The following is a 72,089-nucleotide window of genomic DNA, read 5'->3' as shown; positions in this document are numbered from 1 at the left end:
ATGGGAACGGCGCCAGCTGGCGCCGGTCCAGGAGTTGGGGACCAGTCTGGTGGACTGGGATCGGGGATCCAGGTCCAACATTGCCAGGGCACCAGGGCCTGGGATCATCCAGGAAATGGGCCCATCATTGGGAACAGGAGCTGGCACCGTTCTGGGGAGGGAATAGGAATGGGGAACTGGGGCTACCAGCAGCACCAGCTGGGAGCTGGATCTGGGACCAGCACCTGCATACCTGGACACTGGCACTAGCCACTGGGACCTTCCAGGCACTGGCACTTGCCCCAGCATTGCCCTGGCACTGGATAGCAGGACAAGGTCCCACTGGCACTGCCTGGGACCTTGCCCTGGCACTGGGAACTGGACAAGCTAGAGCACCATGCACCACCACCAGCTGGGCACTGGGACACCAGGGAGCTGGGAAGCATTGGGACATAACCCATGGAGGGTGCAGGGGAGAGTCATCAGAGGGTGCAGGATTTGGGTGCAAAGGGCACATCCCCTGTAAGGAATAGCATGGGGCATGGTTACAGAGATGTGTTTTCAGCCCAAGATCAAAGTTAATCTCCTTTTCTCTTTTGTAAGAGGGAAGATGAGGCACTGGGAGGGGAGGGATCAAAGGCTGGGCATGCACTTGGCCCGCCTGCACATCCATGGAGGTCGGTGTGCAACAGGCATCCTGGGGCTGGTGATGGGCCAAGGTGTCCAGACTGGTGGAAAGCTTTCTCAGCTCACAAAAAGACATTCAAGAGGGGAAAACCAAACAAGAGCCACGCAAAAGCGCATCCCCCTGGGTGGGAAGGAGCCAGTGAGGTTTTACAGACCCTCTGTCAGGGGCAGCTCTGATCTGCTGCGCTGACTTGACACACAAGCCTTATTGGTAGTGGTCATGGTTGATCATAATTTAAGCCAAAAATAGATGGCAAGGAAAGAACAATTAAAGAAAACATTTGGAAGTGACAAGAATAAACTGCTCACATTTAAAGTCATGGGTGGCCCGACTCTTCTAGACAACAAAAAAAACAGGGCTAAAAAACCAGGGTTAGCTGCTGCCTGCTAGTGGCAGTGTGAATGCTTAAGGACATCTGCTTGCCACATTAGCGGTAATGCAGTGAAATTTTGGTGATAAAATCAGAAAGGAGGCCGTGCCCAGAGCTTCTGTTCCCATTGAGGTGTCACCAGCTGCTGTATGTGGTCACCACAAATCACATGAGTGATTCACCTCTAGGACCAGCCATTTCCTCCAATTTCGCATTATCTGAAACCCTCCTGAACTTTTTATATTAAAGTATTTTCCTGTTAGTTTTGTAATTTCATTACTTATTCAATTCATGCAATATTTGTGCTACAATTATTTCAATTCATTTATTGGTTAAATGAATAGGAAAGCCAAAACTCTGTAGTTCCACAAAGGCTTTGTTTGGCAGCAAAAGCTGTTTTCTAACATTTTCCTTCTCTTTGCTTGTTTTCCCCTCTCCCCCACAGATCTCAGGGCTGCTCAAAACCAGGTGTTTCATACACCTCTGCTCTGCCCCTCATTAAAATCAACCAAGAAAATAACCTTAACCCCTGCTGTATTTAGGTCTCAAGTCTGTCCATGTGCAGTGCTGAACCATCATCCCTCCGTGGTGGGAACCTCCTGCAGCAAAAGGCAAAGACCAAAATAAAAGACAAACCCTCAGTTCACAAAGATTTTTAAGGGGTTAGAGTAGACCTAAACAGGTCTCCAACCCCAGAATCCCCTTAATAGCCTTAAAACCAGCTGCGAGGCAGACTAGGGCAGGGATGGAAAGTGCTGCTGCTGCCCCCTGGGAGGGCAAGGACAGCATAGAGCCTCTTTTGATTTGTGTTTTAATCGAGAGACGCTCCATCAGGTGTAAATTAATTAATATGGTCATCCACCCTTCCTCTCACCAGTAGAGGTACTTCTTGCCCAGTTAGCCAGTGTGGGCTTGCTTTAATAGAAAGTAATTTCCTACTGAGCTTTCACCAATTTGACCCCAAAGCTGCTAAAGGGGAGGATCTCACTGCGGGGGACCCAGGGATAGAAGGGCACAGGGTGGAGTTTGTCACCCATAGGGGTGATGAGTGATGCTGTGCAGAACTGGATGAAAGGATTAAAAAGAGGAAAAAGGAAAAGAGAAAAAGGACTCACCCTTGAGACAAATCAACAGCAGGAGCCTGGCTTTTATTTTGTTAGCAGGCTGGAAAGCACTAGGGAAAAGCTGGAAAACATTAGGGAGAAGCTCTTCCACTGCATTTAAGCAGCAAGTGGGTCCCCAGACATTCCTCTTGCCCCACAGGGAAGTGGAGCCCCAGCCTGCACTCGTGGCAAGCCCAGATCTTTCTGATTAACTTAGTTGCGTTTTCGATTTCAGCCTCAGCGGGGGAAGGAGAATTATGTAAATACAATTTATAACGACACTTCACGTGTCCTCAGGGTCACGCAAATGAAGCCACAGTGACAGGGCTGACATGGAGGCTGTGCAGGGGAAAGGAAGAAATAACGATGGTTTAAAACCAGACTCCAAAAATAAGTAGGAATAAGGTAAAAGGCAAAGTGGATGAGGAAAGCTGCAGTCAGTGATTCCTCCAACAAATAGAATATCATAATTCACTCTGGGATTTCAAAGCAGATGACTTAGTGAGGTTTTCCTTCCTCCCAGGAATATTTGTTGTTCCTTCTCATTCAGGGAACCCCCAAGGTGAGATTTAATCCTGGGATGGTTCAAAGTGAGTGTCTGCCTGCCCAAAGTAGTGGGACTTGAAGAGCTGCTCAGTCCTGCCCTCCCTGCTCCTGCAAGGCCAGCTTTCCCCTCCCAGGGGCATGTTTGGGTGAGAAAAGTGAGAGAATTGCAGGTGCCTGTATCCTCACTTTTATGCCATGGAGATACAGGGAACAACCTCCAACAGCCCCATCCCCAAGGCAGGAGTTGCCTGATGAGAGTTCTAAGCACTGGTGATCCCATCAGGTTGCAATCTGCTGCTCCTTTTTGAAGACATCACAAAATGAGCCTCTGGTTGTCCGTCTGCACTTGAATTAAACCTCATTGTTCCGAATTCTGCAAAGTTTTTCACCCCTGAGTTGCAGCCTCTGGAATACCAGTAATGTATTCTCTCCTTTCCCTCTCCACATGATTGCAGCATAATCTCCTACTCACTTGATTTATTTAAGCAGGCCTTCAGATGCTCCAGTAATGGGAGTCATTTAGGTCCCTCTGCAGATATGTATTTATTTATTGCTGTTCATTTAAACTGCAGAGCCAGTTGGCAGGAGAGACACAAGACTGGGGTCACAAGGATGTTAAATTATTCGCTGTCAAAAATAGCTGGTTGAGAAAGTTAAATTAAGCAAGGTCACTCAAGGTTATAGTCAATCACCAGTAGGAGGAGATGGGCATTAATTAGCTCTTTTATTTATGGGGGTCATCGTGACCAAAGGACCAGCAGTTGTAACAAAAAGGCAAACTGTAGCAACTCCTCATATTTTTGGCAGAAGCAGCTTTTGGATGAGAAGCAGAATTGCTGCCCTTGACCACATTGGAGAAGTTGAGGCTATTGAAAGGCAATGTTCAGCAAGACCCTGTGGAGCCCCACAAAGCATGGGTGGGCGGGGGGGGACTTTCCCCTTTCAAAGCCTGTCTCAGGGCTGACCTCAGCAATGCTCCTTCCACAAAAAACCTTTGCCAGAGGCTGGGGAAGTACTTACCCGGGGGGAGGTCTCAGAAGGCACCTGAGATACGTGGGGGTATCTTTGGTCACTCATGCAGACAGGCCCTTGCCTGAGATTTTGCCACCTCTCTTGGCAGACAGTTGTGCAGATATGCAGAAGCTGCATATCCATTCTGCTAATACTTGTATTTCATTTCCCATGTGAACTTCATCAGCACCTTCTTGCTATTGTGGGACCTTGTAATACCCTTTTCCTCCTAGTTTAAAACTACCTAGGGTCAGGCCTTTCCTCCCTTTCCATTCTCCTCTACCATGCACGCCAGGGACATGATTTAGTGGTGGAATGGCTGGGCTCAATCGCCTTAGAGCACTTGCCCAACTCAAGTAAGTCTATGACCAGTTAAAGCAGGAAATTCAGCTCATAAACTAGGTAGGATTAACCTGGAGTCACTGGCAGCCAGAAAATCCTCACTATGTAGGATAGTGAGGACGACCATGCCCAGGAGAGCAGCACGAACACGACAGCCAAGTATTTAATGGCAGCAATGACATCTTTACCCAAAGATCCGTATTGTAACCATTCAATATGAAAAGACCCCCTTTTTCCCAGTTTCTGCACACAATGCAAGGTGGAAACCATAAGGCCTGATGAAAGCCACCCTCTGCCCCACTGCAGTCATCAGCCACGGTTCGGGGTGCGCACACACTGTGATCTGCACCGCGGCCGGCTGGCAAACAGCTCACACTAATTGAGAACTCTGCTGGGAAATCCATACCATTAATTAATTGTCTTTATCAGCACTCACTTCTGCACAGTCACAAATCAAGCAGCTCTCTAATGGGCTGCCTGCTAGTAAAGCAACGTGGAAGGCAAACAGAAAGGAGTTCCTTGATTAGAGGAATGAAATCATGGCATCGGGGTTTGTACTGCAGGAGAGGCTTGATGCTGCACCTGAGATCAGGGTGGGAGCTGTGGCCCTGAGAGACGCTGAGAGTGGCCTTTCTCTGAAAATCTAGTGAGGTTAATCAGCAGAGAAAATGTTATCTGGGATTGTATCTAAAGTAGATAACTCAGGCATCACAAACCAAGTTCTAGCAGCACCCAGCTGCTTAAGCATTTAGTCTTCTCCTCTACCCTGAATCCTCCTTGAATTCTTCTTGTTAGAGGTGACATCAGGTGACACAAGCATGGGAAATGGGGCTGAGGTCCCCAGTCTCATGGCCATGTGAACAGCCTTTTGCTCAGCCGTGCATCATCAGAAGAAAGCTGGACTTACTCTAACACCTTTCCTACTCTGATTAGTGCTTCACAGAACCACAGACTGGTTTGGGTTGGAAGGGACCTTAAAGATCACCTAACAACCGCCCCCCTGCTGTGGACAGGAGCATCTTTTGCTAGGCCAGATTGCTCCAAGCCCCATCCAACCTGCCCTTGAGCACACCCAGGGATGGGTAAGAGCTCTGTTACAGAGACAGGCTGAGAGTTAGTGTTGTTCAGCCTGGAGAAGAGAAGGCTCCAGGGAGACCTTAGAGCATATTCCAGTGCCTAAAGGGAGCTACAAGAGACCTGCAGAGGCACTTTTAACAAGGGCATGGAGTGATAGGACAAGGGGGAATGGCTTCAAAGTGACAGGGAAGGTTTAGATTAGATATTAGCAAGAAATTCATTCATGTGAGGATGTTGAGGCACTGGCATAGATAGTCCAGAGAAGCTGTGGCTGCTCCATCCCTGGAAGTGTTCAAGGCCAGGCTGGATGAGGGCCTCGAGCAACCTGGTCTAGTGAAAAGTGTTCTGTCCATGGCAGGGGGTTTGGAACTAAATGGCCATTTAGTTCCCTGCCAATACAAACCACTCTACAATTCCTGGCCACAAATCCTCCAGGACTTTGGTCATCATTCAGGCATGACCACTCTCCTGGAGGGGGCCAGGGCTCAGCTGCTTTGGCAGGAGTGCACCTCTGCCTGAGACCAGGCAGTGTTATAGAAGTTCAGTCAATTACCTTGATTTTTACACAGGATTTTCCAGAGTGAGAAGCAAGACTGTTTGGAAAACAAGCAGGTTGCCAGCAATCCTACATTCCCTAGAGTGGAGAGGAATGAAAGGAGCAAATGGCACTGTTGTCCTCTCAACTGCTCTTTGTTTATGACAGGTCAGAAGCCACCCTAACAAATGCTGACTCCAAACAGTCCTGACAAGCATTTTTCAGGCAATTTGCCTGCCCTTCCTATTCTTCACCATAAAAAGGGAAGTTTTTTTCCCCTTCTGCCACATTCTCTGCCTTCACCTCCCAGAAGAGAGACATGCAAACTCCTGATTGCAGCAGCTCCTGAGTGGGGCAAGGCAGAGCTGCATGTCAAGGCTCTTCCACAAAACTCATCTTGCAGATAAGTAGCTTGTTTTGATAGAAGATCAAATCAGATATTGGATTGACAAGCCTAAATCGTCCCTGGGATCACTTGAATTACTTTGGATTTACACTGGTACAACAGAGACCTAGTTTTGCTTGATAAAAGCTTCCCTCTCCTACCAGACATGCTCTCTGTGCAAAAGCAGTGGCTTGTTCCTGAAGGATTCACAGAAAGGCAGAATTTGCTTTTCCTAACGAAATTTTGGAAAAACCTGCTGGTCTTTTGAGTTTCTCCTTGTTTCCCAGTTGCCCAGCAATATTGCCCATTTATAAGGTGTAGATACATAAAAGCACTGCCTGGTTCCTGTGGCAGAAGACTTTGTCCTTCCAGGCAGTGATCCTCAGATGGTACTTTTGAACTGCCCTCCTTGGCTTTTTGAGTGGCCATTCCTGGGGAGAAGGAGCAGGCAAATGTTGGACCTCATGGGAACACCTTGACCACGTCCTTGCTACCAGTAATGTAGAGCTGTAGAGGATTTTGTAGATAGTTAGCTAGCTAACAAAGATCATGCTGGAAGCAAGAAGGAGATCCTTGCTACCAGTAATGTAGAGCAAAGCTCCCAGAAGAAGACAAATGTGACTCAGATGATTCCCTGCAAGACAAGATAGTAAGATGAGTCCAGCAGATCTGAAAGGACAAATTTCCCCAGGAATTTATTAATTTTGTGCAATAAATTTCTTACTGAGCTACCTCCAACATACTCCAGGACCCGTGGAGGATTGGCCACTCACATCCACTGCGCTTCAAGGAAATGGATGTTTTGGAGTGGCTGAGGATACTTTGTCATGGTGGCCATGTGTTCCAACAGTCCCTTTTCCTCCTGCACCAGGAACCATGCTCTCTTTTCATCACTGTCTCCCCATGGGTTCTTGACCCCTGTGAATTTCCCCACCACTTTCAAGGCAGATATTTTCATTCTACAACCTTCTCCAGCAAGGAACATCTGTAGGACATGTCCTGGAGGCTTGTAGGGTATTTCCTTCTATGTATTGTTTATCAGCCCAACCTTGACCTAACATCAGCTTGCAGCCAACTCTAGCACTTGTGCTGACTCCTGCAGTTGGTGAGGAAACCAACTCCAAAATCTGCTCCCAGGTGTCTCTGATTACAGAGCTCAGGGGAAATTGCTTGAGTATTAATTGGAGAGGTCACCTCCACACCTCAGTTTCATCTAGGCTGAGCTTCAAACACAAGGCAAGCATAAAACCATCAGTGCAGTCAAGATTTATTTGCTGCAGTACAGACAGGCTGGAAAGATAGGCGTTGGGGGAAAAACAATAGTGATGTAATTCTTTGTGAAAGCCCCAGGAGCAAGACACTTCTTAACATCCTCATCTAAGCTCTAAACTGTAACTGAGATGCTGTGCTTGGGAGTTCACAAGAGCCTTGACTTGGGTACTCAACGTTTGCTCAGAAATCATCCTTGCTTCTTGCAGTGTCTGGTGATTGACTTCTGCCATGTCCTTCCCTCCAAGCGCTATGTTTTAGGGAAAAAATACTGTACTGTAGCCAAAAAGACTATGTAGGAGAAGGAGATGTTCCCAAATGTACTTTTTTCAGAGATCTTTGACACCAATAGTCTTTCATTGTTGCCAGTCTGAGAAATGAACTCAAGCATAATTTTAAAAGCTCCGGATATGCTTTTTCAAAATGCACTGGGGAAAGCAGCAATTATCCAGCACAGCTGATGAGACTGGTGCTTACCAGCAGACAGTCCCCTCACACACCCATAATCTGGATGCTAATTAAACCACTGACATCTTGTATATCTCCATTTCCTTCTTTTACAAAATTTTAGAGAATGGGAATGTTTCAGCCTTGAGGAGAATATGACAATAATATTTGCCCAGAGAAGCTGTGGCTGCCCCATTCCTGGAAGTGTTCAAGGCCAGGTTGGATGTGGCTCTGAGCAACCTGCTCTAGTGGGAGGTGCCCCTGCCCACGGCAGCAGGGTTGGAACTAGATGATCCTGAACGTGCCTTACACCCAAACCATTCTGTGATTCTAATTTTAGATGCTTTGTATCACCAGCGCAGCCTCAGGCATTGCAGACATGGTGACAAGGCCCCCTAAGTTTTCAGAGGGTTCCCAGAAATGTTTCTCCACAACCCCCAAAACTATGATGTGTCCAAGGCCGGCCTAAACTTCAGCAAACCCTGCTGATTTAGCTATGGGGTTATTTTTCAAACTTTATTTACTTGGACCTCCAAATAGGTTTCTCCCACTTTTTTGCACAATGCAACTTCATTAGTCAAATAAATTAATAACAATGCCATTTCTGAGGAGAGCTGTGGTGCTGTCAAGAAGCAGTTGCCTCATTAAATCTGTGTTATATCTATTTTCACTCACACAAGGAGGCATATCTTGGCTGCTGGACAGTGATCAGGAGCTGGGAATTTGGGCTTTTTGTTTTGGACTCTCAGTGATTTTTTAAAGGAGTCAGTGTTGCACAGTCTGTCGGATGCAATGGCAAAGAAATCAGGAACCCTCTGATCCTGCAAAAAAGTAAATATCAATCCATCTTTGGAGAAAATTGTATGCAGCTCACAGTTAGCATTTTCCTTGCAATGTGGAAGAAGTGGAGTTACTCCATTTCTCTCCTGACTCTGCAACTGTACGGCTCGTGCTGCAATTACAGATCTCATTAACAAAGCTCCACCAGACCTGGCTGGGATTTGGAGAGGAGATCTAGGGAAATGATAGATATTGCAAGAAGAGGTAGGGCTGATTCACAGCTTGGCTATCTTCCTTCTGAATCAGCAGGAAAATAATTAATATACAGGCTAGCAACTGGAGACAGCAGCGAGCAGTCCTCCTTATTTTTCAGTAACTCAGGCAATTTTACTTACTTTCAAGTTGTGTTAATTAGCAAACAATTGTGTGAACCATTTGGTGAGGAAAAGCAAAGACAAAATTTTTAGCTTTACTTTTAGTTCTCAGTGGAGCCTCTTGTTTCACCTGTGCAAGTGTTTACAACCTAAATGCCCAGTGCTTATAGTGGACCTCCAGTAGTCTGGGCTGTGGAAGGAGATAATTTCTGCTGCATGGGGTCTGTGGAAGGGATTTGGGATGCCTGACCCAGGTATTGCGTCCTTTGAGAGCCCCGATCTCGCTTAAAGATTTCCCTGGGGGACGGCACTGTCTCACATGTACATCTCTGTATTTTGAAAGGGAAAAAGAGAGGAAAAGCAGACCCAGCAGTAGCCATATAGCACAGAAAGACCAATCACCATGTATGAGGCTGGGAAATCTTACTGCCCAAGGATATAAATCCATCTCAAAGCATCCAGATTACTTCATCTTTGCGTATGGTGTTTTAATGCTGATGATACACACAGCCAGTGGAATGTCTTTTCATTGTTAGATGTCTTTGCCAAAAAGAAAGCATTAAAGCCAAAAAGAGACAGGAAAGAGTGTTTCAAAAGTTTCTATTTCAACTCTGAAGACTGGAAAAAAATTCTAAAAAAACCAACAAAACAACAAGTTTAGTGACATCAATAACTTAGAGAAAAGAGGAAGACGAAATTCCCCTTCACATTCAGCTTCTTACAAGGTAAAAAGCCCAAAGGAGGGACAAGGCTAGTATCTAACTGAGCTATTGGGGAATACTTTCCAAGTCTATCTTCGGAGTGGCCAGGCAGGGGATGCTGTATGATCCCTGTCACCAGAGGGTTCAAAGAGGCTGAGCTGTGCTAGGGCATGGCAGCTGTAGGGATGGAGCATCCTGCCAGCCCTCACTGGCTCATCTCATTCCCCCAGGGTGAAACAGGGCAAGTCCCAGGCACAAACACCTTGGTGCTTTTGGTACAGCTCCCACTGCCATAGCATGGCTGTATGCCAGTTTTGATCTGGGAGTGAATTAACCAGTGAGGAGCTTCAGCCAGGGACACAGGGCTTGTCCCTTCCTCTGGGCACCTTAATTGAAGAGGCATTGCTCCAGTCATACCCACAGATTAATGCTGTCAGCCTGAGGTCTCTGTCATCAGAGGTCCCACAGCCTCATATCTGGGTGAGTGCAAGTGATTGCAGGAATCACATCAGACACTTCTCATTAACCAAACCAAGGAAAAAAAAAATTAATGCAAGAGCAGTAGAGTTTTAGTCTTCATATTGACATGAACCATACCTTCACAGCTCATAGAGATATATGTTCTTTTCCAGGACCCATGTATGAGACTTAAAACTACTGTCACACCTTAATTAATAAAATGAGGCTCCTTCTGCCCTCTCTAATTTGCTGACTTCCAATTTCAAGCTTCAGGAGCTTGAAGCTTCAAGCTGCCATCTCTGATATTATCAGGCAGTATATATATACAATTAAACTATGACTCTCTAAGAAGAGACAGCCAAGCTGGGCATGGATTCAGGCAGAATAACACCAGGGTTTCATTTTAAACCAGGGGTTGTAAAGAGATGTTCTTTACCTCCAGCCTTCCTATGTGACAATGTTTCCACTCCAGATACAAATCATCACCCTTGCTGGCGGTAATTGCCTCCAGTACTATGTTTAGCACTGTTGAATCTAACTAAGGGAAGAATGGCCAGGTTTTTATTTTGATTTAGGGTTCTGCCCTTAATATGTTTAAACAAGGCTTTCCCCTAAAGCCTGATCATCATGAGTTTGACCTGGGGTTGCTCTTGTGGTTGTACAAACCTGACAAGGGGTTGCTGGTGTGCCGTGATGCTTATTGGAGAGGAAGGCATCTGCTGGGATGTAACACAGCTCATGGCATGAGAAAAAGGCTTTTTGCTCCACCCTGAACATGAACACTACATGATGTGAGCATATAGACAAAGCCACTTAGTATCAGATGTCCTGGGTGTTACTGAAGAGCCACAGCCACTCTGGAGGGATGTGCATGAGTGCCTCAGTTGCAAAGTAAATTGATAGTGAACTGTCAAATCCAGGGGGATGTGGCAGAAAGATTTTCAGCAGAAACAAGTCCACAGCGTTAATCAGCCCTCCTGCTTTAATTAATGTCAGCAGTAAGAAAACAGCTGGAGTTTGTTTGCTTTTCAAATAACCTGTATAAAAATATCTCTTCAGTAGCAGCTCTGTTTTCATGCTGTGGCTTGCAGGCTCATTGTTGTTTTTCATTTTGTAACTAACACTTAATCTTGCTTTCATTTCAGCTGAGGTGGGATGTTAAAAATGAGATGATTAAAGAAAAAATCCCAAACAAATAGAAGAAAAAAACCCCAAAACAAATGAACCCTCAGAGGACTCTAAATGAACAAAACCCTATTAAGCAATAAAACCCTGTGAAGCAATGACTCACAAGTGCCTGGACAGGTTTGCCTGGCTGCAGAGGGGATCTGGTTGTTCTGTTCATCACTTCTCCTACCTGAGAAGTTGGATTTGTCCCCAGGCTTCTACAATACTGCAATATTTTAACAAATGTACTCCGTTCCACTGTTTGGCACTGAGTCAACACAGCAGCTATGAGGAAAAAGCAGTGCTAAGGTTAGACATCCACATAAATCACTGCAGCTCTGATACTTGGCCAGCCTATAAATATTAGGGGTTTGACATCAGTTTACATCAGCAGAGTAACTTGCTTAATTCCATTGCTGTGGGATCATGTGAGCTGCTGTTGATTAGCATTCACCTACCTGATCTCCAGGATGAGAGACCACAATCAGCACCCTTGATGTTCCAAGGTCTTGCTGGGTGCTGTGCCGTGGGCACGAGGTCCACAGGACCTGCACACACTCCAGCTGGTCCCTGTGTTCGCTCTACGTGTGTCAGGGCTACTAATTACTGCTAATTTCATTAAGTTGGTGTGTGCCTCTTGCATGCATTACAAAGTCAGTCTGAGCAAAGGTGATTAATGAGGTTGGATGATTTTAGTAGCTATTTGTATTGCTGTAGCAGCTGGAAAGTGTCATGCACTGAGAGCCTTGGGTGTTGCATGTGAGCAAGGTGAGATATCCAGCTTGGGGGTGACTCACCCTGGAAAAGAGTTTAGGAGCCAGGATGCTAAATTAACTATAGTGATTGCAAAATAGGTCTAAAGTAAATCCACAAAGTTTCTGCTTGTAGGTTGGATGTTTTATCCATCGCACACAGCGCTTCACACAACATTAGTTCTGTCTTGGCAATGGCAAATACAGAGTTGTACGTGTCCCTCACATACAAAAGGTGAATGAGGACATCATCCCAGCTCTGTTCCTGCTGAGGGTGCAAGGGACCTCTTCTTGAGCTCATCACATTACCTCCTCTTGCAGGAGCGAGTTTGAATCCAGGCATTTGTCCTTGTCCTGCTTCTGCTGATCTTCTCCCATACCAGCACAACCATGCTCCATGTCTCCATGGGGACCCATCAGAGAACTCTTCAAAAATAACCCACAGAAGAGACAGACCCACCACACCTTCATCAGTGACTCCATTGTCTTGTCCATCTCCATGAACTCAGGAACAAATATCCAGGCCGGATAGTCAGCTCCTCTGCTAACTGGCAGCAACTCTCTCCATACAGCACCATGAACAGCCAAATCTATTACTAGAGCCACTGGGATTTAAGTGGTGCAAGTACAGACCTTCACTTTTAGCCTTTGAACAGGCTGAATTAAAAAAAAACCAAAAACAAAAAAACAAAAAAAACCCACCAAACCCAAAAACCAAAATAACAACAATGAAAAAAAACCCCACCAAAAAACAAAAACCAAGGGGGGGAAGAGAGAAATTAATAAAGCTGCAAGTAAATTTGCGGCCTTGAAAGGGAATTGTCAAGCTCAAAATTCAATTTTCTGTTTGGGAGGAGGGCTTTGACAGAACCACAAGGTTTTTATCCCCAGGGAAATTTCAAAGTATTACTCAGCTCTAGACCAGCCACAAGCTCAATATGCAAAGCTGGATTTCACCCAGCCCGAGTTCTGGCAATGCTTGTCTGCAGAGTCTGGATGTGCCTCTGTATGCAGCACCACTGAGGGGAGATGGCACAGCTTGCCCCAGCCATTTACACCACTGGCTCTGAGGTTTGCTGCCCCGTGTCTTGGCCTCTGAATAGTTAACTCCACCTTGTCCCTGGAGACACACAGCTTCAACAGAGATAAGCGGGAGAAAATGGGGTCTCTGAGCACCTGGGAGAACAGCCAGAAGTGGGGAATTACTGGACTCTGGCTCTGGACTCTGACTGTTATGGTCATTACTGGACTCTGGCTGCTGGGATGTGATGAGACTTGCTGGATTAGTGCTAGTTGTCCACAATTCCTGCCTGGAAAGGTTGTGCCCTGCAGTGATTATTCTGCTCTCTCACTGAAAGGAACAGGAAAAGGCTGAAGCAAAGGCTGTGCAAATTGCACACTCTGGGCTGCTCGGATGTTCACCTGACTCCTGCTTTCTCCTCTCCCACCCACGTCACCTACCTGCAGTCCCTTCCAACTGCTGCGTGCTGGGGAAGGCCTTTGAAGGGAAGATGGTCCTGCAGTGTTTACAGCCAACTCTACACTCCGAGCAAGGCCCAGTTCTCAGAGGGCCCCAGCACAAGGCAGAAAGACTGGGGAACTCTACTGCCATGGAGGCTCTTGGCTGCAGGCAGGCAGCTTCCCCATCCATGCAGGACACACGAATCCTGCTGTCCTACTTGCACACCACCAGCCAAGATGTACAACCACCCATCTACTGAACAGCATCCAGGTGAACCAACCAGCCCTGTGCAACACAGACGCCAAGAACCACCTGGGAAATGTTGTATTTAAAAGAAAATTCTTTAATAGTTTGTACTATAAAGACACAATTTAGTGCTTGACTGCAGCATGAATAACAAATGAAACATATTAAATATTTCAAAGCTACTGTGCTTTGGAAAACAAGATATGATGATACATATAAGCCTAATGTTGGTTACCAGCTGGTTTGGTAGGAAGAGTCAGTTCGATGTATCAAAATTGTCAATAAGCATTTCTCAGTGTAGCTGTGTTCTACAAGTCAACTGCTACTCATCTGTCACAGTATTATTACCTATCTGCAACAATGTACTGAATTTCAGGAAAAGAAACCCACCTGTTAGAACCCATAGTGTCAATGTTAGAAGTTTGGTCAGGTAATGAACAGGAGATTTCATGTCCACTCCAGGTGGACAGATGGTGTTTGATCAGACTGCAACGTCATCCATGCATTACGCTGAGATCAACAATCAACATGACACAGTCAACATCAATTTGGAAAATCAAGAGAAAAATTAGTTTTTGTTCAGTCTAAGGAGTAAATACTGCTTATGCTGCTTGAAACCCTCTCTTCCAAAATCCAGGGAACAATAGGATACACAAACAAAGTTCTCCCACACCTTTAATGTGGAAAACATTTTGGTACGCAACTTGCTATTTTATTCAGCACTGTCTTTGGAGAAACATATATATGTTCCAGAACTTTGGGAACAGAAGAAGGAATCTAAGATTGTGCTTATAGATATTCCTGTGGACAAATAAGCAAAAGACCCTTTATCTTTGCATTTTTAAAAATCTTAATCTGCTCTTGTCAATTTGCGTGATATACGTGCAAAAAACCCAAAATTGCAGGCACTGTTTTAGGGTCTCACATGAACTCTGAACTTAGTTCTTCTTAAATCTACAATTAAATACTTAGTCAAACCTAAAAAATTTCAAGAAGTAAAGTGGGAGAGTGCTGCAGTAAAGTAAGGGGTTCAGGCATTAAACCTGCCTCTCAAACTGCACATACAAATCCCCCTGTCCCCAGTTCTGTTTAGAGCATCTGGCTGGGAGCTCCAATAAGAGGGCTCCACATAAAGTGCTTGCTTGACTGCCGTGCCCTCACACTGCCTGTCACTGAATTATACCACCTGAAATAAACACCTCCTGTACAGCTAAATCCCTCCCCCAGCTTTCAAAGCCTGGAAAGATGGAACAGCATCAGGAAGGTGGGTAGCCAGGCTCAAGTTTGAGTCAGAGGCAGACATGTATTGGATAACTAACAGGAAAGCCACTAAAAATAGTGCTGGGATTTCTGCAGAAGGAGGATTTAAAAAAAATATTGACCCCCACCTACCACAGACTTTGTCTTAGAAACTTCAGAAGGAAATACCGCCCCAGCTCTCATAAAAGCCTTGTAACAATGAGATCAGGCACTTGGCAGCTGTAGGCAGTTGTGCGTGAGAAATGAACAAAGAAACCCAAAACCAATTTTAACAGTTCCATAGAATGTTCTCTGTCTTTAGGTTACAGACTCTCAAACAAAGCTGGCAAAAGACATTCCAGATAGGTCAGAAATGCATTCATTCATGTACAAAACATTTCAAAACATGTGTCATGTTCCATCCTCATCGAACAGCCTCTAAGTCATCTACAATGAACTGAATGTAACAGAAACTACATCACTTCTGTGGTGAAGAGAGAAGTAGTCAACACAGAAAGTTAAATGTATAAATAGCAAAACATTCAACTATCTAAAGTGCAGACACCAGGAGGGTGGTTGATGTAATACTATGGGATTCTGTGCTTAATCTTTTGTTATTCTCTTTTCATGTAAGATTTCTTAATCTCCTTCTGGCTTTGCTCTGCTGATAGGTAATAAAGACTCCATCATTTATCCCTCTTCATGATAAAGTCTCACAGTTAAACAGCATTTCGCAGTTAAAGTCTCCCACTGCCTACTTACAAAGTGCAGATGGGGTTTAAAGTAAACTGAAAGTTTTACCTGAATATGTTAATTTAAATTACCAGGCACACATTCCCCCAAAATGGATGTGTGTTCCTGAATTCTGATGTCTACTAAAGAAAACAGTATTGCTGCTCTGTTACAGCTCCTCTGTACTGAATTGTTTCACTACTTGCTATGAAAATGCTGTAATATATCCACAGAGAGAAACAGGTTTTAAAAAATGGTGTTACTGAAATTCTTGAATGCAGATTAAACAAGGTGATAGCCACTGCAAGAAACGCTGGTAGTGTTGGGAGGATTTTCTGTTGCTGAGATTCACGTGGAAGTGTTTGATGAAAAAGACATTCAGCTGCTTGAAATGAGGTGTTAGAAGCAAATCCACGATTGGCCAAAAGAATCAACTGCATTTCAAATCACACAATTCAGCTTCAGCCAAGCAAGACAGCACAGAACAGGATTAAAAGAGAATTAAAACTAATTATAGAGCAATATTTTCCACTATATCCCTCCCAAAAGATTTCACTACACCTGAATTGAAGTCCTCCTACTTGAATCTCCCTCTAAAGCAGCCAGACTTACACAAAGATGAGTGGCAGACTGAGCACAGGCTGTAAGTGACAGACACCAAACAAGTGAGGATATTTACAGGCAGTGAAGAGAGTCAGCCAGCAATCAGTACAACACTGCTGCCACTCCCAGGGGCTGCAGGGTCTAAGGCTGCTCTGGTGTGCACACATTCAGGCAAATGGAATTAAGGGCACAGGTATGGTACAATGCGTGACAGAGGTAGGCTGGCAAGTGGTAACACTGCATATTCCAACTCTGACTGGGGGGAGTTTTTAAACACTCATGGGCAGCACAGCAGCCCTGTGCTAACAGAAAAACCATTAAGATGAAGTCTGGAGATGACTAATACTGCTAGCCAACAGCACTGCCTTCGAAACATGGATGAGATTCCTCCTCTCTAGAGAATGCATATTTTGAGCTGTATCTAAAAAATCTAAATTCCCAGAATAAGGTATCGGTTTGCTCTGTACTGTGAGAGTAATTTTGAAGTTTTTCCTCTTACTTCCAAGAAAGAAATTTTCAGCTCACAGACTGCAGAGCTACTTACTGCTCATCTGTGTCAAATTGATGGTCGTATGGTGGCAGATTTCCTGGTTCTTCATAGGTGTTAAGGAATAGAAGAATTCATTGTTATCAAGTCTGTCCAACACCACTTGTAGAATTCATATCAAATGACACCTGCTACTTCCATAATTCTCTTTAAAGCAGCTGCTGTCTGAATTCTACTCAAAAAATAGGACCACACATGACTTGCTAAGATGTAGTGCAGGAAAAGTTTGTGATATACTGCTCTAAGGTCTGTAGAAAAAAAAATCAACATTGTCATACAAGTGATATAAATAAAAAGCAATTGACAGACATTTAACAATTACCAGAGTAAGAATGTATAGCTTTCCAGGCACTAAAAAAAGACAGTATGAATTTCAGTGACATGTAGTTAAAACTGGCTTGTCATTTTCAATATCACTCACAAGATCAGTAAGGCAGTCAAACTAAAGCACCCATGATTTTAGGTTATTTATGCTAAGAAGGATACACAGGTAAATTACATTCCTCAGGGTCTAATATAACCTGTTGAAAGAAAGGCTGCTGGCAGGGTGGTAGAGGTGTGCATGTTTTTGCTCATTTAGAATGCAGGAAGAAGCCAATTTACCTTTTTTTTTTACAGAAAAAACATCAACAACAAACAATACATAAATGAAAAACTAACGGCACTATAATATTAAAATATGAGATTTTCAATTTTTTTTTTTAATCTTGACAATTCAATTCAAGATCTGAAACCCCCATCACAGATTTCCTAGTTGCAAATGTGTAAAAGAATCAACAAATATCTTTAAAATATACCATTGTAGAGATGCCTGATCAACAAGAAAGTGGCTTTTCAAGACACTCTGGTTCTTGCAATTAATTTACTAAACAGAGCCCCCATATCCTTCAGTAACAAAATTAAGGCCACTAAAATAAAGATTTTTTCAATTTCCATAAAAATAGTATCACATCTACCAGATTTCACAAGTGACTGTTGATATGTCTTGCTGCTGTACTGCTTCTCTTATGAGTCTCCTTCCCTAAACTTATGAACACATGTAAACATACTAAATAAGAAAATGGGATACAGTGTGCGGAAAAATGCTCGAGAAAGCCTGGAGGTCAACAGGCAGGCACTTATTTTCAAGCTACATTTTTGAAACAATTCTCAAATCTCTTTTAAAAAAATATGCCTTCTGGATAATTAAAGACACCTGATGCATAACAGCTTTTTCCTACCTCCGTGCTAGTCCTGCTAACTTCTTTCAGTCTGAAGAGCACTCAAATGTCCCAGCACAAATGCTGACCTTGTCTATGGAACTGGAGCCTACTGATATCAAAGCTGTTCTAAAATTACCCTTCAGGTGTCTTTATAGGGTGTACAGGCTGAAATACACTGCTATCAGCATGTGCTTAAACCTCACTGAACTCACTCAAGGTTAGGGATCTTTTTCCAATGCAGTTTGGGATTATTTGATCTCAAGGATCCAGGGCTGTCACATAACAGAAGCTACATTTTAATTTGGTTCGTTCACATCAGTAGAAGAGTTACTGACGGATGTGAAAGATGCAGAGAAAAGGGAGGAGACCATTTTAGCCAGCACTGATTGTTCAATAGTCAGGACTCTGAGACTTGGGAGACAGCTTTACAGCTGTATAACCATGCTTTGCTGCTGCGAGCACATTGTAAATCAATACAAAATGGGATTTTGGATCAGTCTGAGTGTTTCCCTTTTTTTCTTCATGGCAAGAAGGATAAATCCCTCAGAGCATCAAAAGGAGACAAAAGTTGCATAGAATGGCAGCAAGTAGGCACAGAGATAGACTCTGTTTGTTGCCCCAAAATTAAGAGCATCAAAATCACAGCCTTCATATGAGGTATATTTTGAAAAACTGTGTTAGTTTAATGTTTTCTTTAAATTTACTTACTAACTTGCATCAGCTGGGGAAATAAAAATTGCAGAAAACAGGGTTTGTATCCCTCATTAATCCCCTAAGTCTGGTTTCAAAAGGTCGTCAGCTTTCTCACAGACTAAGCATGTGATAGATTAAAAGCAAGCAAAGCAATGCCCCTTATATTTGGGGATATCCTCAGCCTTGTTCTTTACTCCTCCTTCAAAGTTTCAGAGTAAAAAGATACTTCTGAAAGTCACAGCATTATTTAAGACTTGTAAAGTAAGAGGAAGATGAATTCAAAGCTGAACTAGAGCACATCTAAGGTGTTTGTCAATCAGTTGTATGAATGGGAAATGGGAAGTTAAAGAAAAGGATAGAAAAGTTAGGTATGTAAATAAAACTACAAACGTATAAAAAGGAGTGTTTCTTATGTTTCTACAGTTACTCTACAGTTTTGCAATGAATCACTGGTCAAAAAAATTAGGAATTGAGCTCCCAGACACAAACAGGAACACCTATAAAGCTTCACTATTTCAGTGTCTTCCGCTGGTCACACTTTGGAACATCCTCCATGATGAACCTCTCAGCTGGACTAAAGAGAAAACGGAAGCTTGGTACAAAAACAAACTAAATGGCACAGGTATCCCAACCGTTTTGCTTAAAATATCAGTTGCAAAGGAGGCTGTGGAAAAGCAAGGTAGAATAAAGGCCTAAATCAACCATTACGTACTTCATTAATTGTATAAAAGTGCAAGGTTAAAGTAGTTTGGGTTAAGCACTCAGTTCACTATAGGCCACACAGATGCTTAGCTTGGCCATCAATGGCCTAGTTTTGTCATTCAGTTACTAATATTAGTTTAGACCACAGAAAGAACAAAAACCGAATGAAAAACCATATGCAATCCACTTCAAAAATGGTTAGTTTTCTGTGACCAGCACGAAATATTACCTCAATATCATCAGCTGTACAATATATACATAAAACCCTTGTGTCTTAATCTTTGTTTTAACAACTTAGAATAAAGCTGTACTAAGTACTACTTCCCTAGTGTGCCAGCTCTTTGCTCTGTTCCGGCTGCCTGGCCCCGTAGCACAGAGAAGTCCTTTAACAGCAATGGTACTTGGATGGATCCATAATTTTGACACTTCAGCCAGAGTAGCTGTCGAAATGCTTTATTCAGCCAGGCCAGGTGATCGTGTGCGTCTGCCCAGGGCTCAGTCAAAGGTTCTTGGGTGGCTCCACAAGAAGAACAGGCCATATTCCAAAAACAAACTGTCAAAAGAAAAATAGGAATGTGGAAAGATTCCTTGGAACATTGTGCTTCTTGGAACAGAAACCAACCACTATTAAACATAATCTAATGATAGGATGAAAGGGGAATGGCTTTAAAATGAAAGAGTGTACGCTCAGATTAGATATTAAGAATTTGAGGGTGGTGAAACACTGGCACAGGTTGCCCAGAGAAGCAGTGGATGTTCCAGCCCTGGAAATGTTCAAGGCCAGGTTGAGGTAATACGGGGGCTCTGAGTAACCGGGTCTAGTGCAAGGTGTCCCTTCCCATGGCATCGGGACTGAAACTAGATAATCATTGAGGTCCCTTCCAACCCAAACCATTCTGTGATTCTACAAAAATTTCAACTGCATTTCTTGGGATGTAAGTAGAAGTCAAAGACAGTACCCTAACAGGCATAATTATTGAGCCCCACCAACAGTTCAAAGTACAAGATACCCAAATGTACATTAATAAATACAAAATACTGCTTGCTTACCTTCACCTTTGGCCTGTGTTTCAGGAAAAGTGTCCTTGTATATAAACTGAGGAGAAGGAAAAAAGCATGCTTAGAATTTCAAGTATAAGACAGCATATAAAATAAAGATATCCTGATCCCAGTTTTATTTTCCAACTAGAAAAGAACTGTTTCTGTGATTGCAGAGCTACCCATTCTACCTAGATTAGTCAATACAGGAGACATTAACCTCCAGTAAATCCCCCTGTAGCAGACTAATCAGCAAAATAATTTACCCTATCACCTATGTGGGGAGAAAGAAAGAAACCCTGAGAGGTAAAAAAGCAAATCCAAAAAAACCCCCAGGGACTGGAGTCTGTCATTTTAGAAGGATGAAATTAAATCAGTGTACCACAAAATATAGCAGATGTTAAAGGGGGGGAAAAAGCAGCATAGTTTGATTCTTTATCTTATTTTTGTTCTTAGATGCTTTCTCCTCTCAGTAGATCTTTTCCTGGGAATGACCTCACATTTTTTTAAGTGGCAATGCCACTTTGTGGCATGTTGGAAAAACCTTGCCTATGCTTGATTGCTGCAAGGAATTTTCTTTAAAATACTACCTCAAGCTCTTTAGGGTAGCAGACAACCTGTAAACCAAAATGGAGCAACTGTTTTCCATATGCCTTGACATATTTCTATGTATAAATACATTTACATATGTGTAGGTCAATATGTTTGCATATATATACACATACATGTAATGATGAGCTATCAGATCATCTAATGGAAATGTACTTATTTTCCTTGCATTTTCCTTTTATTATGTATTTTAACATCTGACAAAAAAGGTGAATACCATGTTAGATGTAGAAAAATTGATATATAATCAAGTTCTCAGGATGTAAACATAAGACAGACATTCTCTTTGTTATGGGTTAAGTGGTAAAATTTTATTTCATTAGATGACAAACAAACTGCAGAAATTCTTCAGATTTCAATTTACATACTATCCTTGCCCCTGGTTCCACTAGATGGTGGTATGGAGCAAAAATGAGACAAAAATCTGCTGGCTCCAGACTTGCTAACTTACATTCTTGTTTAAGTCTCTTCCTCAAAATAATACCCTGCCCTTTTGGGAACAGCTCCTCTACAACTACTTCAGCCATCACCCTTCTGCATTACAGCAGGATGCCTGCTGGTTTTCAGGAGTGACAGTGCCTATCAAAAGATTTGTTAAGCTCCTAAATTTAAACATGTTTAAGTACTTCAGGATTGCTGCTCAAGAACAGACAAGTATTAATGGCTTAAATTCTGAAATTAATATACTCTCAAATAGTTTTGGTTTAACTGCCATAGGGTTCCCATTTTTTAATTAAATTTTCTGGAAGAACCATGACTATTTAAAGACTAGTGATTACATTTTGAAAAATATAGATTAGTTTTAGAGAGCTTTTAGATCAGTTACAAAGAGGAAAGAAAATCACACGCCCATTTAATAAGTAATTTTCCTGCTCTTCTGGATGGTACAACATTCCGAAGTACACCTGAACCTGAGAGAACTCATAAAATCTCTGTGAACATCCAGTTTAGAAAACATTTCCTACCTTAGCAGGATATGAAGGTAAGAACCCAGGCCTGTGAGAATATGCCACCATGCATGAAACTGTGTCACAGCTCCAACCACGGGAGGCATCTTCTCTCGTAATGCCCTGAAAGAAATACCATGCAATGGAATAGTTTTTCCCAGCTAAGCAATCTCAAATCACAATGCTGGATTATCAGATCACACATTATTGTTTCCATATCTCAGGCATGTGCTGGACAGGTGAGGCTTCATGGAGTCAGGCTTTCAGCAGGTGAGGAGCAGCAGTTATAGTTTACACTGCCAGTACAAAGAAAGATCAGCAAACTGACTTTCTTATACATTTAAAGGAAACAGACTTTTCTTTATATGATGAGTGACCAATTACTTCTGGACTCAAATTTCAGGGAATATATTTATGGCATCCCACAGTCCCAAATGAATTCTACCATTCTCCTCCACAAAACCCTTTGAACTACTGTTGATAGGATGAAATGTTGAGTTTAAGGTCCAAGAGAGGAAATTATATTTATCAGACATCATCACTTTAAATTTGGCAATCACACCGCCTATTGTGCAGGTCCATGGAAGCTTAACTTTCCTTTCTTGTTGGACTCTAAAACAGGGACAAAATGGATGTTTATTGAGGAAGCAATTAAAGTAGAGGGTCTGAAATACTCCACCAACATGCTTTGTATTTTGTAGTTATGGGGTGTGAGCAACTTGGGAAAGGGCTAAGGTATGAAGATAAAGAAATAAAGAGAGGGAACTCCATTGCTCTTATTTCTCCTGCTCATTAGGCTTCTACAGATAATGCCTATTTTGGTTGACGGTGGAGGAATTGTTTGCATCTGCTGGGGTTTTTTTCCACTTTAATTTCACTTATCAAAGTAAAAAATGAAAAACAACGATTGCACGTGTTAAGGAAGAAAAATCTGCAGCTCCTGGAATACATCCTTACTGTTTGATATTACAGTGCTTGGTCCAAAGCTGCTCAGTCACAAATATTACCACAAAGCTTCAGTTGTGTGAGTCCATCAATGACACAGTGGAACATGCAGCCCGGCAGCCCAGCATAACCTTTGAGCCTTTGGATGGTAGGAAATTTCAAAGCTCAAATTCAGAAGTGTGTGGTTCCAACCAGAAAAGTGAATACTACAGATTTTTTGTTATTTTGATTTCTTTCTTTCTTTTTTTTTTAATAAGCTGCAGATTTACTGAAATATGGAACAAAAAATCCTGAATCAAACTGCAGTTTTGAACTTTAAAACCAAACAGACCAGGTAGGTGGATGATTCACAAGCTAGACATTCAGAGAATAAAGAATTTCAAGGGATTTAAATGTATTTTCTCCAAAGGTTCAAATTATAACACCTCCTGGAGAAATCCAAGGCTCTGCAGATGTCTGATTAAAGCTAGTAAACAAGCTTTTTTTTTTTCCTAGCACCATAACCACACAAGTATTACAGGAAAGACACTAACATTTTTTCCCCTTATGAAATGAGGACGGAAAAAAGTGCCTCAGCAGCTGGTGTCATTTCTGGGCCTAGGAACCAGTTCAAAAGCCCCATGGACCCACAGCAGCTCAGCAGGTTTGGTGAATTGGGGGTTATGATCTCACCAGTGATGTGAGGCAGCTGCAAAAATCAACCCTGATGCCAATATTGGCAAAGTAACTGTAAACCCAGGCCACTTGTGCTGCCAAATAACTCTATCCCATCTGTATCAAGTGCTCCTAGGGCTGAGAATCATGTATTATATTCATTTTTAAAAAGTTTCTTGGAATTAACTTTCAGTTGGCTTAACCTAGCACAGGGATTGAAGAGCCAGAAGGGATAGAAAACTTTAGACTTCTTTACAACACAGTTATTTGGATCTGACAAATCAGCCTACTAGGACAATTCTGTACAACACAGACTCTGTGGCATAACAGTGTTTCAGGTTGTCAAAAATGGATGGGTATGGATGCTGGAATTAACCTTTCCATCTCCTCCAGCTTGCTGAACAACACATGAATTGCAACTAAGAGCTGTTTATTAATAGCACGCATATTGAAATACGTATTTCTTGAACAGTAGTAGCAGTAGTAGTAGCAGTAGTTCTGCATTTAACAGAATGTCTTCTTTAACACACAGAATTAATGGAAGAGCAGAAAAAAACCCCAAATGAGCAGAATAAAAACACATTCAAATGAAATCAAGTCTGAATAGCAGGCTTTAGTCAGCCATAGATCTTCAAAATTACTTCAGTGACATTATTTCTCTCAATTTAATTTGAAGTTAAAGAGAAATAACAAAAAATAAATCTATAAATGGTTAAAAAAAATTTAAAAACCCCTGTTGAGTGCTGACTCTAGTCATGAGCAATCTGCATAAAATCCTCATGGATGTTTTGTAGGCAGCATACCATACCTACGATGAGATGGACTTGAATATACACCTCAGAAATAATCCAATCTTTATAATTAAAGGCTATTAAGAGCTATCCAGACAAGTCAAAAGACTCACCTCAATTTATCACAGAAAATGTTGTCCACATTCCAGAGAAAAAATCCCATTAAAAATACAGTTAAAGATGTATAGCCTAAACCTCTAAGCCATGGGTATACCCTAGAGAGAGAAATAATACAAAGTTTAGTACAGAAGGCTTTAAGATAAAGAAATATACTAATCTATACTACACTAAATATGTGTAAATACAGAAATGCTGTTATATGTAAATAAAATTCTTTATCAATTTGGTTTTTCTCTCAAAAGAAAAAAAATGCCAAATTTACATTTCATCTGTTTAAATATTGTATTTTACTTCTCCTCTCTCCTGATCTCATATTCTCTGAGTCTGTTCATTTACTTCTATAATTGTAATTGTTTTCCTAAATACTGAACTGAGTAAAACCAAAACGTGGGAAAATTAAAGTTGGCTAAAAGGTACTAATTCTTCAGTCCCATGTATATTCTTTCATTAAAAAAGAAAAAAAAAAAGCCCTGTTACCAAGTTGGACTCTCCCAAAAGAAGAGAGTCTTTATCAAGAAAGGATATCTCTATACTAGGGAATTTGTACAAATATGTCTTTCAAAATTACTCTTTTGTGACCATAGACTACCATGACCAACAACTAGCCAAATGAATGGTATTAAACCCCAGTACTTTTATGTTCACCTTTGAGTTGAATGCTACTGGGAATACAAAAATGTCAATTTAATTCTGGCAGAAAAAAAATCTTCTTAAGATATGGAAAACACACTGAAGAATCAGATGCAAGAAAGTGCATCATTAATAAATGTACTTTCCCTATCTACATTCGGGTTGGACCATGAAATTGTAAACTTCCTACATGGAAGGCTCCTTTCCCCCTAATAAGACAAGTCCAAAAGCAAAATCAAATCCAACCCTGAAAGGCTGCCATGAAATACTGTTCAAGTTGTTTTTAAGTATTGTGAATGCACAGTTGAGATTCTGGGTTAAAACACATTCTTGAGCTGCCTTTCCTCCACTGTGTGTATCACAGCACATTTCAGAGCTGTGAGCACTGGAAACCAAAATGTTCTCTGTTTGCAAAACAAACAGGTAGCTTGCTCTGTGGAGGAAGCTCTTGTCTAACAGAGACAAGCTGTACATATTCACAAACTGACTGCCAATATAAAATAGCAAAATTATTGTTTAGTCTAATAAATGTGTGGAGCACCATGCAGTACCTGGCAAAGACTACACTGTAATATTACCCCCTCAGTGCTCCAAAGACATAAGACCATGGCATGACAGAGCACTAAATGGTATATTAAACATGCTGGTAATTAGGTAATCATAGCTGGAATTATTGAGGAATAAACAGTGGTGTTTTGTGAAGGAATCAACTGGCACCACTTGTTAACAACAGGGAACATGCTTTGTGAACAGAGAATAACATTTGCCCAGTTGTAATCTTGGGAGGAAACAGAGCTATGAAAGAGATGAAAAGTGTGGGGGGAAGAGGCAGGAAGAGGAACAACTGGTGACGATAGGATGAGGTAGTAGCCTGGAAGGAATAACATGCTGTTCTTTGGGATTTTCACTCTAATCTCAGAGTGACTTCAAGGCTCACACTAAGAAATATGAGTGATAGGAGGTGAAGTAACAAAAAAACAAGCAGAAATCAGGGTCAGTATGTAAGCTGGAAAAGGCTTGGCCAAGTGCTAGCACTACTGATGGAATACAGGAATATATTCTAGCCGTGCAGAGAAAGTAAACCCAAAAGTGTGCTTGGGGACAAATTTTAGAGAAAAGAAAGGGTACCTTCAGGTTGGCAGAGCTTCTCTAGCAGAACTAATTTAAAATTAGTAGTAGTTTAGTTAAAATTTAGAAGTAGTTTAAACCTACTTCTCATCCCATCCCAACTTTCTACCCAGTTTGCATAATAACACCAACGGGGGAAATAAGTCTTTGTAGGGTGCTGATGCAATGAAGTGATCAAGCTAATTAAGAATATACACTCCAAGCCCATAAAACTGAAGTGAAAAGTAGGTGGAACTTCAGAGAGAGACTTTGCTGGAGCAAAACAATTAATGATTGCAATTGGCAAAACAATTAACTCTGGGAGGGAAGGGGGTGATGTCATTGATAAAAACAGAAGACTATGACATGCTCCAGAAATAATGAGAATGTATAACTGTGTGGAATTTGCAGAAAAATAGCAGGCCCAAGAGTTTGTCTACACAGAGAAAGAAATTTAATCTAAAAGACTAGAACTGTGTTAAATCCTTGAATAGGAACAAAATTAAAATGACTTCAATTTGATTCAATTTAGTTCCCCTTGGAGGTGAATTAACATGGTATCACTTAAGATCTCCAGGCAAGGATTAAAATTTCCAGTCCATAGGTTTAAAAAGTGCCATTAAATTGATGATTGTTTCTGAAGCTGCAACACACTATCAGTTTTAAGTTCTTCTTGCTTAATAAAAAAGTCTGTGAACATTTGCACTTGGTCTGTGGGAATTTCTTGGGGAAAGCCAAACCACATGAAATGGCAATTGGAAAGTGAGTCAATGAATGTACTTGATTCTTGTGGGTCTCTTCCAACTCAGAATATTTGAGGATTCAATAATACTTCAAATTCACATTTTGTTAAATTCCTTGTTGTGTTCCTGAACAGACACAAGTGGAACTTGAAACAAAGTTTAACACAAAGCATTTAAAATGACGACAGAAATAAGTAATTTTCAGAAGCCATCCCCAAATGCATGAGAACACCAAATATTCACAAGAGATAGACAGAAATGGGCAACCAACTGAGCCTCTGAGAGCTAAAGGTATATGTTTACTCCAATACTGATTAAATTCCATTTTTCTCCCTTTTACCTATCCAGTCTGTGCTCTAATGATTCTAATGCTTCTCAATGTCTCCTAGCACTTTTAATACCTTTTGTTTGTTACAATTTTAATTTCCATTTCCATAGCATTATGCCTAACTTTATCCAATCAAAACTGTAAGAAAAACAATAATGTGTTATTATTTTTTAAATACTTGAGCAGGGAAGAGGAAAGGAAATTACTAAGTGATGGTTCCACTCTGCAATCTTGCTCTTAGCACTCTCCCAGTATTCTCATTAGAGTTTGGACACTAGCAACAGATTTCACACTACCAAGCAATAAGAAGACCAACTCCATTTCTGTGTAAATCCCAGTCTAACAGCTGAAGACACCAGCAGAACACCTGACAGTAAACACTGATCATAAGTGTAGAAATCTCAGTTTAGTTTAATGTTATCCCAGTGGCTTCAAAAAAGTGCAAGGTCAATCCCTTTCAACCCAGGGGAGCCCAGGAGCTAACATTATGTACCTAGTTAAAGAAATTCTCCTGTTGCCAATCTCTCACGTTAATCCAACCAAAAAAAAAGCTGCAAATGCTATGTTGTAACTTACAATGCTGAATTAAAAGGTTACTTACCATAATACTATATAAACAGATCTTAGAACTATGATGGAAACTAGTGTTCCATACATGATCTGAAAAAAAAAAAAGAGATAAAATTCAGCAGTTGGGTCCAGGAGACCTTATAAAATACTACAGGAGTAAAAATCTTTTGAAGTCTCTGTTTTTGGGGTTTTTTTAAAATTTTTATGTCTCAGGAAAATAGCATTCCTTCTAACTTCATCTCCAGAAAGCCATCTGTTAAAGTTTCAAATAAAAGTATGATTATAAAGCATGCCCTTTATACAATTACAGGAAAAGTCAGTTGTGTAAAACCAACGTTCCACTGTTCTGAATAGGAAAGCAAACACTAGATGGCACTCGGAAAGCACCCTGAAATCAAAAATGGTAACTAACACCTATTATCTCTTCTCTCTCTCTGCATTTTAGCCCAGGACTGTACAAGCATCAGCTAAAGCTGTTTTATAAAGCTGTACTTCATTGATACTTGATTAATATGTTTTCCTGAAAGCTAACACCTGAATAGACTATGTGCTATTCCCACACTGAGCATCATTATGGGGAAAAACTTTCCAGGAAGCATTTCAAGCAATTATTACAGATTGTTTGGATTCCATCTAATTATATAGTGGGAAGGCTGCACAGTCTGAAAAGATGCATGAGCAAAATCTGACTCACTGTAGGCTTGATGAATTTGAATGCAATCACCTGACTTATAAAAAGTCAAAGTAATCATTTATTTTTTGCCTCGTGGTCTTTAAATCACTCCCTTTTATTTTATTCACAAACTTAAAATCCATGTAACACCACCTCCAAGACATACAGATTATAGAAGAGAAAAAATGTGGCCAGTCATGCCTGAAAGTGATGCAGAAGTCACTGCAGCATGGAGGATTTTTAGACACTGGTGACATTCAATAACTTTCTATATCTTTTATTCTGAACACTGGCTTCCTCCTGCCAAAAGGCAGTTTGTTCCAAGCAGCTGTGCCTTGCTCTTTTTGCCTATCTCCAGTGGCCCACAGGCCTCCCAGTATTTTTTTTCTTCCTTGTTCACTGACTTAACTTTCTCATCTTGCTTCTAGTTAGCTACTATCTAATTATGCCTTTAACGTAAAACAGAAAAATTATAAACCTTTGCTGTCTTTTTTCAAAAGCCACTAAACCTCACAGAAAGAAGTGTGCATACAAACTGGTGTCCTTACCATGTTCTAGTGACCTTCTCATACCCCTCCTTCTTTTCCACTGTCTTTGAGACAGGGACTGCCTCTCACTCTGCTGTAACTGGGGCATTCAGACCCTACTATCCTGAAAGCATGTCTAGTCATCTCACATAAAACAGGTTATTGTAATAATGCAAAGTGAAACCTTCCTTCCAAAAGTCTATAAAGGCAAATTTGCAAACTCCCTTTAGATTTAAGGATAAGGTTAGTAGTGCACTGTATTATCAGTGCACGTATACAGAGCAAGAGAGACAACAGAGCCCTAATGTTTGACAACAGGTAAAGTAAGCCCCAATGCTGACTATTCAAAGTCAGTCAGCACAGCAGCTCTTCATTTGCATTCAGCACAAGATTAAAGAATTTCAGTAAATAAACTACTACTACTACTACTGTGTGTTCTGCTCTGTAGAGCTAAACAAAGCAAAACTATTTGAAAGGCTAATTGGTTCTGGCTTGTAATTTATACAAAGCTGTTAGTTAATTCCAGTCCCCTTGTTGGGGTACAGCACGTAAACCAGGAAAAAAAGAAAACCAACACAACCTGCTAGACACAGCCTGAGTATCAAGTGCTCATCAGTCCCAAGCTAAGGGGAGGAAGGGGAGTGCTCAGGTGTGCTAGGTGCTGCCTGCTGGTACAATTCTTCATTGCTGACATTTTGCCTAAAAAGATCCCACCACATAAATACATTATCAGCCTCATTTAAAACAGTCCTCTTCATTTTACCTAATCAAATCCAGAGATTTATTCTAAGAGAGGGGTGGCACAGAGGAAGATACCCTTAAAAAGCCTCCTCCAAGATCCAAATTACAGTTTGATTTGCTGATCTTCTCCTTCTTAAAATTTCCATCACAAAAATACTCCTTTGCAGTAGAGATATGGAAAAAACTTATCCATTAAGAGCAATTTTTGTCATACACATTAGGGGTTGTGACCACCCTTATGCTTGTACCCAAGTTGCTTTTGAATTCTTTGTACAGGGAGTTCAATAGTGTCAGACTACACCTAGAGAAACAGATCTTAAAGGCAGCCCAAAGCCCAGCTAAAATGTTACCTTCTTCAGCAGTTGCTAAAAGCAGGAAAGAGCAGAAGCTAAGAAAAGCTTTCTTTGCAGGGTTTCTGGCTTGATATTTGCTAGTGAGTTAATGGTTTGCAGAAGAAGACAGTATTAATGGAGGAAGGAAGGGGGAAAAAAGAACCTTGCAGCAACTGAAGAAATATATGCCCATCGTTGACACTGCAATTTCTTGCCTTTTCCGCTTCCCCACCCAAATAGGTTGTTAGCAGTAAAACACATTTGTGTTCAAAAGCCTGTGAAAGACTGGAACAACAAACTGTTCTGCTCTGCATGCTCCCATCCTGCTCGATGAAGGTGAGCACCCAGGAGGTGCTGCTGTGATATACAGGGACAGCAGCTGCTCGCCTTCCCCAGCTGTTTCTTACTAGAGGGCTACACACCAAACTGCACAACTTAGTTCAGATGTCAGGCAGAAGTGCTTACTTTATCTCTTTTACCATCCCTGGCTTTACTATTTTTATCATGGTAAAACTTTGTTAGGTATTACCCATCCACCCAGAGAAGGACAAAGTACTATATTATAAAAAAGAAAAATCTGCCTTATTCAAGTTAAATCAAATTTTTCCATTCCTTTAGCTTCCTTTGTCCTTCTTTTCTTAAACTAACATATCATTTAAGTGACAGATGACAAGCCAAGCAAGTTTTCTGCTATTTTGTCTCCCACTGCCAAAGAACATCATTTTACTGCAATTGAAACAAAAGGAAAGATCAGAATCTCAATCTTCTGTTACCACTAGACAGTTCCCCCTTTGCTGTTTCAGATGCAAATAAAGCTCTGCATATTTCAGCTTTGAAGGTATCTTCGCAATTGAGGGAAAAACCCAAAGTCTGATGAAGACACAGTGGATTACCTCATAAGAAGGTGAAACATGAAGAACTTCCTAATTCACAAATGGGAAGTAAGCACTTCAGGGCCCAATGTCTGGCAGCATTTTTAATGGGGAGGCAATTAAGGAAATCATATATAAATTCGCTTATGTAAGTCAGAAGCAATGTTGATACTCCACACTGAGAGAGGGAGCATACAAAATTGGTTCTTCCTCTACTCTTCTAGTACAGAATACATAGCCTGCTATTTCTACTTCTCTGTTTCCCCTGCTCCTGGCTTTCTATCCATCTTTGGTTAATAAAGTCAATTTATCATCCTCAAATATTAGTATATACATTGGGCACTGTACTCAGAGATTTTGGGTTCTTGGCAACCAGCTTATCTAATACTCCAACCAGGTAATCAAAGACCGTTACTTAAATACTTGAATGTGGAAGCTGTATTTGCAATTTTTGCAACAAAGAAAACCGAGTTCTACATAGGTTTGGATTTCTGGAGAAGAAATCTGAGCTGAGAGAAAAAGGAAGGACAACCCCAAGATGACACTGAAATACCAAGTAACTCAACACAGTTAGAGCTGTGTAGTACCACAGGCTGCCTTGACAGCTCCTGAATGAACTAAGATTCTCTGGGTTTGGTCCTGTTTAGATACATGTATGTGATAGCAAAATGACACACAAGTCACTGCTGCTGTAGAGCTTCTGGGACACTGTCTGCCACAGAAAGTCAAGCTTCCCCTCCAATGACTTGTAGAGTTGAACCTTTGAAGAGCTGGAATATCCTTCCTTATTCCCTAAGCTACTGTGCAGGTAGAAGCACCATCCAGAATGAAAGCTGTACTCGCTTGGGATGACATCCCCAAATGAGCTGTGTAAGAGTGAAATGTCACTCAAGTTAGTTTTATATGTGCTCATCAGCAGGACAATGACAGAACAGAAAAAGCTCTGTGGTGAAGACATGCCTGAAAAGGTAATTTTGGACAGAATACTGGGGAACCTGAATGTACAGAAAGTAAGAACACATTCCACCAAAAGGCACAACATATTCACCACAAGCCTACAATTAACTATTGTCTTTGCAGCAGGAGGGACTCTGGAGAGCTGTAAGACATCCAGTGGGTCCACACAGATTCCCCAAAATGGTGAATCCTGCAAGTCTGAACACGTTGTGCCCAGACACAATATATTCTTCATGCAGTTTCATGCTCCCTTACATACTTCCATACTTCTACATGTTTCACCTTGATTTCACCTTCTTCTTTCCACTTGTATATTTAAAACACCCCTAAAGAAAAAAATCTATTAATTTTTTAAATTAAGGCAAATGAAATGCCTTTTCCTGCCATGCTTACTTTATTCCTCTTATTCAAAGTCACCTGAAGAAGTAAATCCAATACTTGTATTTTATGTCTATCAAAAGTAAAAAAAATCCCTGGTCATGCTGTTATGCTGTAAACAGTGAACACATCCAGGCACTCCCTCCCCTCCTTTGGTGATCTGTAAGCAGTTTTGAACAAGAATAGTTTGTATTTGTCCACCCAGTTAGCTCTTCATTTCCCCCAGTACTCAGTGGTAACTCTGAACTTTGTATCATCACAAATACCAGCAGTATACTCCTCTTTTTTCAGGTAGGTTGTTAAAAAAGAAACCAACCAAACAAGTCAGTCCCAATATTGACTCCAAGAAAATTCAGGCTTTCTCATAATCTCCTTTAGTCACTTTTCACTAGTCACTACCTTACCCTATTTGCAACTCTCCCACTGATCTGTTCCGCCAGCTGGCTTGGTTTCCCATGGGATGCCACAAGAACATTCTAGAATGCCTATTTTTTACATCACATTTCCTAATGTAGAAGAAACAGCTATTTAACCTAATTTTCCATTAACCTTTTAATTATTTGTTTGCTAAAATTTGCCTCAAACTGTCACAGCAGATGACTACACAAATAAAACAGGTTTTTAGAACTATTTCCCTATTCACATAACTTGGCCCACTAACTGAACGAGGTTGTTGATCACTCCAAGTGATCAGATATGGTATGCAGCAAGCAGGCAAATCGGGATGGAACACGTTGCTTTGTATGTGACAGCTTCCCAGGCCTCATCATATTAGGAAGAAGGCTACCTGTAAGACTTGAGTTGAGAGTTTAACTTCCAGAGTAACTACTTCTACTTCCAGGGCTGTCTCTGTATGTCTATGGATCACTTCACACGAGCAGCCATTCTTCCCCTGCCCCTTTCCTTGTATACATGTGGTAAACACGGATGAAAAACTAATCTGATTTAAAATTAATTCCGAGGAGAGTTTCAACCTGTTGAGTTCCCCAATCAAATTCACATCAGAAAATAAATTTGTGTGCCAGATGGAGAAGAGGGGAGAGGCACAGCTGTTTTCTGTGACAATGATACTGGCTTAAAAACATCCAGGCAGCTGGGATGTAGGGTTGTTTAGCACCTTGAAAATTAGGACTAACAGTGCCCTAGCCTGAGAGATTTGAATATAAACAAGACAATATATGCCTCTAAAGGCCATTAATATATTTCATTTAATCGATGAGGTGGCAAAAAATACTAGATCAGCTGTCAAACAGGAATTGTATTTTTCCTTCTAATGATGTGCTGCCTCCACCTGCCCAAAACATGCATCTCATTCCTCCTACAGCTGAAGCACTAAAATCCTTAAAGATCTCCCTTAATATGTGGATGCAGAAAAAGAAGTTGGTCTGTATTGCTACTGTGCCGTGGATAAGTAACTAAAATCACCTTTGTGCCCTGCTGGCAGCTGGCAATTTATGAACCTAAATTGGAAAGACAAGTAGAAAGTAATCTGGGGAAAAATGAGGTTTGGATACTGGTTGCTAAATATAATAGGATCCTTTGTCCATTCTTACTGGCCTCCTTTCAGAGGGGAAAAAAAACCAAAAAAAACCCACAATCCATACTAAAACAATGAACAATAAAAAGTTACCCTTGCAGTTCTTCCTCTTTTTGCAAGGCTGACAACTTAAAATGATCACAAACACCTAGAGGAACCAAATGCTGCTTTATCTCCTGATGCTACTTTCTAACCCAGTTAGAAAGATTGTGATTTAAACTATGACTGCATGAACATATTTAATTTTACTTCAAGCCTAAGTGACTTGAAAAGCAGTTTGAAAATGCTTCCAGAAATTATTTAACTTTTTTAAAATGCATTCTAAAATAATGTACAAGTATTAAGAAAATAACCTTGTTTAGCTGTGCAGTCAGAGAAATATTTCCTCAGGATTTACTACATATTTGGCAAAGACTGTGAAAAAATAAGTACAGTACTTGAACATTTGGAATTTGGCCATAAATATATGTTCTCCATAAAAATCAATTTGCAAAGAATTGTTGTAAAAAGTCCAACACTTTTATGGGATCCAAGTATTTTCTACATTGATTCCTCATGTATAAATTATAACAGGGAATTCATATTCTGAGCCTAAGAGAAACCAGATGCAGAAAATTAAAGGTCTGGGACAACAGTTTAAACTTTCTCTATTTCCCTCTTTCCCAAAAAGTTGTAATATCTATTGTTTTAGTTTTTGTGACATGGGACAACACCTATGTCAATGTATCAAACTGGACTATAGTGAAGCTGTGATGTATTTATTCAAAAAAATGCAGCTTGGGCAAATAATTGATTAAAGAGATAAAAGTTCATTATAAATAGTAAATTTTGCCACTGTTATTTAACAAAACTACTCTAAGTCACTTCATTCAAAACCGGTTATGACCAGCTCAGCAAAAGCACGAATAATTGTCACTTTCATCCCAGCCAGTATCTTTCTGCTGGAAATGTAAATAGGGGGAAAAAAAGAAAGGATTTAATTAATATCATAAAAAAAAAGGCACACTGCAAATTTCTGTTTTATCTACAGGTAGGGTAACAATTCATGTTTCTAGGGGAGATTATTTGGAGAAGCTGAAAATTTATTCTCTTGATCAGCACTTCCTAATCCACCAACAGGAGCCAGTTATCATTTTTACAACTGCTGATGCAGCAGGCATATTTTGACAAGCAGTGGCACTACCAATTTTAAAAATTAAGGCTTTAAAGCTCTGTCCTGCAAAGAGCTCTGTGCTTTTTGCTTGGCAATTTTTCAGCTGTTATCCCTAATCAAAAAATCATAAATGAGGGAAAACTACCCATGGCATACAGAAATGAGCATCATTTCTAACCTCTGTGAAGAGGTAAGCGATGCAAGTCCTATCCCCACAGGCAGGGGATGCATATTAATACTCCTGGGCTGCTACAAAAGGAGCCTGTACCAAATATTCCATTAAGCCTGTACAAAGCAGTCTGCTACATAACCCTAGAAGGCATTCTGTGCTTAAACTCACCTTGAATTTCCACAAACTAAAAGTGAGTAGTTAAAAAACCCAGTTAACTAATGTTAAAGCAGAGAGAAGAATGTGGTGCTAAGTCAATCAAGAGATCTTATGATGTAAGGTCATAGTTTCAAAGCAGCTGCTAATGGAAGGCAGTACAAAGACTCATTTAGCTGTTCCTCTCTCACACACCTTAGGGTCACCTCATTACACTTGGCTCTGATGAAAACTGTGGGAAATATTGGGTCACAAGCTAAAACACAACACACATTGAAGCATTCTAGTTTTTCAGGTCACTATGTAAGAGGATGGTGACACAACAAGCAGCAATACTGGTTAAAGAAAAAGTAAATGGCAAATTGTGCTTCCCTTCCACCTTTCTTCTAGCACTAGAACACTGTAACATATTCCACTAAAACAGCATAGTTGAAAACCAAAATTAGCTGCTCCAACAAAACACGACTTACCTGATGGAATACAGGTTCTTTCAAATCTAGGTAAACCTGGAAAGATTAAAAAAGAGAAATAATTTGTAACAGAACCATCGTAATATTATTCACCTAAATATTGCCAAGGTATCTCCTGTTAGAATCAAGCCATGAGTGCCTATCCATGCACCATTAAAGTTGATCAAATATTTGAAGTTTCCTCTGGCAGAACCTGAGGTTTTAACTGTGGAATTATTTCAAACTAAGAAGCACAAATATAGTATTAACAACTAACACAAGCCTTCTAATTTAGTAGAGTTGACTACATACAAAGCCAATTAAGATGCTGAAGTTACCAGATGTTCTTGATATGCACTGCAAGAAAAACACATACTCAACTCTAATTGCTTTTCTTGTTTTTGACAATAATTTAATGTTTCAATTAATTTTACAAAAAGCTAGTACCTCTTCCGACTTGTAATACAGTTAATTTAATTTATCTTCCTGAAGAGGGAAAGGCACTAGACCTCAGGCATAATGTGCCACAAGTGTAAAAAATTTTAGGAGAAGTAGAAGAGAAGAGGCAAGTATTTTGGCAGCTGAAGATGACTTACAATAACACTTTAATTTTAAAAGAAATGTTTATCAAAAAGAATTACATAGGAATTTCCATCTTTGGTTGACAGTCAGCATGAAACTGAATTTATTCATAAAGGAAGAACACTCCACTGACAAAGGGAGTCAAGTTAGCTGTGACACAAAAAAATTAGAAGCATTTTAACTAACAGCTAAGTTCTTCTCTTATTCTGCCTGTTTTAGAACACCAGTCCGCATCCTGGACTGGATATAAAAGTTCAGTTTTTTGCAGTCAAACAGAACGATTCTTATTTCTACAGATGAATTAAAGTGAGAGAAGCAGGAACACAGCTTATCCAAGGTCTCATACCAAGTCAATAGCAACTGTTTTTCTCACATTCCTGTTCTAGCACAGGATTATTGCTTTGCTTCCTTATTTATTCTATACAGTGGTTCAGATAGAAAGGTTTTAGGTTTCTCTGGCCAGCAACATAATTTTCCCAACAAAAGAATAATTTGTCTTTCTTGACTGGAAGTGACAGAGATTTAGTATTGCCTCTATAACATTTCTCCACTGTCAGAAAAACTGCCAACTAAAGGGTGAAAATGCCGTATTAGAAAAAGTTACTTACTATGCTGACTACGACGCTGTATGTTATTAACAAGAAAAGCAGTGCGTAATTGACTGTGTTCTTGTACTTGAAACATTCATACCTGGAAGAGAGGATAAAGGAGAGAGAACACATTCATCACTTACCATATGAAGCATGCAATTTCCAAGGTATAATATTAAAAATTTTGTGAGAAAATTGATTCAAATTAGTCTTAGGCCTCTCAAGAAATCCTAACTTCTTAAATAAAGACACATTATTTTAAGAAAAAAATTCATGCTCTTAGCAGTAAATATTTTTTAAAAAATCTAAGGCAAAAAACCCCTTACCACAATAAGCTCAAGCACATGCCAAGAAGTAACCCACTCTAAGAAAAGAGCTTGTGAAGCAGAAGTGTTTTCAGAAGGTGCTTACAGGGCGATAATGGATGGCAAATTAGTAATTGGTTTAAAATGCAACACAGCTGTCAAAAACATTACTGAGCAAGCAGCAGTGTAGGGAAAGGACTGCCTTACAAAACACTGAACTCAGACTTGTTAAAATGTGGATTGTTTATGGCTTCACTACAGTTGCAGTGCAGTACATCTGCTAGATTGGGTACTGGTAAAAGTGGAAGGTAAAAGCACCTGGCTGCTCTCAGTATGTAAAACAAACAATTAAAATTAACTTCACAATCTCTACACTACACCTCAGCCTCAGCTGTGATGGGAATACACACACATCCCAGACTGTATCTACACCAGAAAAAAGGTCTAAAAAACCCCAACAAAAATGAATTTTGAGAAGCCCATTATCATCAGGGCTGGAGGAAGCTGTCTATATAATTCCAAATTACATCTGTCTAGCTCCTTTGTTTATAAACTTGGAGAAATCGACACCATCATAAATTGTTATAAGGAAATAAAATAAAAACACATCTGGGAAACAAAAAGTCTAAAGGCAGCACGATGTGCTACACTGAAAAATGGCTTGCTGAAGTAATTACACAGTTTGAGAATCAGCAGAACTGAATGACATATAAGGGAAAGTCCTGTGCATAACTCCTGCAACCTACCTTCAAGCAAACCAAAACAATTATTAAAGGCCTCCTAAACTACACATTAGCTCATTTTTTGGAGCATTTTAACTGCTACCAGACATAAATACACAGAATCTTATTGGAGTTATAAATGCAGTAACAGACTGCAGTGCTTTTGAAGATAATAAAGTAACCACTGCACTAAAAAAAAAAATGAATTCAGATATATTTTTATAGCCACTTTTCATCCTTTTTTTTCAATCACATTCAAATCAGAAGAATGCAAAGGCAATTTCAAGGAGATAGGGAGCTAGAAATGGAAATATTTCCACTAAAAGAGGCATTATGATTCTGGTCCTCAGTTTGTACAAATCACACTAATGTATGAGTCACACACTGAGGGCAATTTACATAGATAGGGGTTTAGTCCTAAAGCATCCCATCTCCATTGCAAGCTACCAGTAATCTTTACCAAGACATCACAATTTTCAACAGCTGAATATTTGATGTGTTCAAAAGCAAAAAGACGGGTTTTTTTCTCTTTTAGTCTGCAACAAGTTAATCTATCATTTGGATTTGCCAAGTGACAGAACAAATGATATTAAATCCAGAACTTGCAGCAACAGGCAAGAAAAAGCCAACTTAGGGTATCCTTACAGTTGTCAAATGCTACACTGCTCCCAAAATTAAATGGCAGAACATATCCTGGCATTGCATTAAGCTGTCATGCATGTTCCAAGACACTTTCCCCAAAATATGCATTCAACTCCTCATAAAATCTTGTCCCTTTAATTTTCCAGATGAGTGAAAAGCAGGTTTAGCCAGAAACCTGAAATTTGCATTTCAAGCCAGACTACATCATAGAAATCCAGCTCAAATAAACTATAATGTTACTAATTTTGTAGGCATTACTGAAGTTGATTTTATTATGTCTGCTGTTTTTATACATGTAGCACTGAGCTCTGATTGTATACTACACTAAGTCTTTAATGAGTAGGTTTTTTTCCCTACTAAAAAAAAAAACACTGGTAAAATATATTTAAATTAGCAAAAACTAGGACTAAAGCCAGCCTGGTACTCTAATATCATAATGCTGTACAAAAACAGATATCACTGAAAGCAGAAGCTTTCTCTCTATATATGCTAAATTTGGCTTCAGAGACTCTACATTTCAAAAGTTAACATTTCATAAATATTCAAGGAAAAAAATTAACAAGTACTTACAGGCAGTAGACAAACACACAACAACTGTATATCATTGGCAGTTCATCCAACAGCTATAAAAAGCAAAGACATCAAAACATGAAAGCTACTTCTAACTCACAAGCTTGTCTAAGTTAATTAAGGAAAGGGTAAGTCTTAAGTGAACAGGAGTTTTTAAGTCATTTGGATATCCATCTTCTTGAATGTACTCTAACACATAGCACTGTCAAACCCTGTTCAGCTACCGAAGCTGCTGCATTAAAAGTTTATTACTCTGAATCTTTTGAATATTACACTTCATAAGTGCCCACGCCTTCAAAGAATCTTGACATTTTTGCTGCTCATATCTCTTAAAATATTTGTAAGAATTAATTCTGTAAAGCCAGGCTGAAGAAGACCCTCCCATCTATGGCCTTACAGTCAGTAGCATCTTCTCACTTGACAGAGAAATTGAAATTTAATTTTTCCATAGCATAAAATACAATTCTAGCCTGTTAGGATGGGCAATATGCTCGCATGTTTACTTCCTAATTTTAGAAATTTCTTACATTTTTTAATTCAGAGACAGGGCTTTTTGTTTGTTTGATGTGGGGTTCTTGTGGGCTGTTTTGCTGGGTTTCCCACAGAAATTATGGGGACATATGTTTTATTATCTTAAATAATTTTTACACTTTGGGAGAAGATTGGTTTGTTACAGCTAAAACAGTTATTTCTCCAGGAACCTGCCACCTTAATGAATGGAATTAAAATGGTAATCACAAGAGAGTTGATTTCTCAATAGCAGGTAAACTCAAAATTGCCATTTATCATTAGAAGGAAAAAGAACCATAGCATCATTTTCTTGTAAAACTTCTCACCAAAGAACTTTCATGACTTTCTGCTCATAAACATATAGTTAAACTTACCTCCTCTTAAGAAAGACTAAAGAAAGAAAATCATGGAAATGAAAAAGGATAGAAACAGATCAATGAATATCCACAGCCTCTGATTTCTAATATGTTAAGCAAACATTAATAGTTAGGGCTTTTAGAACTTTTAGAGCTTGACTTTTAAGAAAAACAAGAAATAGATGCAAAAAAGATTTTGACCTTTTTCCATTATCACTCAAAGTTCTTGGCGGCTGTGTCTGTAAATAAATGGCTTTCCTACCACTGCTAAAGTTAACAATAATGTTATTCTGAACAATGAAACTTGTTAAGAGCAGTAAGCAGTTTACTCAAACTCTTTTATAAAGCCAGCCTGATTCTGCTTGGTTTGTGATAATTTTCTAACTTCACAGTCAAAAACTTAATTTTAGCTTTGAAAAAAAAATGGATCTTTAGAAGGAGAGAGATGAATGATGATGATCTTGAGTGGCAAGATGATGATCTTGAGTGTGAAGTATTGGCTTGTTGTGATTTTGGTCATATAAAGCTCAGGAACTGTTTCACAAGAGCGCTAAACATCTCTGCTGCCCAGCAGCCACTGATAAGGCAGATGTTGCTTCTTCCCCCACACTGCCACTGCTTCTCTCCAGTGGGGAGACCAGACTGGTCTGACTTACAGGGAGCCAGGTCCAGGTGCTGAGCCAGCACACAACTACCTTGCAGAGCAAGGTTACAATTCCAGGACCTGTGCATTATAGGGTCAAGGGCACAACAGGCAGCACAAAGACAGTATCAGGAGCATTGGTAGCAGCTGAAGCTAGCAGGCATGTTCGGTGGCACCTTGCCATCACAGTAGTTTATCTTTGCTGTGATGCCTTACAGGGGACAAAAGCAATAGCTGAATTCAGCTTTATAGCAATATATTTTACAAATTCAGAGATACGCTTTTCCAAGTCTGATAGGAATTAACTACAGGATTAATTCATGTGGCTGTTAAAGAGTGTGAGTCATTTAACACCTCATTAAAGAAAAAGGCGGGGTAAGAACAAGAAATACAATACAGGAACATTTTTCAAATTTGGACAGGCGCTTACACTCTTAGGTTCACATGCTGGCAGCATCTCAGGGACATTGCAGTAGCAACAAAGAGCCTCTCAAAAGATCTTAACTAGAATTTGCATGCAGAAGACAATTACTTCTGTATGCTTCTAGGAGTACTGTCAAAGGCATGCCTGGACAATGAAGAACCATGGAAAGAAGGGAACTCAGGGAACTGATTTCACTGGCTAAATAAGAATTTTGTGCATTCCTCAAGAGTCCAATCAAGCAGATTCCCATAAAAATAACAGAAAAGGGATGACCTCCTTGGAAATATTCTAAACAACTGCTTTCAAGAACAGAAGTGTTCACATTTTTCTTAATTAAGAAAATTGAATTGATAATTTTCAGTATTGAGACTGCAAAACAAATATAAAAAAAAAGTCTCCTTGAATAGCTATGCTGATTTTTAACCATAATAAGAGATAAAGTGAATGAGGACAGTTTATTTACTGGTTGAACTGTTTCCTCCATGGTGATCAGTAAGTAAACAATTGGAATAATTATGGACCACTTGTGGATTTCACTTGGCTGCCAAAATAAATGTACTTTCCCTGCCTCACACGAAGCCTTTTACATCAGTTGACAAGATGATGCAAGACATTCCTGCTTCCTCCTCATCTGCTTCTGCCCCACTTTATTACCACAGTTCATAGGTCCCTTAGTTGTTCTGATGCAACACCAGAAGTATTGAGCAAGTAGCAGCAAAGTGACTTGGATTGAAATAAATCCTCTACACACACACACAAAACCTCCAACAACAACTGAAAAATAACCCCAACCAAAACAAAAAAAAACCACCCCAAAAAACCCCCACCTGAAACAAAACAAAAACCTACAATCTCCCCCTTCATAAAAGGTTTTAAATCTGGATCATTTTAGTGAGTGTGATTTCAGGGTGCCCTTGCTCACCTCTGCATCATTGTGAGAAAGAGGATTTGAAATAGTGGCCATGACAGGAACAAGCAGCTGAGGAGAGTAATATGAAAAAGGTAGAAATTCAAGGCAGTTTCACCACCAAATACAGGGAAATGGCACCCTAATTTGGGAGAGAGTGGTGAAATGGCTCTACAAACCACCTTTTTCATGCCAAGAAAAACCACCAGATATTCTTGCATGGTGACAACAGTATGCTCTGTGGAAGCTGACAGTCTACACTACATGCCAGAGATACAAACCAGAGCATTATGGAGGCTAACATCAAACAATCAGCAATATGTAGGTCCCACTGTGATCAGCAGAAATGCAGGACTCAATTCAGCTGCCACAGCGTAGTTGCCTAATGCCACCTGAGATGCTCTGTCACTCCCAATACACCCATCCAGGACTGGCAGATGTGACGGGAGTCTAAGAAACCTGCACCTCTGTGGGATGGAAGTTGGAGGCTTGAGAGAACACTCACAGAGTCTAAAATAACACTAAACATCTCTGTTTAGACAAATGAGTCTGTTTTGAGCAAAGATTGCCAGTGGAGTCTGGAGAATGACTCAGCCCAGCCAACTGCCTCTCTCCACTCGACTGATTAAACTGTATTTCCATTGACCGTGGTGGGAACACAGACTTCCAGCACAGACTTTTAAATGTAGGTTTCTTAATCTTGAACAACATCCCGCTTCACCCTGACTTTAATTCAAAGATGCATTTCCTTATTCTTTGCAGACCTAAAAGAGGACAACAGGACTTCCTTTATCCCTTTAGAAAACAGGAAATACCAGGACAATCCCCACGTCCTGTGACTTGTTACAGAACGATGTCTACTTGAAAACAGAGAGAAAATTACTCAATTACTACTACTCAGAAGATACTGATTTCAGTATCAATGCTACAGATATATCTAGATAAACAGAAACAAAGATGAGAAAAGTTAAAATAAATAGCAATAATTCCAGTTTAGACTGCTTGCTATTATGCCAAAGCTGTGAGAATTTCAAAATAACATCTTGTGTAAAAAGATAACATTATTTCCCAAAGGATAAAGTGTCCTCTACCACCATAAGCAATTGATGATAGCTCTTATTTTAGATGCAAGTATATATTTCTGTACATAATCGGTGGAAAACACCTACTGAAACAAAACCTGCATTACTGCCTTGTTGAGAGAAGGAGTGATGTACAATGATACTTAAGGTAGATTAACTCATTTTATACAAGTTTCATCTAGACAAGAAATGGCAAAATGACTGTACAGCATGATACACACAGAAAATGATTCACAGCTACTTATCAGTACTCACCTGCATTTCATACTTCAGGGTCATGTGGAAGCACCAAGATCCCAATCCCACTGCTGAAAACAAATCACAGCTATCATCAGCATAATAGTATCCATGTAAAATTTTCAGATACAATAACTTAAATGCATGACATGCATGCTTAACAGTGAGAAAGAAATTAGAACAACAGCATTCTACTGCAGGGACAAACCCCCATTTTTCCACAGCCTTCTACTTTACATATTAGTCACCAACAAAATCCCTAAATTTACAGGGCTTTTGGTGTGAGTGTCCTCTTAACTCTTCTCAGTACTGTGTCCTATGAATTGGGCATAATGTCAAAGAGGAGAGGAGCAGAGGGAACCCAGAATGAATGGAATATTATATATCAATTTATCTTTTTCCTTTTTTTTAAATTTTAAGTGAATTAAGATTTCTCTGTTCCAACCCTTCTATAAGGCAAAGCACATGCAATAACTAGTACTCCTGGAAGCCTCTCAACCTTTCTGCTTACTGTTCAGTTTTAAAACATGTATTTTATGAAAAGCTTTTTGTTGTTCCTATAAAACATGGTGCTAATAACACCAAGGTCTGGGGTTTGATACCCACAGGGGCTGCTCATTAAAGAGCTAGTTGTGGCTCCCTTCCAACTCAAGACTATTCTGTGATTCAAAAGCAGAAGTGAATTACTACTATAACACATAACTAGAAATTCAAGGTAAACAAACCAACCCCATACAGGATGGATTCATTTTGTGAAATGAGATCACCATTTCCCAGCCTTCTCTACAGAAAGATGAGCTTCTAAGAAATTATTTCTATTTATTTGAAATACTTTCTTTACACATTTTGAATTTACTTCTGAAATTACTTTATGAGACATATGCTTTGCCTATACAGTTTTTTCAGTCAAGCATGAATAATGCTTCTTGGAATTAGATTTCTCTGTTTAGAGCAAAGATGGTACAGTATTTAATGCATCATTCATTACTTTAAAATATTATCAGTAAAACACTCACATCAAACACTATCTCAGTTCTATATTGCAAGAACAAGTACAGTAATGTGGTATCTTGTCTTCCTTCAAGAAATTATGTTTTACCTCAGACTGTAGTTTCAGAGAAAGCCAAGTAATTGGCACTTAAGCCTTGATCACTGAGTAGTGCTGCCATATTTTGTGGCTAGAGTATCACCTTGTCTACACATACGAGTCAAGTTTCACTGATGCATAAACAAGAATTTTATCTCTGTGCACTCTGTAAAGGATTGGCAAGACAGTCAAGAGACATGTCTGGAGATGCTTCCTTAGATGTTATTAACTAGAACTGTGATTATTACACTTACTCAAAGAAATTAAATACCTAAGCATGTAGCTTTACTGAAATACAAAACTGTAATACAGCAACATTTCAAAATGTATTACCAAACACTTCAATGCCATTAATTCTTGGGGAAAACTAAGCAGAGTCCCTACCAGAAAATAAACAACCACACGCAAGTCTGTAAACTTTGATTACATTAGTTTGCTTCTGAAAAATCTTTCCAAACAGCAAGCTACAACGGCTTTCACCTTCATTGAGATTCTAATGAGAAATTCTCATAGTCATTTTTCTATGTATACAGAATATATGACAACAACTGTTCATTCGGGAAGAAAAAACCCATTACGATCATCATTAAAATAGTGCCATCCATTATCCTGGCTGTCACAGAATACAAACTCTTACAATTTGTAACAAATGTCATTTTCCAGTATGGACAAAATCATTGCATAAGAAATTTCAACAGATTTTAAATTAATAAAATATGTAGTTGGGGTTTTCTTGTTTGTTTTTGTTAATGTTATTTGGGTTAATAAATATCAATAATCAAGGAATTCCTTTCCTTCCTCCTATACAGTAAGAAGCAATTATTTCTAGACTATTTCTTTTTCAGTCTTTGAAAAAACCTAGAATGCTGCAGATATTAGTATTTCAAGCCATTAATCCCATGACTGTAGTTAGCTTTTAGTTAAAATTGATAGAACCCCTCTTTCTTCTGCGCAATAATCACACTTGGAGTTTCTCTGATTATGAAATTTTACTATGCATTGTAGAACATTGTTTTATTTATAGTATCTATATAAAATAGATATCTGGAAGAAGAAAAGCTTACAGGGACAGATCTTATGGTTCCAGGCTTGAGACATTTTGAAGAAATATTTACTTCACAAAAACCATCTGCAATGAGACCTTCTGCCATCTTTTACTTTTCAAAATATGAGTGATCACGATCACTGCAATGACACAAGTTTTCAAGAGAAGCAACTCTCCCATACAGCCACTGACACACTGAACAATAAATTTGCTCCTTGCTTACTTGCTTGTAAGCAGTTTTCATATTTTAGGTGTTTCCTTTGGCAAAGGAGCTTAACTCACTAAAAGCTGCATATTGGTTGGGCAGCTTTAACACCATCTGAAGCAGTAAGTACCATTTCCTCTCTAACTACTGTACCTCATTTTTCATAAATACTATAACTCACTTGGCATTTTTACATCAATGAACCTCCCAAGTTACAGGGGATATATATAAATTATGTACTAAGCACGGAATACACAATAAATCATAATATTATGAGATCAAAATTGCATTTCAGAAGACTAGAAATGCAAAGTCAGGGCTGCTGCTCTATGCAGACTAACAGGATCTTTTTCTGTCCTGCAGCAAACACTCTGTGTGGTTATTGCCAGTGGATAAAATAGTGGTGCTACGATAATGTAAAATCAATGCATTTACAAACTTTACTTCATACACGCACTGTCAAAAAACTTATGGGCAATACCTATGGCTAGAAATAACTGAATATTATATAAAAGATGCAACGCTATATATGAACCCTATAAACCTCCAGGATTTGAATCCTAGAAGGATTTTTTCCAATAGTTTTAGGAAGCATCAGAAGCATCATATAATCAGTGATAATTCAGTTTGATGTAACTATTCCATCAGCACTCAAAATTCTTGTTATGAGCCTAAATCCTTTACAGAAAAAGCAGTTTGTTAGGATTTCACAGAAATGGTAACTATACAGGCACTGTATGAAAATATTCTGAAGGAAGTATGCTCCAGATGCAAACACCTTTGTTTAGGTATCTACACATGAACTAGGTATCAAAGCTTCCACTAAGAGAATGCCATTATTAAGAGTAATGCAGTTGGGCAAACGGGTATTTTAGAACAAGTCAAATGATTCTCCTGGCTTTACTGGCTGCACTGGCAGACAGAACCCTCAGCACAGGTAGACACATACATATGTTTAGGTGTTTATTTTGGAGCTGAATTCCATTTTATTTTTTTACAATGATGGCATTAATTAAACAACAACACACTGCATCATTAAAAATTAAAGAATGAAACAAGATTAAAAAGTAGAATTAAATTAGCTATTTTAATGGATTATTTTGTGTTGTAATGGTTTCCCTCCACAGCATAAGAGGCAGGAGATACACTGGTTACTCCAGAGCTCTGCAATTAACCTCCAGCTTGGCTGGTTCTATTCCCAGACATTGTGATACAAGTGTCTGCACTAGTGAGTCGTTGGAACAGTCTGTGGTATGAATCTGGCCTGTTCCAATGAGCACTTTCCCCAGGCAGCTTCCAGGCACAGCCCAGCAGCCGGCAGAGTCTGGGACCCGCACTCAGCAGGGAATCTGTATGCGGTCACCTTGTTTTGGAGGCTAAGATGAACAGACACTGGCTGTTCCACGCCACTTGGCTTCAGCACTCAGGAGTGTTCCCAACCACAGCTGATTTAACAACACGGACATGGCCTGGGAGCTTCTCTACAGGTGTTAGGTAAGAGGAAGGGAATTAACTCTGACTGAAGAGGTTCTAACAACTGTTTTCACAGACACAGAGTTTCACTGGAAATTAGATTTACTAAGTTGCTTAAGATTCCTATGGCTATTCCTAATATAGAAAAATTTTTGCACCTTTTTTCTTTCCTCCACTTTGGCACCGCTTGAATAACTGAGACCTTATTAAACAGGTCAAAGAAATACAAATCAGAACTATCCTTCCAAATTTCAAGTGAAGTATCTAACAAACATTAGTTCATTGAGTGGTTTCTTATTTCATTAGGTCCAGAAGTTACACTTCTTTATATATATATATATATATACACACACACACAGTTTTTTAAAAATCAAGACCCTTCCAGAATATGAACCATTTCAGAATCACAGTTCCCCAGGACGTATGAGGAACTGTCATATGTAGAACCTGATACAACACTCCAGAATCATAAGAAACTACTCAAAACCAACTGCTTATTCCTTGAGGTAGGAATGGTTCCACCTACTTCAGGTGATGCAACACACTGAAATAATGGCTTAAGATTATTCTTCATAATTTATATGTTGATTAAATGGTTCTCTACTGCTTAAAAGTCATATCCAGCTCCTACTGAGTTAATTTGAGAACATGCACTTTATGCTGAAAGGCAGCAGAAAAAAGGGCTGAGAACAGTGTGCTGTATCTCAAAGGCCTTGCTGAAAAGTGTAACTCAGTATTGGCACCAGTATGAATAAGAAATTTATTTGAACAATTATTTAGAAATACCCCTTGTTGTGCTGCCAAGATCTTACCACATATGTGAAACAAACAGAGCTTCCATAGTGCAAAATGCATTAACTTTAAAAAGGAAATAAATGTCAACCAAAGAGATTGTGGGTATAAAAGGCAAGCACTGAACATGGCGTGGTAAAACACAAAGAAACTGACAATCAGCTAAATGTCTGGAAGCATGCAAAAGAAGCAGCTGATTTGGATCAAAATAATGTCTAGAAACAACACCTCATGTTCTCAAATGCTAACAGATTTAATTTTAACATTGGCTTTGACAGCTGTCTTTTAGTATCTTGTAAAATCTCAGTAACTATTCAAAATTGTTAAAACCGAACTAAAGTACCCTCCCTTCCACCCCCATCTTCACAGCAGAACTGTTAAAGAATTTCTACTTTGACAAAACAACCCTCACTTAGAAGCTCTGCTGCATGATCTTTAATGAAGGATGCTGCCTCAAGTGAAATCACAAGTTTGTGTTAAATTCACTATCTTTTCACAGATTAAGCCTACATTTATTTGTTACAAATTAAATAAATAGAGTGAAACCTGTTAATAAATAAAATTCATACGATGGAAAGAATTCTGTCTGGTACTTCTTACAAAAAGAATTTTCTGTACACTTACTCTATCTCCACTTCAGTATGTCTCTTGTTCAGTCACATGCACAGACAGAAAGGCAATGTTCCTGACATATTTCAACCATATTTAAAATTCTTTTTATGCTTTCATTCACTGCTTTTATTCTGTAGTAGAGCAAATGTTAAGTGGTTTGTGATTCCAAATCATCTTGTTCCTGTTTTTCACTGCAAACTATAAAGTCTTCTACATTTCTTTACATCTTTCAACTGCTGTAAAACAGGGTTACAAATATTGAAGCAGACACAAAGCAGAAGGGAAACACTTTTGGGAAAGACCTTGAATGTTAGGTTCCAATATAGGAGTTAAAAATCAAGCCATTTTTATCACTTCAGACAGGAATCAAAGCCAACTCAGACACAGATGAGCCTAGATGGAACGAAGGACTGCCTTCCAGCATTGCTGTCTAAATACAGGCTGAGCTCCTCTTCAGCAACACCAGAGAGAGGAAAAATTGAAATCCAAGGTATTTACTGTGATCAAAGGCAGTTGGGTTTGGTGGGTTTTTTTGTTGTGGTTTTATTTGTTGTTTTTTAGGAGGTCTTTTGTGTATGTTTTCTGGTTTGGTTTTTTTTTTGTTTTGTTGGTTTTTTCTTTTGTTTTGTTTTTGTTTTTATTTTTGTGGGGTTTTTTTGTTTGTTTTGGTTTTTTTAAAAAATATTTTAAACATTAAATGGAATATGAGAAATGCCCATCTGGTGTGACAGCTTGACATTCAGGTTGGATAGTGACCGCACACTCTGTCCCATCATAAACTGTCACTGACATAGGTAACCACAAATCATGGTGATAACAGTTTCAAACTGAATTTTAATTTAAGGGGTTCCTCGTTTTCATAGTTTAAAAAGAATGGCAGTATGGGACACTTTGATTCAAGAACACCCAAAGTCAACTTCAGCAAATGTTTACACACCATTTCTTACCACCTCTTTTTAAAAAAAGTAAACTCTGACCTTTAAGAATTCTGTTTCATACTGAGACAAAAATTAATAATTACATGAAACCATAGAAAGCCTACAAATGGCTTATTAGAAAGTGCTCAGACAATATGAAAAGCAGTGCATTGTTGCTGCCTATCTTTCACATAGATCAGAAAGCTAATATAACTGAAAACCGGTGAATTTGCACCTTGCGTATGTTACAGTTTAACTGGTATCAAGGATACATTTAGCATATGGATATGTGTTTTTCAACAATGTCCGCCTAAACACATAATATGCCAATCTTAAAAGTAACATTTATCAATCCCTTACCACTCCACAGACTGGGAAAAATCTCCATAAAGACAAGAGGTATAGCAAACACAGAAATCCCGTGAAGCACAGAAATTCTAAGAAATCTAGTTTTGAGACCCAACTGCCAAATCTGAACCATCTTCAAACGTCTTTTCTCAGAAGAAACAAGACTTCTAGTCACACAATTAACATTTAAAAGGAAGTTGGTTATTTTCTGAATTTTGTTATTTTAGAACAGACAGACTTCCCTCGAGTTGATCTAAACATGAATATCAGGTTGTTCTTCCATTCTTGCAAAACCTTCCAGACATGATGGCTGGGTGATATATGCCAAAGAGGAACTGGAAACAAATTTGAAGTAATGAAAGAATGACTTTCTAGTTCCCTCTACATCTTGGCCACTTCTTATACTACTCTCCCATACAAATGTCACAAAAATATTAATATAGTGTGAAACTGTTTATACGTAGAATACACAAAACACTTTCTGTAAATCATCAGGAAAGTACAGGAAGCAAACTAAGATGCACTGAGCAGGACCCAAAGCCAGAAAAAGATCACTTTAAAATCTAATAGAATTATATAGTGAATTCTAATTTCATGTTCCTCCAACAGATAGAAATTTCTGCAGACATTAGCAAGTGTAGCAAACTGAGGTCTACTTTTCACACACATAGTATTTGGATTTAACAACAGGGTTTATTAATATCTAGATATATTTTCCATTGCATATCTGAGCTCTCTTTATAATGAAAGAGCAAGTTAAGTTTTACACATACCTGTAAGACACAAATATGCAGCTAAATACCGTTTTTCAAGGCCATCTTTATAGGTCTGCATCGCACCATAGATTGGAGGTAGAATGAAAATCAGGTTACTCACTGTGTTCCCTGTAGGAGAGAAACACAAAGCAGAGATTTAGAACGGGGTACTATGCACTTTAACTAAATCTAACAAAATTACATTCACTCATTAGAGACAGGTTCAACAGTTTTCATCCAGAAAGTGACCCAGCAAGACACCACTGTTCTCCATCCCTGGTGTAGCAGAACGTGTCCCTGCCCACAGCAAGGGGCTTGGAACTTGAAGGTTCCTTCCAACCCAAACCTTTCTAGGACTCTCTCCTACATTCTACACAATGCAAAGAAATTAAATGTCCTGCAGAGACCAGAGAAAGCAATAAAAGCCAGGAGCCCAGCTCTTGTACACTGATTTAGATTTGGCTTGTTTTTCTTTTCCCAACTGGGCTGACCTAAGCAAAAGTGCAATGAAATTCTGCAAAGTTTAAGTGAAACAAAAGGAAATGGTCCATCTCTCAACAGAAGGGATGCAGATTCAGCTTTTTCACTTAACCACAAATCATAATTTTGAGAATAGAGGTTATGTTATGGGAATTCAATGCCACACAGTTTGGAAAACGAGCAAATCTGTTAAAAAAAAGGCTTAGACAAAATAAACTGCACATTTTCACACACCATCAGTTAACTATATATAAAACTGAAATCTAATTTGCAAATATCCTAATGAAATATACAATTTATGAGGCTATGAAGACACCAAAACCCCTCTATTTCTGTATTTTTTATTCAGCAGAAAATGCCAGAAGCATTTCACATTCGAGAACAAGGAACAAGAGTGAGCAGATCCTTTCTGAATCACACCCCTAATTCAAGCAGCTATTTTTCAGGAGTCCTACTTGCCAAGATCCATCCAAAAGAAAAGCAAAACATACCAAAATATGTTAATATAATCCCAAGGTATTGCAGCACCTCTAAAAACAAAAATCCATACGTCACAATTTTAAAGAAAATTCATACTCAAATGGAAAAAAGGTTATTTCAGAACACATGTAGCAGAAGGGTACCTAGTTCCCTTGAACAAGGTAGCTCTTCTATATTCTCACAAAGTCATACAAATCTCACTTGGAGACAGCCTTCACAACCAGTTAAAAATCTCATCTGATTTTTATCAGAACTTCTTTAAATCACTTCCTTACTGATTTAACACCATATCCTGCCCAGCCACGAATTTCACCAAGTTATAACAAGTCAAATCAGATGTGCCAGAGGTCTCACTCTTCTAGTCAGCTCTGAAGTATGTTCCTCCATGTAAAAGAAGCACAGCTGAAAACAAAAATATTCTGTAAGGATATACAAGTTTATACCAATATAAAAGGCCTTTTTTGTGTTTAAATTGTTAGTGGAATCATTACTCTTTTACCATATTCCCACAGTGTTGCAATGGGTAGTAATTCACTTTCAACAGAGACCACGTTTGGAAGAAATTCACTCAAAAATGCTGTTGTGTGATACACTGACCATTGCCATGTCCTCCTGTAAACCAGGCAAACATGTCATTGAGCCTTGAAAACTAGAATAAAGGTTACATAGTCTGGATAGCGAAACTTCTGCTTTCTGAAGTAGTGCTCAACTATGCCCATTTTCAAGAGAAGTCAGTAGACATTATATAAATGTCACTGTTCAAGGTCACTTAGTTATGAAACTGTCAAAAGCCTGGCAAAAATTCAAATATGAAAATGCCAAACAAAAGAAATACCATGAGATGTTTATCCACAATTGGGAAGGCACATGACTGTGAAGAGAGTTGCAGTAGGATAACAAGCTTCAGATGGGTACAAGAATGCAGAAAACAGATTCTACTCTAGGAAAGGGAAGGGAAGGTTTCAACACTTCCTGTAAAGCTATAATTACATTAAATTATTGAAAATTTATGAGCATTTAATCTGGGAACATCTTGCTGAGAGAGGAAATACCATAGACCTAATCTAGCTGTACATTCCTGCCACTCCTCTGCACTTTTTGGCCCATATTATTCAGAACATTTGCAGCATGGATTAGGCAAGCCTATCTGCAAACATACTTATTGAAAGTTGTGTGCATTTTTTTAAAAGGGGAAATGGGGGCAGGGGAACAATAAAGTCCTCTGGCATGCTGCTAGCAAAATTACTGTTTTTCAAGAACAAAAACTCCAAGGCCTCTTGCAAACCCAGGTCCCCAGGAATGCATATTTCATAAAAGTCTAGCTAGTCTTTACAGGATTATCCTCACACAGAATAGCTTACAAATTCATTAAAAGGGATTTTTACTAATTCCACCAAAAAATGGCAGTGGGATATGCACAGAGATTAGCAAAGAATACCAAGAAAGAAGAAAAAGGTGACACAATGCAGACCCATAACTCTACAGTTATTTAACAAACAAGGAAGTGAAACAGTTATTTAACAAACAAGGAGGTTGAAAATGGGAAAATAGTTCAAACTGTAAAAAAAAAATAAAAATTTCATCTTTTTTCACTAAATTTCCTGTTTTTAAAACAGGGGAAACATAATGCAGCAGAGCTCCATGGGAAAACCAGTGAATGAAGAAATTGCAACTAAAGCACGAGGCAAAATATATGTAAAATAATTAAAGAAGAAATTATTGGTTGTGCCTATAAGAAATAGGGTACATCAGAAATTTGACAAATGCACATGGATAGACCTGAGCTTAACTCCGTACAGCATTCTTATATTTCACTACTGGATTCCTTGAATGCTGGTCCAGGGAGTGACCTAACTTTTCTTTAGCGACCAAAGACTGCTTCTCAACATTTTATCTTCAACACGTCCATCAAAAGAAAGGCAAACCACATTATCTAGGGGAAAAATGAAAGAACTTGCAGACTGAAATTACAAGAACAGGATTAAATATGATTCACACCTTCCAATGTGAATATGAATCCTTATTCCATATGTAGAATTAATCTATTTGAAGAGGTAGAAAAGTGAATTTAGACTGAATGGTAACTGACCATAAACCATCACTGTATGCACCAAACCCCTTAAATTTATTTCCAATAGAGGCAGTGAAAATAGTTATGTCTTCATGCAAGTCAACAGAGGAGCACACTGTTCTCTAGTTATCGATAAAAGAAAAGAGAAAGCTCATCAGGTGCAAAGAAGCTCCACTCAGATGGGAGTGATGAATGGCAGCTTATAATTTCAGAAGGGACAAAAATTGCTCAGCTCACTGAACAAAACAACGGCTGGATGGAACAAGACTGTGCTCTGTAAAGACATCATTTGTCAACGCCAGTGACAAAAGGGAGCTGTTTGAACTGAAGGGTAATACTGACAATGACTAATAGATATAAACTAACCCTAAATAAATTCAGGCTAGAATAAAGAGGAAAGCTTCCCTTTAGAGAGGAAATATTTACAACTGCTTCCCAATGGAAATGCGCAGCACGAGGAAACGGCTTTCAGAGTGGAGCTCAGGAAGCTCCACAATCAGATTACATGCTGCAGTAGCCTACCAGAGTACTAAACCAGACCATGTCCACAAAGATTATACATGGTACTAATACAGGGCTAAATTAAGGTCTAATCATGATAATGTGACTGACTGCACAAATTTCCATACAAGTCTTTCAAGACTGTTTTAATGCAAATCATTGTTTCAAAGTAATGTTTTATTCATTGAGAGAATGCCATAAGGTCCCAGAACAAAATCAAATTTATGCAAAACATCTTTTCAACAAGTATGAGCGTTAAACCACACCTGCTTCCCATTCCACAAATACAGCAGCAAAACCTGATAAGTCTTTTTCTTATGTACATTCACAGTCATCTTTAGGCCCTAAGAAATATGTGTACTATCATTAACACACAAAGGTCTGTATAAAGACTGACCACAAATACAAACAAAAATAACTTAAAAAGGGAAATAGTTTCTACAGGCAGACCCAGGTACAATATACAGCTTACTGTTGCACAGTCATTGCAAGCACAGTTAGGAATGACCTTTCATAAAATTTCTATTTTTCAAAATATGTAGTTAGTTCCACACTAGAAAGTAAGTGCTACAATAAATTTGGATGAAGAGTCAAAAGAGGAAAAAAAACCTGTGAGGTTGCAAATAAGCTGTAAAAGATCGTGGTCATAAAGGAATAATAAACAGGATGCAAGAACATAAGGAAAAATGCTGGGAGTTAGAATAAAGATGCTGGTTTTGGTGAGGAAGGAAAAGTGCTATCATAAAAAAGAAGCAAAAAATATCATGTTCAACTTTTGACAACGTGATCAGTGTGATTTAGCCTGTGTTGAGATGTTTTCTCCTATGTTTGTATACAGAATGACAGCAAGATTCACTAAGCACAAGGATCTTTTCAAATTTTAAAATGTTCTTGCTCTGTCAAACAAATTAAGACTTTTCACTTTCTTATGGTTTTTAAAAGACTCAAACCAATAGAAATAAATGTTTCAGAGACAAAAGAAGAAAACGTTTGCTGTTTAAAAAGTTGACTATACACAAAGAGCTCATTTAATATCAGGACTAACGAACACAACATTCACCACAGTAAGATTTTTCATTATAGTACAATTTTTGCATCCCACTGTGAAACAGGAGAAAGGTATGTATTTTAGAAAATAGCAGCCACTTTCCTAAGTTGCAATAGAATCAAAGTATCCCTTTAAGTAAACACATAAGCAAACAAACAAAGTTTTGGGGCTGAAAACATCAAATTCATTGTCTGGATATCATGGTGCTCTGCACAGTCAATTCCTGAATCATGTAGCTTTATCTTTTTACATCACTGCAGGAAGAAATTAAAAATAATTATAAAAAACAAGCCTGTCAGATGGCATCATGTAGAACTTGATTCATCCTTCTATCTGCTTTCAGATATAAGGAATTCTATTTCATAGTTTTGTTTCTGGAATCACCTCACGCAGTTCTGGTGCAAACTACAGCTCATTATTAGAGGGTTCAGCAAGTTTCAAGAAATTGTAAAGCAATGCAATTCAGGCACATTTGAGAGCATAACCATCTACCATGAGGTATGCTCTCTGCTCAGAAGAACCAACTACACAGAACCACCTGGTTTGGCCACTAACTTCAACCTCGCGCTGTTTCCACTTACAGCTTATCACCAGGAGGGCAGAGCAGCAATTAGATTTTCACTTCCACCAGCCAGTTTTAATACATTCCACTTCAAATTCTACAATAACTGCACTTCAGAGTGTCAGGAAATGAAAACTGCTGTTTCCATTTGATATTTCAGAAGGACCTCAAGGGGAGAAAACCAAGTCATCCCAACAGGAATTTTGCCAATTTGTAATTACTGGACTGCCTACTTGCTAATGTGCATGAAGGATCAATATAAACTTCCTGTCACTTACTGAAATACAACACAGTGTTACTGCAGGCTGGAACACAGCACCAATGCTGATTTAGAAATAAAAATTATAAAATAAATTTAAAAAAATGGGAGCATGGGGTATTTTTTTTTAAGCTACAAGATCCATTTCTTATGTTGTGTAATTCTTGTTTCCAAATACTAAACTAGCCTTAATTTTGTTTACTGGGACATGAACTGAACTTCAGCAATTCAGCTGCAACTTGTACTGGCTACCACATTTCTAATAACCAAATGGGAAAAATACTAAAGGAAACAAATACTGAAGGAACTAGTGAACTGTATAAGCTGTGTAAGAAAGCTTCCTGAAGAACTATAAAAATGAGTACACATAAATAACAACACAAATCAATAGATCTTTACTGAGACTACTAGATCTTCCTCGGTATTTAAAATAATATCAGAAATCTATGGAGCAAGTTCACGTAGATCATAGGAATAATAAAACTGAAAGACAGATAAAACAGCACAGAAAAATGTAATGAAGTACATTACCAAAGAATGCTGCATTAATTTATCTCTGTATAGAAACTGTCATACTATTATGAGAAAAACTGTAAGGCATAAATAAGAGGGAGGGACTAGATACAACAACTAGGAGTACTACACAGGAAAAGGAAGACCTGAAAAGGGAAAGAATGGCTACCTAAATCTCAGCCAGGAGCTACAAGAAAGCAACATGGAATCCAAAGGATTTGTACGGGGGAAGTTTTGAAAATAAATCTTATTTGCATTACTAAAGAAGAGCATTCTGATGAGCACTAACAGGCTGAACCAAGGAAAAGAGAAGTTTCAGTAGGACATCTAGAAATCTAGCATCTGGCAGCAGCAACATCTTCCAAAAGAAACCATGAATCCTGGGAGAGTTTCAAACAGAATGCTCTGCAAGACACATGAAGGAAACAATGCACCGTGGGTGAAGAGAGGTGGCAAACAAGGTAGGAACACAGGCTCCTTCCCAAGGCCAGCACCAACTCAGATGCATACCACTGCTGTGAGCACACGGCGTTCCAGTCGCACGTGTCTCAGCCCAGCAGCAGAGCTGCTTCCAGTAAGTCCAAGTGCTGGGACAAGGCCAAAAAAACTGAAGGCAACATTGCTGATGGCCAGCTGGAAGGTTTAAGAGTTTAAAGTCAGAATGCAAGGCAGCGCTTCTAGACCTTCTAGGCTGCTTCTCCCTCGCTGAGCCTCCATTTCTCCAGGATAGCACAGCACAGATATGTAAGTAGATATCCTTCTGAAGAGATAAACCATTGCAGTGATATATTGGATTGGGGAGGGGTAAAGAGGCAATTTCAGGAAAAAAAATTAATTATTAACAATACAATTTGATTTTTATTTCCAGTGCACATGTATAAGTGGTTCCAACATGCTGTGTCAAGTGATACATTCCAATTTATGGTTTTACACACTTTATAGTCCAGCTGCAGAATTCATTCCCTTGGTATTCATCATACTAGTCCAGCTAATATTTTTAGATGGTTTTAGTCTGATTACACTATTTCATGTTACACTTGTGTTCTTCAAAACAATCAAAAGGTATTTAGAAGAGAAAGCTCTCGACACTGCTGACTAACAAAACACACACAAGTAAGCTCAGTTCAAACCTGTAAAGTGGGTGTATTTTCTTATGCACAAGCCTCTTCGGAATGCACATCCTACAAAAGCCCTTATTATAAACTGTTTCTAAATTGCCCTAGGTTACAATTAAGATATCCTTTTCCTTACCCTCATCTCTGCAAACTACTACTGTATAGTAAAGGCATTCGAAAGCTACAACCTAACAAGACTATACTAACACTGGCTCTGCTTCTTATGTAAATTATACTAAAAAAAAAAAGAGAGAAAGCTAATACTTAAATTCATTTTTTTAAAGCTCCACTTGTTTCTTCACAAGAAAACAATACCCTTGAAGATACCCTTGCAATCCCAGAAATAGAACAGTTGTGTTTATAGTGCAAATTTAAATTTAGACAGTGAAACATTTATTGCGGGGGTAAATAAATTTTTGCTCTTTCCCCTCAAATCTAAAACACACTGGTCACCTATTTAGTCCTCTTTAATTCAGGGTCTAAGCAACCCCAGTCTTCTGTCTCAATATCCTTGCAAGACAGGCTGGATAAAGCTGCCTGAATCACCAAGAAACCTGTATAAAAATGAAGTCAGGACCTTCAAACACCGAAGTGTTCCTCTAGCCACTTGACCATCCTCAGACACCACAATAAAATTGAATGAGTTCACCACACCACTTCTCGTAAGTAAAGCTGCAAAGTCACAGTAAGAGCTGGGTACTTTCCAGAAACAATGTTTTTGTTACCAATTCTCATGGTTAGCACAATGAACTTCTCCTCCTGGAATTCTTAAAGGCTATCACAAGTGAAGAAAAAGTGCCTAAAGCCCCAGAACTTGCACCGAATTTTTTTTTTTTTTTGAGGAAGGCTGACTTCTGATTTTTTCTGAGGGATCTGTCTCAAAACTTTTCATGAGTGAAGTCTGAGATCAGCATAAACTGCTCTTCCCCAGAAGAGCATTAGAAGGGCAGATTAAAATGTGGAGGACCAGCTGTGAAGTTTAACAGATAATTATGAAAGCAATTGCAATGAAAATATTCTGAGGTGATAGGCCAGAATAAGGATAGCTACAACACCTAAACTAAAAAGACAAGTACTGTCTTCTCTTTTGAAGCCTATTATCTTACTGTAGTATGTTTATCACACCAATGCCTGTCACAAGTGCAGGGCATGGTGGAACATTAATAAATGGTTTTTGCATTTTGAATATACCATTACCTGAAAATAACAGTATTTAGAAACATAATAATAAAGATGAAAGAATCTATTCATGATCATTTTTTTTTTGAGACTGCAGAAAGTAGCTTGGAAAAATATGATAGTACACACCTTCTTTACAGGACATTTTATTCCCAATCCAAGAAATTCACAATTAACCACACTGCAAGAAATAAACTGGCATTACAGCCAGATGCTATGCCATCCTGTCATATTTTAATATTGCTTTCCTAGGTATGGGAAATCACATGCAAAAGAAAGCATAATTTCTCTAATAAGCATGAATCTAAGATGATAGCAAGCACACCAATTACTTTGAAGTACACCTGGAAGGATTTTGAAAGCCAATTTAAAGTAAAAACAGTTGACATAGGCAGATCATTTGAAATACCAATCTAGAAAGCTCGCTAAAAGCAAGTGCTTACATCTGGAAAATGCAATCAAAGTCTAAAGAGATTAGGCTGAGATGATGTAAAGTTAGAATACTACATGCAATAAGCTTGTTGCTGAAGGGCAGATTTACTTCTTTTCTATCCTTTACTGGAAAACAAAATAAAACCTATTTTAAATGTTATTTTAAGGCAGGTTGATGATGTCAGACTGGAAGGAAATAACAGACATGGAGATTACTGTTCAGCCCCTGCTAAAACTAAGCAGTGACCAATATATTACACTGATCATCCATGTAACTTTCATCATTCTTAACTCCTTCCAGCCATTCTTCTCCTATGGTGGCGTCAGCATCCTGGCTTCCTGTTTAGTGTCTGCACCAAATCCTTTAAGCCTAAGGGTCTGTCCAGAGTAACAAGCGCAGATTTTAGCAGCTGATAGCTTCGAGCTACCAAGTACATCCAACCCAGCATCTGTCAGTCCTCACTACAACAGAAAAAACAATTTGAGGCATGGAAGCTGTGGGTATCAGCCCAGAGGCTATGGTAGGACTGTCCCAGGCACTATGCAGTGACAGAGGAGAGCTGAGCCTTAGGGGAGCCCAGCATGCTCACGGGATGGTGAGCAGCGGGAGAAGCCAGTGCTTCTCTCCAGGTATTTGTAGCTTTAGCTCGGGTAGTCCATCTTCAACATCCAAATCCTCTCACTCTCTTTCTTTTCTTACTATCAATACGGATTTCCCCTGGGTGTCCAGAACAATTAAAGCCTTTTCTACTAACAACTCATGCCATTCTTTTGCCCTACTTGGATGGCAGGAAATTAAAGGTGAAATACTACATGACAAGTGTAGGAGAACACATGAGGATAATGAAACCGGTCAGCAACCACAGCCTGATTCAGACACGCCACAGTCACGCAAATACTGATTGGTGACATTCACCCTCTTATCATCAGTAGTAATAAAAAATTCCTTCTGCAAATAACCATCTTTTTTTTTTTTTTTTCAGGGCTGCCTTAAATGAAAAACCCTAAGGCTACCTGGAGCATGTGATGGCAACTGGTCACAGAAATGACCCAGAATCATCATCTTCACTCCTAAATATCTAACTTTATCGCTTTTATGTAGGTACTTCATTTCTCCAAAGTCTTCATAACTTTTCCAGTTCACATAACAACCTCCAGCAAAAACTTTCAAAAGTACCCAATTAATTCAATAATGCAAGAATCGAAGGTTGTCACTCCTAGTCTACAACTAACTCCAAGTGTATTCTTCAGTCACTGTCTAATTATCATTTCAAGACAACCTTCTTGTTCATGCTTGAAAAATGAAAAAAAAAATATTAGCAATCATTTATCATCCACAAATCTTGGCAAAAGCTATTTATCTGGAGGGGAAACGAAGCTTCTCCACAGAGACAGTAAGATCAAATCCCATATCTTAAGTATTTCACGGTCTAAACTAAATAAAGGAAGAGATATAAAATACATTGAAGGTTCCAACTTTAAACACTATCTTTTTGTTAAAAACATAAATTAATATAAGTACCTACACAATAATAGTTCATAAGGTGGGGGGCAGGAATTTGGGCAGAAATCTGTTTTACTGAATAAGATACAAAATAGTTGAAAACCATATACAAATTAACCATGTTACCAACAGAAATGTGGCCCAAAGGCTGGCAGAGGAAATCTTCCAGAGGAAACGCCTGAGACAATTGTAGAAAAAAAAATAATACAGAAGTCAAGTGGAAATCAGCATGGAAGAGCTTGGAAGGAAATGCGCTCAAGAAACGGAAATTGTTTTACAGTATTTCTCTGCAGCCCAGAGTAAAGGGGAAAAAAAGGACATGAAACATTAAATTGGGATAGACTCAAAAGAGTTTCAGCATTTCAGTACTGTACTGATGTTAAGCATTGTGCACAGAAGAATGTATTCTGAGGAGCCTTCCAGGATTGTAAAACTTGGGCCTTGAAAGATTTAACAGCCACCAAAACTCTGAGTGAAAAGCAACTGTGGTATCACAGATCACAAAGGCATAGCAGTTTGTTTAAGTGAATGAAAACAACATCTGCTGTATGATTTCACTACCACAGTGCATTTCTCTGCTGCTTTCCAAGGCATTGACACAATTCAATTGAACTGATTCTTAGAGACACACTCTACTCACCAGTAGTACAAACCAGCAATGATCCTCTGGATCTTTTCTAAAGAAAGCCCTGAACTTCCACACTGCTACTATAGCAGCAGCTTATGGAGATAGCATTAAACTGGTATGAATAGAAGCACATTGTTAACATTTTTGCTACTAAACTGAAAAAATAAAGCAGAAAGTTTTGTTTCTCTGATTTTCCAGGCAGTTTACTCATACACTGGGGTCAGCACATTGTGTATAGTTTATTCTTTCTGCTTATACAGCTCATTTTCAGAACTGTGAAAAAGACTTGGAAAAAAAAGAAGAAAAATGACAAGACATATATTTTCATTCATGAACAAAATATTACCTGGAGCAAGTCTGAGTTTATATATTTGTGGGTTTTTTCTTAATTCTCTAAGATTTAAAATCTAAAAAAAAAAAAGTCTGTATACTGTAGAAAGAATGCAGGAATATCAGCAGAAATACACCTTGCACCACCGTGCAACAGACACCAAAGCAGCTTGGCTGCAGCAATCTGGGGTCAGCAGCAGACTTGGAAGTCTCTGGCAGGAGAGCAGCACTACAAACTCCCTCCAAGAACAATCAAATTTGTAATGAGATTCACACAAACATGAAAAGGTTTGCTGTGCAAGAAAGGCTAAGTGCTTGTAGAAGAAAAATACACCCATTTTACCTAGAAGTAATGTAAAATCTCTGTGACAACAAAATCAGTTCATCAGTTCTGTTGGTCATTTTAGCTTCCTGTAGCAGATGACCCATTTGATTTCAGAGCAAGCCAGATCTGCAAAGTGTCTTCCTCAAAGACATACAAGTAATTTTTCAGTTATCCCGGGATTTCCTCAATTTCATTTAAAATACCCATTTGAAGGGATCACAATAGCATGCTTTCCAGTCAGGAAGCAGGTCTTTGCTTGAACAAACAAATGGTGTTGACGAGACAGGATGAAGAAAGAGATGTCATTTGTTCTGTCCCAAGACTGAAAGTGTCCAGACTAATTTTAATGCTCAGAGCTCTAAAGGACTTCTTTGACCTAATACTGTATCTGTTTCCCAGATGCTCATTATTGTTCAAATGAAAATCCTTATCCAACTGGAATTAGCAATTACTAAAAATCCAGCCTACAGAGCATTGGCATCATGAGCTTACTGCAAATAATGAGCTCATTAAAGCATTGTATAAATCAAGAGCTTCTAGGGTCATGTCTTAGGAGTATTAAGTTGATACCTTGAAATCCTACTAGTTGGAATACATACAGAATTCATTCCAAATTCATACAAAACATACAGATGTTCAGCTCACCCCTAACACCATGTCTTTTCCTATTTCTGCTTGTCTGCTTTCTTGTCCAAATGTCTAAATCTTGCCTTCTCAAATATAAAAGTTAAGCCTCAAACTAACATCCTGAACCTCGCCCAGCTTAATCAGGCCACACTTGTCCCCTTCTCCAGTTGCTCTGTTTAGAGAGAATTGCAGTATTACCTGGACTTGGCTAAGGGAAAATACCTTCCTGTTCACAAAGCCAGACAGAGATTCTTGAAGAGACACACACTCTGCACATACCATTTCAGGGTCACACCAAGGACACTGCATTCAGAAAACACATCCAAAGCAATCAAGGAACAATGTAAAACCAAATATAAGAAACTAAAGCCCCAGGACACAGCTGGAAAATAGACACACTGCCGGACACTAATCTCAAATTTGAAATAAAGTCTGGAATTTCCTTCAGGAAAGTGCTGCAATGTGCAGGGCAGGCTGAGTCACCAGCTGGTGGAGAAGCAAAGAACTGAAGAGGAATCTTGTAAGGCTGAGGAAGGGGCACAAAGGGTGCAATCTCACCACTGAGACTGACAGAGAGAACAACTTCTGCCTCCCAAACTCCAGACACACTGAAGTAGGTACTCTGCCAGAGGATGATGGACCTGACTGTAAAGGAGATAATGATCGTGGAGATGCTGACTGCAGTGATCATTTAGAAACATCAGTTTTTCAGTCACTGGTCACAGTGCACATGCAGCATATTTCTTCAAGGAAAATAATTTTTTAGAAACAGAAAAAAATATCATGGTTAGACTCTTCATTTTTTTGAGCTAGCACAAAAACTCTGCAAATTTATAATTGCATTTTCAGGTACAAAGAAGGGTCTGTGCCTGAAATCTTAAATCTAAACAGTACCCAGCAAAATCACTGAGCCTCTACGCAGAGCCTGCCTATATAGGCATATTCATATCAATTAATGGTAAATGATTGACACTAAAGCAGTGTTGCTCTGGGGTTTTTTTAATTGCAATGTTCTCTAGAATTTCTCTCTTCCTGACATATTCTTTTGCTCTTTGTAGTACTTCCACAAAGACAGAAAAACCAAGCACCTTTAATTCATGCAGCAGCTCAACTTCTCTGCTAATGGATGGAAGAATGAGTGTAATTAATGAGGCAGGTACAAAGAGCCTCCCAGCTAGAAGGCAATCAAAGGTAGGTAGCTTTGCCCTGATAACCACTTGCAAATGGGTTCTCTTCTAGCATTATAATGTCATGTTTAGACACACATATTGAATTAAAAGAACTCTTTGCATTTTACAACCTTTCATGAGCCACAAACCTTTCCATGATCCTCTTGAAGTAGTCAGAGAAACAGCCAAGTGTGTGATCACTTGCACATGTTGCAAGACAAAACAACCATACACTGCTGAGATGTTGGGACTGGAGACAATTCCCAGACTTCCTTTGAACATTTTTGCATCGATAATTAAATCTTTGTTCTTTAAAGGAAAAAAAACCTCTTTCCTGCTTATCTGTGAAAGACACCAGCAAATATAGAAAGTGCATTACATAAATAGCAGTTTCACACACACAAGGCACAGCAAACCCCAGACTGAAGACTTTTTGTCTTTCAATTATGACAAAAGTTTTTAATCTGTGAGTAAAAGCTCATTAAAAGTAACTTAAAAGTCAGCAGTGTTCCTTTACAATCATTTATTTTACATTAATCTTCCTATTTCTAGCTACAAATATATATTCTGCAAATTCATATCATGCAATTCGTAAACCTGTCTGCCTCAATTTGCACATAAGAAAAAATAAATTGTACAAATGTCACTGCTCTGTTACCATTTGGAGTGGCAGATGTCCAACTGCCAGCTGTACAAGTACTGAATATGAAGCACTAATTATAGAGTAATAAAATGCTTTGTTAAACCATATTTAAGAATTTTATTGTTGCTTAATAACTACATATATATTAGTAGATAAACACACGTGGTCCATTAGCACAGCATCTGCCAGGTTTTAAGCATATCCATAACATGATGGATAAATAAGAACTGATGACTGGAGAAATCAACTTTCCAAGAGCCTTTGACTTCATCTTTCAATGAAGGCTGGTGGGAAAACTGAAAATTAAGCTGTCATGAGATCAAAGGAGAATTGCATCATGGATGAAAGATAAAAAGCAAGGAAGAATTAAAAATAATATAGAAATCATCAGTGGTGTCAAAATGCATCAAAACTGTGTGACAAGACTATCTTTAGGCTTAAGCCAAGAATACACATTTACAGCCTAGGAAAGAAAATAAGTCAATGTAACAGTATTTGCTACTGATTCAGTAGCAAAAACCAAATAGAAAGAAATAAAAAAAAGTGACAGCAGAGACCATCTGGCTTATGATTTTGCTTCTGCTATATTATTTTTTGGAGAAAGGAACCCCTCTTTCAACTTCTTTTTGTCCGCAGCACAAAAAGCAAGCTAGAAGCGTTCATCCTAAAATGCACCGCACAACTGAGTACTGTTCTGCACACTCCACTTCACTTTACACTCACCATCAATTAGTTTAATGTTTCCTTTACCTTTTTGCTTGCAGTATCTCCTCAGTTCAGGGGGCTCCCTCAAGAAGCCAAATAAATTTCCAGAGGAAAGTTGTGATGTGGTTTCCTCCAATGAGGTCATTAAATTTACACACTCAAATCCCTTTCAAGTCTTAAAGTCTACAGGTCTGTGACACTGTCTTCTGTTAAAGCACTCTTTAGAACTCATCTGTGTCATGTCATCTTTAAATCGCTCCATCTCAGCCAGGCAATTGGGCTGATCACACCCAATTAAACTTGATGATGTTTCCTTCATCTGCCACTTTATCACTGAAAGAACAGGAAGAGTTCTTGAAGGCAGACAGTTGGCTTTATTTTAGTTTGCTTACTTTCACTTAGAGAGTACCTAGCCCAACAGTCTTTGGCTGCTTTCCAAAGCCTCTGGCAAAAAAGGCAAAATGCAACAAGACACCCACCAGGACAAGGTGACAACACATATGTGGCAGTACAAATTCAACATTAATGACATTATCCTAGGTTTAAGTAAATTTTGCAAGTTTTTACGTTTTAAAGTAATGAACCCCATAGTAAATAGAGATCTGTGCATCTCTGGTAGCTGTATTCTCTGAGCAATGCCTAAAAGGGAATACCAATATTTTTGCGTCACTGTTCACAACGTCAAGAATGCTTGGACAGCACTCTATGCCATCCAATATGTGAGATAAAGAGATATCTCACACTGAAGAACACAAGTCACCATAATCTTACCTCAATCTCTTGTCTGAGGCAAAAATCAGAAGCTTGAAGGAAGCAGAACAAAAATAGCTAGAAACATGGGCAGATTCTCATGACATGGGTGCGTTTTTTTCCTAAATAAGAGTCCCATAAGGAAATCCCAGTTACAAGAAGTCACTTACCAGATTTCTAATGAAAACAAAAACTAATGGATTCAACTCCGGTAATGATAATAATAATAATAAAAAAAAAAAAAAATTCTTATACGAAGATATGAGAACATGCTTAGACAAGACCAGAAGCCAAGAAAGAAACAAATTTCACCAATTCCTTGAGAAGCCTGAAGCAATGTTCTAGATGCTTGCTGCTGTAAATGCCAGCATAAGGATATACTATCTCTAAACCTGTCATGTTGTAGATGATGTATATTACTCACGGACAATGATAGCTCAAAGCAACATAACTGGAAACATGACTCAAGTTTGATCCAAACTGGAACACAGCATTCTGTTGATAACAGCAACAAATTCGCACCCATGATTCTCCTGACTGAGGAATTATAAGCCCTCGTGTACCACACAGGGCTCCTTTGAATCTAAAATATTTGTTTGAATTTGTACTATTCTATATGCTTTCAGCAAAGGGAGTATGTGAAGATTACTTATATTCTCTCATCATATACTACAAGAGAAACTCTTCTTACAGGGATGACTGAAGGCAAGAAGGGTAAGGCTCCTGTGATAGACATTCACGTCAAAACAGACCCCCAAAACTCAATGCTACGTGGGCTACACTGGCCTGAAACATAAACCCTGCTAAAATAAGGAGTAAGCTGTAGCATTTGAGTGATAAGTGCTACAGCCCAGAACTTATATTTGCCCTTTTTCTATTTGCTTATGTGGGAGGATGGTGGGTTTATGCTTTACTATTTTTTATTAATCAAGTGTACAAAAGTTTGGATAATTAAGCTTTCAAGAACTGGGAACTGGAAAGGTTTAGATTTAAAGAAGGAAAAAAATCCCCATGTCTACCACTTGCCCTCCAGCACACAGGAGTGAATCAATGAGAATCCCTGAAAAAGGAATTACTACACCGTACAATAGGTTCAATCAGTGGGGGATATAAGACTCATTTTAAGGCTTAACGGAGTTAAACTTGCAAAACAATTCTTTTTAACCGGTTTTCCATTTAAATTGGTTTAATATTCTACAGACGGATGTAGAGCAGTTAGTCATCCACCTCCACAGGGGAGAAAAACTGACTAGGTGCAGACTCAGAAAGGCAAGAAAAAACATTTTTCATTATTAAAAATATGAACTTTTGAATAAATGCCACTGTGTTTGGGATTCATCAAGGGAATTCAAGTATTAAGTGCTACACCACCACCTTACCTCACTTCCACATCTCTCACTACATACAATTGATAAGCTGCTATCATTTACACTAGTTCTTTAAGGAGTAAAGAGCAAGGAACTGCATGTGGGCTTTTGGAACACAATGTAGCAATTTTGTACTAAAAGTAGCATGTCAAAACCAAATTGCTAAATGGCACAAAAATGTAATTTGCACAAGCTTTCTGTTTGGTTCTTTAGCCTGCAACCTATTTGGTTTGGACCTGCTAGTATTCTTCAATCTTTGGACCTCCAAGGTTTCTTAAAAATTATTAGTAACATTAGTAACATTTCATGCAAAAAATTTTACATACAATCAGCTGTACCTGAGTGTTACCAAGTCAGAAATGGATTTTCACTCTTCTGTAAGGTAAAACTTCAAATAATATCCCTAGAACACTTACTGCCTCAGACCCTGAAAGCACTGTTAGAGAAACACTGCTGAAGAAAATCTAACCCATCTTGGCATCTGGACTGAAATTAGCTGGTGTTAACCCTACACCACAGCAGGCTTACTTACTGTTTTGCATTTTGAACTTAGACCATTTAAATGCTTTACATTACAACACAGCCCTTATATCCAGGTTTTTTTCAGTGCAACTGACAGACCAACAAACTGTGGTGCCAAACACCAAAACCGTAAGGAGGGACCAGACCTTGTATAGCTACTCCCCTTTTCTTCAGAACACAAGCCTTTCTGCCTCCCATTACTCTCATCCTCATCTTCCTTCTCCTGAATAATCCAAAAGTAGACAAAAAGTATCACTTAACAAGGCCAACAGTGCAGGGATTACTTTAAAAATTTACATGCTAGTCAAATTCATTTTTACATTAGTGAAGAAACAGAACTTCCTCTTCCCTATGAGAATTATCTTGCAAATTATGCTTGACAAAAACGAAAACACATATATACATACTGTGCAAAAGTCTATTCAGTTTAGATTTCTAAGTTTGTCCCTTTTTAAGAGTATTTAATTTTGTTTCCTTTTCAGTCAGCCTGCCTCTTCTCAGCCATAAATCTACACGCTAACTTCCTTTTTCCTCTGAGCTTCTAAGCTGCTTATGCTGCCGTTGTTCATTTCAGATCCTATTCTTCCAATTCCTACACTCTGAACCCTCTTTCACAATTATTCACTTTGGATCCTCACCCATGTCAGCGTTTGCAACCAGGAGTCACAGCTTGGCATGGAAACCCAGAACCTTCCATTTTCTGCATGCCAAGCTCTTCCAAACCATGGCTGAAGCATCCCAGCTATGTGAAAGGCCTCTGCAGATTGCCCACTTCAAGCACTTCAGGGTAGGTGAGCCTGGTCACTTCAGCACCCAGGGCCCTAACACTTCAAAGGCAGTTACCTACCTTATGCGTGTGAAAGTTTTTTGTAGTACAGGGCGTATGCCAGGCAGCGGCACATAATTATAACTACTACACCCTTCAAAGTCGCTGCCCAGGACACAAAAATATTTAGTTTTTCAACAAAATCTCAGGTGACATAGGGCTTGATATTTTATCACCTGCAAGACACTCCTTTCTCAAGCACCTGATGGATGACCCTGTAGCTGAAGCCCCTTCTTTCCTTCCTTAAAACATGCCAAATCCTGACTGTTTCTCAATAACAGAGTTTCGAGGTCAAACCAATGGCCTGCTCTCTTGCCAGTGCTCTGAGCTGTCCTAAAAGACACGGATATGAAACAGACAGACCCGACCCTTCAAGCCTCACTGAACTCCCACCACCTGCAGCAGAGCCACCTGATTGATGATGGTCCTCAGGAGGCACCAAAGACCAGCTGGACGAGGGTGTCATCCCTGGATGAAACGTATCTTGCACATGAAGATACCTTTTCTCTCCCTGAGTAGTTTCACCTGGTTTGACAGTCCAGGCTGGGCAGACGGTTCCACCTCAAGGGGAGCAGAGCAGCAGACCCGTGTGGCTTCACGGCGTGACACGCCAAGCACGACTCCAGCGAGAGCCCCTCTCTTCACCCCTGCCTGTGTGCCATAGAGCCAGCCCAGCTCCCAGGATAACCCCCAGGACACACCTCACGGGCCACCCCATCCCAGCCACCGCCGCAGGCCCCCGTCACCCCCACCCTGCCATCCCTATGGACACAGGCCGAAAGGACACGCTCGGGATGGGGGCCCGAACACACGCTGGGGAGAGAGGGGCTACACCATCCCGTGCTTCCGACACGGATTTGTGAGGAAAGCGGTAAAAAACACCCATTTCCACCCACCGGGGCTGGCTGAGGGGCAGCGGCACCGTCACCCCGCAGGAAAGAGGGGCCAAGGAGGAGGAGGGATTCCCCCGCCGCGGGGAGAGAGCACGAAGAGCTGCGGAGAAGGGAGAAGGAGGCGGCGGCGGGACGCGGCCCCCGGGGCCGGGGCAGGACCCGGGGCCGGAGCGGCCACTCACAGAACTCGGCGATGTAGTAGGAGACGGCGTAGTTCTCCTCGCACCACTCCAGGGTGGAGGTCGGCGGACCCCAGTAACCCTCCCGGTCGGCGGCCGGAGCCATCGCGGCGCCCGCTCCAGGCTAGAGCGGAGCCAGGGCACGGGGCAGCGGAGAGAGAAGGGCGCCGGGCCCGAGCGCGGCGGCGGCGGCGGAGCAGCGGGCGGGGCCGGCGCTGGGCCCGCCCGGCGGGGCGGAGCCGCGGTCGCCATGGGGACGGGCTGCGGCCTGTCGGACGGAGCGAACGGGGGCGGAGAAACACATTGTGGTGAGAAACGTGGATGCGGGGAGTCTCTGGGGAAACACCGGTGCGCGGCGTGTTTGGCTCTCGGGGAACCCGCGCTATGCCCTTGTGGGGATGAGGCGGGACGTGCAACATCACGGCGCTCTCCTCAGCCGCTTTTCAAGCCGGTCTGAGGGCAGTGAGGAGGTTTTCTCCCTCGGCTTTCCACCCTGTTTTTCCTTATAGACTTCGTGGAGGGTTTGTGAGGTGAGCGGGGCAGCGTGCTGCCTTCATGTTGTTGAAATACAGCTTCACAGCGTCGTCAAATGGTCTGGCTTGAAGGGGACCTCAAGGACCATCCAGTTCCAATCCCCTGCCATGGACAGGGACACCTTCCACTAGACCAGGCTGCTCAAAGCCCCATCCAACCTGGCCTTGAACACTTCCAGGGATAGGGCATCCACAGCTCCTCTGGGGAACCTGTGCCAGAGAAGTGTCTCACCACCTTCGCATTGAAGAATTTTTCCTCCTAAAAGCAATGAAGAGGCAAGTGTTCCTCATACTCGTGGGCTGGGAGAAGGAAGGAGGTTTTTTTATAGCACTGCCTACTAAATGGGGGTTTTCCTTTCCTCTGATGCTTTATTTAGTTTCCTCAGTGCTTACTACACGTACTATACTTACACCCATAATATGCAAACTGCTTCTCAAGCAGAGTTGGTATCCAGAGGCAAGTACAATCTAAAAATGGAAAGACTTGAGACAAAGGGGAAAAGAATAAAGTGTACCAGTAAAGGCCTGATAATGCTGTGTGTGTGTTTTGTGTTTCAGAAGGTGATGCAAAGACTAGAGTAGAAGCTTTGGGCAGACCTTGGGGGCTGTACACAGTGCTTACACCCTGCTGGCCAGCAGAATTTATTACACCTGCATGCAAACACACAGACTTCTTTTTCCGCATCTTATTTCTTCTCACCTTTCTTCCTGTAAGCTAAGAAATGCCAGTCTAGACACAGACCTTTCCTACTGTAAATACATGGCAAAATGTATACATCTGTCTTGAAGACCATCTTGCCTTCTGAAGTTCAGTTTGTATATAATTGCTTCCAGCATCAGGTAGAGATGCATTTAACATATATCACTACTTTTCATCATGCTATAAAGCACTAAAATAAAATTTATTTTAGTGATGGCAATACACCTAAATTGTCAAAACACCATCAAAATCCCTGTGGATTTTTATATGCAGACCTGTCTTCCTATATTTTTCAGACCTGCATTACTTCCACAGATTTAGACTTTCAAGACTGGGGTCTGGATGAGTACCAGCCTGATCAAGATGCATAAAACTGACTGTAAACAATGAGGAGGATTCTGGCCTGCTTGATGCACTTTAGCTTTTCAGACTTTTGAAGGTTCAGTTTATGTAACAAGGAAGTTTGTAGGGCTCTGATTTTTGTTCTCATGATAAATCATTTTAAGATTAGAAGTTCTTGATAGAAAAATAACTAAAAATTTTGAAATTGCAGTGGTTCAGAAACTATGGAGAGACCTATTAAATATTTTAAATATTAACTTATAGTTAAATATTAAAAAGTAAATATTTACTCACCAGGAGCAATAACGGCAAAAACATGGAAAAATGTAGGCAATTTTTATAATATTGAATTACAGTTGGCTTTAAATAAATAATTTAAAATTTTGGTGTTTGTTTCTTTTCTCATCATGTGCATGCTGGCCATGAGAAGATTTGCCACCACATTAGAAAAAGAAGTCAGACATGAAACTAGCTTTAAAACTGGGCAAGATAAATTAATGAAGGGTTTTATGTGGTAGATACCAATAATGGAGGTTGTCATCCATTCTGATTTCCTCAGAAATACAAGAAAAAAAATCATAGCTAGGCTCTGATTTCAATCACTAGGGAATTTTATTTATTTGGCACTTTTGTGGAGTATTCTCCATCACAAAATGCATTTACTTCTGACTTGTCCTGTGGCTTGGCTCTCTGCTTTTGAACTCTGATAAACCTTTCAGTCACTGCACTCAGAAGGATAGTATTGAAGAGGCAGGCCCAAACTAT

The 72,089-nt window shown here is 39.6% G+C and overlaps 1 protein-coding gene across 2 annotated transcripts; it reads right to left on the bottom strand.

Annotated features, from left to right (window-relative positions):
- Nucleotides 1–13,769: 13,769 nt before the first annotated feature.
- ACER3 (alkaline ceramidase 3) lies at nucleotides 13,770–69,946 on the bottom strand. 2 transcript variants are annotated; one of them, XM_041414080.1, is made up of 11 exons: nucleotides 69,753–69,946; nucleotides 50,660–50,770; nucleotides 43,426–43,478; nucleotides 39,249–39,301; nucleotides 37,028–37,109; nucleotides 35,859–35,894; nucleotides 27,925–27,983; nucleotides 24,509–24,610; nucleotides 22,024–22,128; nucleotides 20,462–20,507; nucleotides 13,770–19,964 (listed from the first exon to the last, which is right to left on the bottom strand). In XM_041414080.1, exons 1-11 carry the CDS (start codon nucleotides 69,853–69,855, stop codon nucleotides 19,911–19,913), a joined length of 804 nt encoding a protein of 267 aa, XP_041270014.1. In that variant the 5' UTR covers nucleotides 69,856–69,946; the 3' UTR covers nucleotides 13,770–19,910. The 2 variants fall into 2 exon arrangements, with proteins under 2 accessions (XP_041270014.1, XP_041270015.1); XM_041414081.1 differs by lacking the exon at nucleotides 69,753–69,946 and adding an exon at nucleotides 69,574–69,714.
- Between the last annotated feature and the right edge of the window lie 2,143 nt (nucleotides 69,947–72,089).

The sequence above is a fragment of the Onychostruthus taczanowskii genome, unplaced genomic scaffold (assembly GCF_017590055.1).
Source record: "Onychostruthus taczanowskii isolate IOZ18803 unplaced genomic scaffold, ASM1759005v1 scaffold44, whole genome shotgun sequence".
In the NCBI taxonomy this organism is placed as follows: domain Eukaryota; kingdom Metazoa; phylum Chordata; class Aves; order Passeriformes; family Passeridae; genus Onychostruthus; species Onychostruthus taczanowskii.
This window is presented reverse-complemented; position numbering and strand designations above follow the sequence as displayed.

What these genes read in the sequence shown, in the direction of transcription:
- ACER3 (XM_041414080.1), bottom strand. Translation starts at nt 69,855, where the DNA reads ATGGCTCCGGCCGCCGACCGGGAGGGTTACTGGGGTCCGCCGACCTCC. An exon ending in TGCATATTTGTGTCTTACAG is followed by an intron (nt 43,479 to 50,659) that starts GTATGTGTAAAA and finishes ATTTGTTTTCAG; the next exon opens with CAGTGGGATTGGGATCTTGG. An exon ending in CCCTGAAGTATGAAATGCAG is followed by an intron (nt 39,302 to 43,425) that starts GTGAGTACTGAT and finishes TGCTTTTTATAG; the next exon opens with CTGTTGGATGAACTGCCAAT.